Genomic DNA, 72,089 nt, shown 5'->3' with positions numbered 1-72,089 from the left:
AAATACAACAAAGATTGGGAGAAGTAAAAAGGACTTAAAGACTGGATACGTCCGGTGATGAAAGTAAAGCTGTGTGCTGGTACTGTAAGGTGGAGGTTCGTGCTCATCATGCAGACCTCCTGCTACATGCTAACACAGGGAACCTGGATGCTACATGCTAACACAGGGGCCCTGGATGCTACATGCTAACACAGGGGCCCTGGATGCAACATGCTAACACAGGGGCCCTGGATGCTACATGCTAACACAGGGGCCATGGATGCTACATGCTAACACAGGGGCCCTGGATGCAACATGCTAACACAGGGGCCCTGGATGCTACATGCTAACACAGGGGCCCTGGATGCTACATGCTAACACAGGGGCCCTGGATGCTACATGCTAACACAGGGGCCCTGGATGCTACATGCTAACACAGGGGCCTGGATGCACGGGATCAGGCAATCAACTTTCAGGAGTGGAAAACAAAGGATGACTGTCAAGCAGAACAGTTCTGGGTCGAAGTTCTGAACTACAAGGACAGCAGTGGGGAGCTGTGTTTTAAAGATCTGGCCCTGTTTGCGCTGTCCCTTCTGTTTGCACTGTCCCTCCTCACAACGCCCATGTGAAATCCAAACTGCGAGAACAGAATGGTCCAGAAGTCTCTCAGTAGCATACTGTGCGTTCGCTACGGCCTAAGAAGACTGGGGATTTGCTGCAAGGACTTTGTCCCAAGTCAGGAGATGTTGCAGCGCTTCAATGTGGGGATGAACAGAGATGGAGAGGAGACGGGGGAGATGATGGATGGTGCAGGGGACGAGAGAGATTACCTTATTTTGTAAGGTCAACATAATTACATTTTTAAATATATATATATATATATATATTTATAATGTATTCATTTATTATTACAGGTTATGACAAAAAACAAGCTTAACATACTCATATAAACTAATAGTTACTTATGGTTCTAATGTATTTTATTATAAATATGTGGCTACTGTATGTTATGCGCTCCCCCTTAATCAAATTGCCTTTCATGCATAACTGACAGCACAGGCGCTAGCCAATCAGATCCCGCTAAGTGCTTCTGTCCTTTTCCTTTTGTCTCCTTTTCCATCTCCGTGATCAGAGATGAGTGGATAGCGCCCTCTAGGGTTAGGGTAAGATAGCGCCTGCCCCCTCTATCTCCCTTTGCTTTTCAAACTCCGAGTGGTTTCAGTTTTAATATGTTGCAGGCTCATTAACTGGAGTGCTGATGTCATTCGATTTGGAATCAGGTCAGGTGTGAGGGATATCAACGTTCCAATCTTGCCATATTGTGTGTGAACTACAAATATGTAGTTGCTGAATTCTGTACAAACAACCTGAGTTGAAATTCCATTGATTGTTTTCTCTGTCTGTTTTGAAGAGGCTGGCTTGTCATTTTCCCTTTGACCCTGAAAAAAGTAAGAGGCGTGTAGATGAATAAATTGTTAAGAGGATAGGTGAATATTATCACATTTAATTTACGTTAAGCAGAGTTGAACGCCTCTCCCTCATTAGCAGGCTGGCTGCAGAAAAGCCTCAAATAATGTCATTTATTGAGCCTGTTCACATGGAGGCCGTGACAGGATAATATTGGGCTTGTTTTGGCGCTGCGTTTGCTTATTTGTCTCGCGAGAGTTGGCAACACTGTTTGAAAAAAACAGGAACAGAACCTGAAAGTTTTGTTGTGATTTGCTGTAGTTGGAAGTGAGCGTGTAGAGCCAATACTATACAGACCTTACATGTTTCAGTAGCCGTGAGTGTCTAGATTACCATTGGTATCTTGTTTGAATTTCAACTGAAACGTGTTTTCTGTTTTTTTCTCTCGTTATGTTTACCCACACACAAAATTAGCTGGTGTTTGTGCTGCTGTGTCTGCGCTAAGGTGTGGACTGTTTCTGTCCCGGGTCACAGCTGGGACGCCGAGGGGGAGGCCAAAGGCTATCGCTGGTGAAGTGCTGAGCTCTCTACGCATCATAAGCAGGGCCAGCTCGCCATCCTGCTGTACTTTGAGGTTTTCACGGGGTAAGCTTCTACCGCTGCTAGCTGGGCGTTGCCATCTATGTAGCGCAGCTTATTCAGACATCCCCGAACGAACTTTACAGAACCTGAGTGTACTGTACACAGAGCTGCCAACTTTTCAAAAAACCTTGGAGTGAGATTTTGTCGGGGGTGACCAACATTTTGCCGCGCACACAGCCACACACGTTTGTTGGCTCAAATATCAGGGAATTGGAATTAATTTGGCGTTGTACCCATGTTGTGCTCTGCATTCTGTTGGTTTGTGGGGCCCAAAGACGTTAATAGGGGCGGCCTACTGGAGATGGACAACACTGGTTACATTCTGTGAAGCAAAGACATAGCTGAAGGTCCACCCCCAGGACATTTTGGTTTAAGTAGATGTTATTTCCTGCATTCTAGTGGATTTTTGGGTGGTATGCTAAAGATGTGCAATACCTGAACTTATTCTGATTCATGTTCATCTGATCATGACTTTTAGACTTGAACTGAACATTCAACCAGAAAACTATTCTTGTGCCTCAATGACTGTCTATGTACCACAATATAGCCTAATTAATAGACCTGTGTTTAAGATTTTACCAAGGTAGGTTGATTGACATTTTTATTGCAATGGTATTCAACTAATTCTTAACTGAAACCTAACCTATATTGTTAATAATTGTATTTAATGATTTATGAGCACTTAATTTAAGAGCCTCCCACCACACATTCCATCAAACAAAAAAGTGCAACAAATAAAGTGCTTAAACAGTAGCCTTTTTAAGCAATAAAATGGATCAACACATGACTAAAATAACTAAAAATGAGGTATCAGATGCAGATCAGAACCTGGTTAGTCATTTTCTAAGATCTGTGGGCAAGGTTGTACTGGCCAGTGGCCTTCTTGGAGGCCCTGATGACCTCTGAGGGGGGCTCCCATCTGAAACAGGGCTCCAGGTCGGCCATCTTTATGGCCATTATTGAGGACAGGGTGCCATCCAATGCCAGGCTATTTCTGGTCTTAGTTTTGTTCAGTCCCACAACTGAAAACACCCTCTCAGCATCTGCATTCAAATGGGGCAACACCAGGATCAGCTTGGCGACGGCAGCAAGCCTCTCAAATTCTTTGGCTCCTGCCACTTATTGAAAATGAACAAAGAACAAAATGGAAAAACATACCATATTTAGTTTTTATTAATACTGTAAGTATACTGTAACAAAGTTCAAATACAACATGCATAGTTTGCATCATGTATGACACAATATATGCATGCATCAATAATAGCAACAGATGTAGCCAAGCCACACCTGCCAAAAAGAAAGCCAAAAAAATGTATACCTTATGTTTCCGTGTTGCCATTCCAGCCCAGAAGCTTTCCATCTCCGTTTCGTCCTGAAGGGAGGTTGCATGAAACATGCAAAAGCCTGTGTCACACGGTGAAACCGTGAGAGTTGGTAGCTCTGTGTACATACCCCCCTCCACTGAGCTGCCAACCACCAGCATACCTGGAGTAGATATAACGCGGGCGTGTCGATGACTGGCAGCGTGCCAGCAATCGATGGGCAGTTCACTTTCCCTCTCTCTGTCCCAACCTTAAGACCCAGCAGGTCGCTACAGTATTGTAAATACTCTGGATTACGTCAGTATTGTCTTACAGTTTATTACCTGTGGATAAAACGGTTTGTGTTGATAACTCAGACGTGTATTGCATGATTGACAGGTCAACAACCAATCACTGCATTCATATCCATTTGCACATGACTTGGAAGTCAACATACTTAGGTTTTCTCGGTGTCCGTGGGAGAGGTTGTAGCAAACAACCAGGTGTTAGGAATGCAGGATGTTATTAGGTCAACTGTGCCCAGGCCATGCTAATATGTCTGATAGTGCTCAATGCTAATATGTCTGATAGCACTCAATGCTAATATGTCTGATAGCACTCAATGCATGGGGGTTGCAGTGAATGCACATAATGGAGGTCTTTTACTGTGAGAAGATCAGAGAGGTTCTCTGATAAGATCCCATTTGGGGGAGAGATCTGGCCACACACTGGAAGTCTGGGAGTCTATTGTGCCGATTTGATCATTTTAGGGTCCAGTCTGAGTTGCCAAGACGTGGTATTAGTGGGGTCAGCTGGCTTGTGTCCAGTTATTGGATCAAGAAGGGTAGTACTGTCTCCAAGGTCATGAGGATCAAACAATGGTCAAGTGATTGTTTACTGATTTATTTATGAGGGGAAATTGTCCCTGAGCACCTTGGTAGTCTGTTTGATGAAATGCTGAAACTGAAGTATTCATTTTTGATGCTACTGCTACACCTGTAATGTGTGTGTGTGTGTGTGTGTGTGTCTGTGTCTGTGTCTGTGTCTGTGTGTGTGTGTGTGTGTGTGTTTTTGTTTGTGTTTCCCCAGATGAATGACCTCTGTCCTCATGAACTTCACTCAAGGGAAAAGAGATGCTACAACTGATTTTTCTCTGCTTCTTGTTGCCAGCGTCTGAGCAAAGTAGGTTTTAGTCTGCGTTTGTGAGGACTTTCCTGCCTTTCTAGTTGGTTGAAACAAATTCATTTCATATTTTGTTGGTCATATGCCATCACCAATCATGTTCCATTATAAATGTGTTTTCAGCTTTTTCTGAGGTCAACAACATTGACGCAGAACTCTATGAAAATGTCACTTTCATATGGAAGTTTCCATTTAAGTTAGAGCCAAACACAACTATATTCATAACCCCAGTCAATCGTGAATTTTCAAGTGACGTTATTAATCTACGTGGAGGCGTACCAGAAGTATTCCACCCCTATGAGGGAAGAGTTCAGCTACTGACACAGGGGTTCCCGGATGGGGTCGTCGCCCTTAAGATGAACTCCGTTCGCATCCCAGACGCAGGAATATACCAGTGTGTCATAAAGATGCCTACCCATTCGCCTTACCGTCTTTTAAATATAACACTCAGAGGTTAGTTATGTCACTCGTACACAATCATTTTCCAACCATGCATACTATTTATTCATGAGATATTGTAGCAGTACTAAAAATAGTGTTTTAAGGAATGAATCCATGCCTGTGTTTGTGTAGCCAAATGTCTCATTCCTAAAAAAGGACTTCTAAGTGAGGCATTATGAGTGAAATATAAAAGCATATATAAAAGCGACATTCAAAACTAATATAGCCTACATTATATCACTTTTAGGAGGAAAAAACAGATTTCAATTCACTGTTCACTGTTTTATCTGACATTCTACAGCCCCATGGAGAGATATAAAAAAGAGCATCTCTGTGAGTGGAGAAGAACGTGTCCTGTTCTGTGAGGCTGAAGGCTATCCATTAGCTGCTGTTACCTGGACAGATGAACATGGCCACAACCTCACTGTGGCCAATCCAACAACCTCCCGTACCTCAGAGCAGCTTTGGCACATCGTCAGCCAGCTGAACGTCAACATCTCCAGCAGCAGCAGCAGCAGCAGCAGCAGCAGCAGCAACTACACCTGCACCTTCACCGACGACAGAGGAGCTTCTCAGTCCGCCAGCTTTGTCTTTACAGGTGAGGGTAAAATATGAAAAACAAATGTTATCGCAGTGTTCAACTTCTAATAACATCACAGTCTTTTGAAAAAAGTTATGTGTATTATCATTACAGACAGGAAGCAGTCAAGACATCGGTACTTTTTAATACTCATCCTCGTACCCGTCCTCGTCCTCTGCGTGGCGTGGTGGTCATGATGAAGAAGAGACTTCAGGTAAGTGACACAGGTGAACAGGGTGGACAGGTGTGTAGGGAGGCCATCAGTGAGAGTGACTGAGTGAGTTGGCAGCCAGGTCTATGAGGCGTCATCTACAGCATATTCCCAACAGACCTAAATGGTTCTACAGTATATTCCCAACAGACCTAAATGGTTCTACAGCATATTCCCAACAGACCCAAATGGTTCTACAGCATATTCCCAACAGACCTAAATGGTGATTCTTTAAAAGAGGTAAACAAATTGAAGATTCAGAGGATCCATGTATCAGGGAGTGATGCCATGATTCTTCCACGGCTTTCCAGAGTACAGTGGAGTCATTTGTCCAGACGGCCATCAAAAAAAATACTTTTTAAGTAACTGCTTCCTACAGAATGTTTGTTCAGCCTATAGTTTTCTATGCAGTTGACAAAACAGTAAAAACTTCTCACACTCACAAAAAAATGAAATGTAAAAAAAAGGGGCTTCTGCAAATGGCCTACATATGTTTGTGTTTGTTGTTTATCCAGAAGCACAACAAGGATGACACCGCTGTGACTGAAGGCAACCAGCTGCACAACAAGGTGGTGACTAAAGACCCACCTTCAGATGCATGAAGAAACTGTTATATTTTTATTTTAATATTTTTTTGCATGAGCTAATGTTGTGTACTGTTTTACTGTTGTACACAACGGTGACTGAACACATGCTGCTATGGTATTCATGATGAAACCGTTATATTTTATTCATTTCTATTTTTATTTCTTTATTTTTGTATTTGTAATGTGTAAGCTAATACTGGTTTACAGTATTTACAGGTACTTCAAAACATGCACAACAGGTACCTCTAAACCAGAGGTTCTCAACTGGTCTGGGCTTTGGACCAACAATTACCCATAGTCTTTAGGTTGCGACCCACATTTTACACAATTCAGACCAAGCAAGTGTATTTCTCAAAAATAGGCTTGTAAATACTCATGTCTACATGATGTCATAATGACCTTTTAAACATTACAATTGACCGATCGCCAGGGCCCCGCCCCCTTAGTTACTGTTGCTACGTCCGACACAATTCCCGGAACTGTCCACCCAAAGGCCATGGCGAGTACGGGGACAAGCGCGATATCTGTCAGTGTGAGTGATTATTTTTGGAGTAATATCTCCGCGATATCCTCCAGATCAAGGCAAAAGGGACTGCAATATGCAGTGGAAGGATATATCCAAAATATTAAGATCAACAACGAAGGGGACACAACAATAATCGAAGCAAAAGCATACAGGTCTCAGTCGAAAAATGAAAAACCCCACGACCTCTTCATTAAATGCAACCAGCACAACCTTGTAGACTAGTCATGTTATTTCACCACCGGGTAAGATCTGTATATAATATTTCAAGCTAGCTAATAACCTAGAAGGATTCTTTATTCTTATTATTTATTCCGTCTCTGGCGAGAGACTGGAGAGGTATCTACGTGAAAATATAAGAAAAGCTTTCACAGCACGACATCGCCAACCACGTCGCCAAAAGACACCAGTTAGCATGCTAGCCTTTTCTCAGCGCTAGCTGTGTTGCTGATGTTAGCAAGTTTTTGCCTTTTATGTTAGATGACTAGTTCCAGACCAAAACTCCTAACCGCTGCTTTAAATCAAACATCAGATAGCTAAGCATTTTAAATATAATGAGTTTGACCACAATAATAATGAGTCCACGCCCACCAGGTGAGAAACATTAAAGGTACCTTTGCACATTTTGTTTTGTGGACCTGTGAAAATACAACAACAGCTTTACTCTTGCTTCCTGTTTGCTAAGCGTTAAGCTTTTTTTTTCAACAACGATAATCCCTTTTCCTTTCGGACTCACTTTAGGCCAGATCCTCCTGAGTCCTACACGGCAGTACAAACAACAGACACCCAGCGTTAACAAGAGACTGAAACTGAAACACTACAGTCCTCCATTCCAAGCATCTATTCCGGCCATGCAAGATATGTAAATAGGAAGTTACCCATAACACCAACTTAGACATGAATCAATCTGACAAACAGCAGCATTTGTGGGGTTTACAGTCCAACTGGCAAATTATACACAAAGGCAAGGCCTCCTATTGGCCCGTCTAGGCCACCTATAGGCCTGTCAAGGCCTCCTCTTTCATTCATTTCTTTTTTGGGTAGAATTTATTGAGTATATAACAGCTTTACTTTAAGCTTTACTCTTGCTTCCTGTTTGCTAAGCGTTAAGCTTTCTTTTCAACAACAGAAGTTTTCCTTTCTGACTGACTTAAGGGCCGGCTCCTCCTGTGTCCTACAGGCCAGTATATACTACAGACACCCATCATTAACTAGAGAAATGCCTGTAGCCAATTTACCCTTCAAACCCCCGTCACTAACACTAAAATCCTGTACTCCTAGTATAATGCCTCCAAGCAGCTACTCTGGGCTACGAGATCAGGCTCTTATGGAAATAGGAAGATACCCATAACACCACCCTAGACGTGATTCAATCTGATACCCATAACTCCACCCTAGACGTGATTCAATCTGATACCCATAACACCACCCTAGACGTGATTCAATCTGATACCCATAACACCACCCTAGACGTGATTCAATCTGATACCCATAACACCACCCTAGACATGATTCAATCTGATACTCATAACACCACCCTAGACGTGATTCAATCTGATACTCATAACACCACCCTAGACGTGATTCAATCTGATACCCATAACACCACCCTAGACGTGATTCAATCTGATACCCATAACACCACCCTAGACGTGATTCAATCTGATACCCATAACACCACCCTAGACGTGATTCAATCTGATACCCATAACACCACCCTAGACGTGATTCAATCTGATACCCATAACACCACCCTAGACGTGATTCAATCTGATACCCATAACACCACCCTAGACGTGATTCAATCTGATACCCATAACACCACCCTAGACGTGATTCAATCTGATACCCATAACACCACCCTAGACGTGATTCAATCTGATACCCATAACACCACCCTAGACGTGATTCAATCTGATACCCATAACACCACCCTAGACGTGATTCAATCTGATACCCATAACACCACCCTAGACGTGATTCAATCTGATACTCATAACACCACCCTAGACGTGATTCAATCTGATACCCATAACACCACCCTAGACATGATTCAATCTGATACCCATAACACCACCCTAGACAAACAGCAGCATCAGTGGGGTTTACAGTTATATTATATTATACACAAAGGCTAGGCCTCCTATTGGCCCGTCTAGTGTCAAAGCCTCCTATTGGCCCGTCTAGTGTCAAAGCCTCCTATTGGCCCGTCTAGGCCTCCTCTTTCATTCTCTGGCTTCCTAAAATCCTGTTGCTTTGAACGGTTTTCTTTTTTGGGTAGAATTTGTTGAGCAATGACCCTGCACTTTATCTTTGTTAAGTATACTGTATGTTTGCATATGTTCATGATTTCTCCTCCTACAGGGCCAAACACACAACCTAAAAGTATTTTATTTGTTAAAAGTGTTTTGCTCTTATTAGGATGTGAACAGTGCTGGAAATGTGTGAAAGAATCAAACTAACTAAAAATGTGAATGTAGTGGTGCTCAATCAGAGCGCTGGCTAAACCAATTCTAATCTGCCTCTCTTGTGAATGTGACCATGTTTACTTGTTTGCTACTGGGTGGAACTTCAAACCTACCACCTTCAAAAATGTGTTAATGTTACTATTTAGTGTTACACAAAAAAAGTGCCTATTTTAAAATGATGTGCCTGTTTCTCAATTAGTAAAACAAGCTGCACACTGCACCAAGATCTGGGTTCAATACTTGAATACTTTTATACAATTTTATATTTACACAATAAAAACTGTTTTTATAAATTCTCATCATGTTGTCCAGTGGGTTCATGACTGAGAGATGAGTGAATGTTCCGGTGAATGTCTCTGAGTGTTGGGATCCTACCAGCCTTCAGCCCAGAGTGCCAGCCTTAACTACCAGCCTTAACTACCAGACTTTACTGCCAGCCTTAACTACCAGACTTCATCCTCAGAGGGCCAGCCTTAACTACCAGCCTTCATCCTCAGAGGGCCAGCCTTTACTGCCAGCCTTCAGCCTTAACTACCAGCCTTTACTGCCAGCCTTCAGCATCAGAGTGCCAGCCTTAACTGCCAGCCTTCATCCTCAGAGTGCCAGCCTTTACTGCCAGCCTTCAACCTCAGAGTGCCAGCCTTTACTGCCAGCCTTCAGCCTTAACTACCAGCCTTCAGCCTTAACTACCAGCCTTCAGCCTTTACTGCCAGCCTTCAGCCTCAGAGGCTTCACATGAGAGGCACATCACCTCATTGACTCTCCTCAAGGCCAGACACTAAGGCTGAAGATGGGGGGTGGGGTGCTTCACTCCTGACAGAAAGTAAAGTGTCACTAAGCTGCACTTAAAGGTCAGTCCTTCTTTATAATCCATTACACTTTGTCAAATTCAGCTCATTTCTTCACAGCTTGCTCTGGCAGTACGTCCAATGAGAGCATGCCAACACAATAAATAACCTGGTGTTTGTGCAGTCCTGGCTCTCATAATAGGTAAACAAACTAAAGTAGCTTGAACAATATACTATTCCAGCCCAGCATTGAGCAGGACGCTTTTAAAGAGAGTGCATCAGTCTCCTGAGAGGATCTGTGGGTGAATGAGGCCCTCTAGTGGGCAGGTTGTGGTACTGTCCCCATGTGTTTACAGATGAGGAGCGTGGGAGTGTCCGCTAATTCGTTATTTAACACAATGTCACAGTTCAAACGTAATTAGTTACATATTTATTTCATGCAACACAGAGCAGAACAATTTTTACATACGTACATAAATACAACTGAACCATACTTTTGTGGGGAGTAAGAGTTAATCTGTGCCCTCCCTGCTCTCTGACACGAGAGTCTTTTAGTAGAAGTGAGATGGCAACACCAGGCTCATGGTATTCAACAGAGAAGTCAGACTCCATCTCTGCAGTCAGGCCACCAGGAAAACATTCTCTAAACTCTGATCCCCTCTCTCCTCTAAAATAACCGTCTTGTGATTTAGGTGCAGTGGGACGTATTTGTTATGCTTTTGCCCTCAACACGCCCTGAAGGTTTGAAACGGAAACAAGAAGTGCTGAATGTGGTTATACTGAGGAGGATTTCTGAGGAGGATTTACTGTGAGAAGGATTCATGATTTTTGGCAATAAAACCAGTTTACTTTTCTTGAAGTCAGCAACTGATGTCACTGACATACAGGACATCTCCAAGGGAGAGATATCTGGTGTGGGGCAACTTCATACTACACTGTGACAGTCCAAAGTGCTCATGACACACGGACGACAACACCCCACATTTGATTTCAGAGTCATGTTTTTATCTCATGTTCTCAGCCTAACAACCTTTGCAGCATCAATTCAGCCTGTGGAGGTCACTAGGCCACACGCTTGAAAGGCTGCGTACGACACGCAGACGACAATTCCACACTTTTGTGTGGGGAATCTTGTTCTGTTACCTCTAATAAAGAAATCAGACCCTTATTTTGAAGGGAGACGTGCTCTAAACTCTGTCACACGTGGAAGTTTCTTTCTTTTTATTATTTTCGATATTGCATGACGCTGATTGAGAGAATGCCAAGAGTGTGAGAGCTGTCATCAAAGCAAAAGATGGCTACTTTGAAGAATCTAAAATCTAAAACATATTCTGGTTTGTTTAACACCTTTTACTACATTATTTCATATGTGTTCTTTAGTTGTGATGTCTTCAGTATTCATCTACGATGTAGAAAATAATACAAATAAAGAAAAAACATTGAATGAGAAGTTGTTTCCAAACTTTTGACTGGCACTGAATAGGAATGGCGACATTAAAATGAAGGATTCCGCTACACTATTGCAGCCAATCAACACGTTGCTTCAGGAACACAAAAGGGAGGAGTCTAGTTGAGCCCTTGAGCTCAAACATCAACCACCATTCACCAGAATCCTGCATTTCCCTTTTACATTGTGCTTCTCATTGTTAGCCAATCACCGCAGTGAATGGGCACATCTAAGAATGTATTAGATATTATGAAGATTAGATTAGTTATTATGTGCAGGTTCTTGAATGACTGAGTGAGGTTAACCCGGGGCAATCCTCTCATAATACAAATAAACACTTTTGTGGTTAACCCTGCTTAAATGATCCTTCATAATACAAATACATACGTTTGTGTTTAACTCTGCTCACATGATCCTCTCCTAATAAAAATAAACACTTTTGTGTTTAACCCTGCTCAAATGCTGGGGATATAACCTCTATAACATCCCCTTCAGTCTCTCACCAGAGTTGCCAAGTCCGCTTATAATATGCGACTGGGCTTCATTATTTTGAAGTCGCTTGAAAGAATCATGGGTGGCGGGCTGCGGTGTTTTGGGCGTGTTTGAAAAAATATGGTTGGTTGTGAGGAAAATCTGATAAGCGACTTCGTTTTCTTACATTGATGGTCACTATTTCCCCAATGCATTGATTGACACTCTGCTCACAGTCTCACAGCCCCCCTTCTCCCCCTCATTGGAGATAATCAATTATCGTCGATCACGCAGTAGAAAGAACGCTGGTTTTTGGGTGTCGCGGGACAGCAGTGGGGAGCTGTGTTTTAAAGATCTGGCCCTGTTTGCGCTGTCCCTTCTGTTTGCGCTGTCCCTTCTGTTTGCGCTGTCCCTTCTGTTTGCACTGTCCCTTCTCACAACGCCCATGTGAAATCCAAACTGCGAGAACAGAATGGGCCAGAAGTCTCTCAGTAGCATACTGTGTGTTCGCTACGGCCTAAGAAGACAGGGGACTTGCTGCAAGGACTTTGTCCCAAGTCAGGAGATTTTGCAGCGCTTCAATGTGGGGATGAACAGAGATGGAGAGGAGACGGGGGAGATGATGGATGGTGCAGGGGAGGAGAGAGATGACCTTCTTTTATAAGGTCAACATAATTAAAAATGAAAATTACGTATATTTATTTTTTTATAATGTTTTAATTTATTACTACAGGTTATGACAAAAAAAACAAGCTTAACGTACTCATATATACTAATAGTAGTTACATATGGTTCCAATGTATTTTATCATAAATATGTGGCTACTGTATGTTACGCGCTCCTGTCCTTTTCTCCTTTTCCATCTCCGTGATCAGAGATTTACATTTACATTTACATTTACATTTAGTCATTTAGCAGACGCTTTTGTCCAAAGCGACGTACAAGGGAGAATGAGAGATGAGTGGATAGCGCCCTCTAGGGTTAGGGTAAGATAGCGCCTGCCCTCTCTATCTCCTTTTGCTTTTCAAACTCCGAGTGGTTTCAGTTTTAATATGTTGCAGGCTCATTAACTGGAGTGCTGATGTCATTCGATTTGGAGTCAGGTCAGGTGTGAGATATCAACGTTCAAATCTTGGCATATTGTGTGAGAACTACAAATATGTAGTTGCTGAATTCTGTACAAACAACCTGAGTTGAAATTCCATTTATGGTTTTCTCTGTCTGTTTTGAATATATAACTGAAGGGGCTGGCTTGTCATTTTCCTTTTGACCCTGAAAAAAATAAGAGGCGTGTAGATGAATACATTGTAAAGAGTATAGGTGAATATTATTGCATGGGTTATGTCACATTTAATTTACGTTACACAGAGGTGAACGCCTCTTCAGCTGCGTTTGCGTATTTGTCTCACGAGAGTTGACACTGCAGCTTCCTGGTTTGAATAGAAGAGGGGCAGAGCAATAGTCAGACATACACAAAGAACGGCGAAAGTTTTATAGGAATTGCTGAAGTTGGATTTGAGCGAGAAGAGTCAATACTATACAGACCTTACATATTTCAGTAGCGGTGAGTGTCTAGATTTCCGCTGGTATCTTGTTTGAATTTCAACTGAAACGTGTTTTCCGTTTTTTCCGTTATGTTTACCCACACGCAAAATTAGCTGGTGGTTGTGCTGCTGTGTCCGCTCTAAGGTGTGGGCTGCTTCCAAGCGATCTTGGAGTCTCCTGTTGTGTTCCCGTCCCGTGTCACAGCTGGAGCGCCGGGGGGGGGGGGGGGCAAAGTCTATCGCTGGTGGAGTGCTGAGCTCTCTACGCATCATAAGCAGGGCCAGGGTACTTTGGGGGTTTCACAGGGTTAGCTGCTACCGCTGCTAGCTGGGCGTCGCCATCTATGTAGCGAAGCTTATTCAGACATCCCCTAACGGTTGAAAGAGAGCAAACTTTTCGGAACCTGAGTGTACTGTACACACCCCCCTCCACTGAGCTGCCAACCACCAGCATACCTGGAGTAGATATAACGCGGGCGTGTCGGTGACTGGCAGCGTGCCAGCAATCGATGGGCCGTTCACTTTCCCTCTCTCTGTCCCAACCTTAAGACCCGGCAGGTCGCTACAGTATTGTAAATACTCTGGATTACCTCAGTATTGTCTTACATATTACCTGTGGATAAAACAGTTTGTGTTGATAACTCAGACGTGTATAGCGAGATTGACAGGTCAACAACCAATCACTACAATCATATCCATTTGCACATGACTTGGAAGTCAACATCCTTAGGTTTTCTCTGTGTCAGTGGGAGAGGTTGTAGCAAACAACCAGGTGTTAGGAATGCAGGATATGGTTATTAGGTCAACTGTGAACATGCCATGCTAATATGTCTGATAGCGCTCAATGCATAAGGGTTGCTGTGAACGCACTCAATAAAGCTCTTGGTGTGTGAAGATCAGAATGTAATGTGTTTGTGTGTGTGTCTGTGTCTGTGTCTGTGTCTGTGTTTGTGTTTGTGTTTCCCCAGATGAATGACCTTTGTCCTCATGAACTTCACTCAAGGTGAAAGAGATGCTGCAACTGATTTGCCTCTTGTTGCTAGCGTCTGGGGCAGGTAGGTTTTAGTCTGCGTTTATGATGACTTTTTTGCCTTTCTAGTTGGTTGAAACAAATTCATTTCATATTTGTTGGTCATATGCCATCACCAATCATGTTCCATTTTCAGCTTTTTCTGAAGTCAAAAAAATTGACGCAGAACTCCATGAAAATGTCACCTTGACATGGAAGTTTCGATCTACGTTGGATCCAAACACAACTAGAGTCCTGGTCACCCAAAGTCGTCCTCGACGTTTAAGGGACATTATTGTTCTACGTGGAGGCGTACCAGAAGTATTCCCCCCCTATGAGGGAAGAGTTCAGATACTGACACAGGGGTTCCCGGATGGGGTCGTCGCCCTTAAGATGGAGTCCGTCTGCATCTCAGACGAAGGAATATACCAGTGTGTCATAAAGATGCCTACCTCTTCGGATCACCGTCTTTTAAATATAAAACTCAGAGGTCAGTTATGGCCCTCGGACACAATCATTTTCCAACCATGCATACTTTATTTATTCATGAGAAATTGTAGCAGTACTGAAAATAGTGTTTCAAGGAATGAATCCAAGCCTGTGTTTGTGTAGCCAAATGTCTCATTCCTAAAAAAGGACTTGTGAGTGAAGTGGCATTGCAGAGTTTTTGTCAAAAATGAACAAGCTAACTAGCTAACAGCCAAGGGACTTGCCTTGCTAATACAAACAACAGCACAGTTGCTACACTGGTGCACTTTCTATATATATTAGGCCAGACTGATTGTGCTGTAAATATTACCAGAATACAACTAGTAGAAATGCTATCTATGTCTAAAAAAAAAAAAAAAAACATCAGAACTATCAGCCACATATGAAAGTGACATTCAAAACTAATATGACCTACACAATATCACTTTTAAGAGGAAAAACCATAGAGTTGAATTCACTGTTCAGTGTTTTATCTGACATTCCACAGCCCCATGGAGAGATATAAAACAGAAGAACATCTCTGTGAGTGGAGAAGAACGTGTCCTGTCCTGTGAGTCTGAAGGCTATCCATTAGCTGCTGTTACCTGGACAGATGAACATGGCCACCACCTCACTGAGTGGGCCAATTCAACAACCTCCCGTACCTCAGAGCAGCTTTGGCACATCGTCAGTCAGCTGAACGTCAACATCTCCAGCAGCAGCAGCTACACCTGCACCTTCACCGACGACAGAGGAGCTTCTCAGTCCGCCAGCTTTGACTTTACAGGTGAGTGTAAAATATGAAAAACAAATGTTATCGTAGTGAGCGTTAACCTTTTTAATAACATCACAGTCTTTTGAAAACACAAATGTGTTATGTGTATTATCATTACAGACAGGCATCACTACTTTTTGCTACTCTTCCTCCTCGTCCCCGTCCCCGTCCTCATCCTCTGCGTGGTGGTCATGAAGAAGAGACTTCAGGTAAGTGACACAGGTGAACAGGGTGGACAGGTGTGTAGGGAGGCCTTCAGTGAGAGTGACTGAGTGAGTTGGCAGCCAGGTCTATGAGGTGTTATCTACAACATATTCCAAACAGACCTAAGTGGTTCTACAGAATATTCCCAACAGACCTAAATGGATCTACAGTATATTCCCAACAGACCTAAATGGTTCTACAGTATATTCCCAACAGACCTAAATGGTGATTCTTTATTTAGACAAATTGAAGATAAATCAGAGGATCCATGTATCAGGGAGTGATGCCATGATGATTCCACAGCTTTCCAGAGTACAGTGGAGTCATTTGTACAGACGGCCATTCAAAATTCAGTTTAAATTTAGTTAAGACTTAACTAAAAGTAACAGCTCCCTACAGTATGTTTGTTCAGCCTATAGTTTCTACGCAGTTGACCAAACAGACAAAACTTTTTTTTTTTTTTTTAAAGTGGCTAAAGTAGTTTCTGCAAATGGTTTACATGTTTGTGTTTGTTGTTTATCCAGAAGCACAACAAGGATGACACCGCTGTGACTGAAGGGAACCAGCTGCACAACATGGTGGTGACTAAAGACCTCCCTTGAGATGCATGAAGTTTTCAGTCATATTTTTTTGTATGAGCTAATAATGTAGCTAGCGAGCTGTTTACCTTGTGGGTAGTAGCATGCAAACATTAGATAGCTGCTCAGACGACTAGCAAATCGATTTCTAAACGACTTCTCTACCTCGAGTACCACTGTCGCCCATAACCAAGTATGTATGTGTGTGAGATATGAACCTGTGACCTCTCTGTGCTGGGCTGCAGAGTTTTGTATAGAGTGAGTAAAGAAGCACTGTGTTGAGCAAACTCTCCTAGTTAGAGTGCTTCAGCTGGGTGGCTGTGCTGCCCTTCCATCGGAGCACTTGTTTGTTATTTTGCTTTGTTGTTTTGGGTGGTTATCCCGGGTGGGGGTACGCTTCAGAGTTAGGCGGTGGACTATATTTGTGGTCTGCTGTCTACTCGCGAGTTTAGCGTTTAAAGTCGCCTCGAGCCCGGTACACCACTGAAGACTAGAGAGGGTATAGTTTAGTTTAATCATAGGAATAGATTGAGAGTTGCTCATTACACTTAAACCAGTGACCCTCTGTTCTCATTCTTGATTGATTGATTGATTGAGTGTGTGTGTGTGTGTGTGTGTGTGTGTGTGGTTGTCACCACGGTGACAGAAGGGAAACAGCTGCACAACATGGTGGTGACTAAAGATGCATGAAGAAATATTTTTATTCCTAGCAAATCTGAAACAGTTACGATAACAGGGTTTTTATATTGTACAGTGTCTCGGTAACTTTTAAAAAGTCTAAGCAAAGTGTAGTGTACTTATTTATATTTATAAATCCCATGGATTTGGTGCTTTTAAAAGATGTTTTTAGTTGTAATTTGGGTCAGTGGTGGAGTGAAGACACTTTTTCAGTGGCGCGCACATACAGTATGACGCCATCTGTCAGTAGTTCGATATGAGGTTTACGCCACTTACAGTGCCAGAGGTAGCTGTGTCAAGTGCGGCTGGTAGTTTTGATATTAATTCTGCTGTAGTCTTCTTGTCAGATAGGCAACGACTGTATATGGTTTTTGTTTTTGTTTGTTTGTTATCAGTCCTCTGGGAAGCATACTGTACATAGCTAAGGGTTTACGAAAGGGGAATATTCGGATCTCCTTCGTGAGCAACGAATTAGGAGAAGTATCTCCGGTCTCCTTTTGAGAATACATTACCTTGTATGGATCATGTGCTTATGTAAGCAGAACTTAGATTATTAGGTGTTGACACCACTGACACCATATTTTTAAGAGCTATATGCTCTGACTTTAACATTAATGTATGTGTGTGAGATATGAACCTGGGACATCTCTGTGCTGGGCTGCAGAGTTTTGTATAGAGTGGGTGAAGAAGCACTGTGTTGAGCAAACTCTCCTAGTTAGAGTGCTTCAGCTGGGTGGCTGTGCTGCCCTTCCATCGGAGCACTTGTTTGTTATTTTGCTTTGTTGTTTTGTTTATTGTTTTGGGTGGTTATCCCGGGTGGGGGTACGCTTCGGAGTTAGGCGGTGGACTATATTTGTGGTCTGCTGTCTACTCGCGAGTTTAGCGTTTAAAGTCGCCTCGAGCCCGGTACACCACTGAAGACTAGATAGGGTATAGTTTAGTTTAATCATAGGAATAGATTGAGAGTTGCTCATTACACTTAAACCAGTGACCCTCTGTTCTCATTCTTGATTGATTGATTGATTGATTGATTGATTGATTGAGTGTGTGTGTGTGTGTGTGTGTGTGTGTGTGTGTGTGTGTGGTTGTCACCACGGTGACTGAAGGGAAACAGCTTCACAACATGGTGGTGACTAAAGATACATGAAGAAATATTTGTAATCCTATTTTCATTCATATTTTTATTCATATTTTTATTCCTAGCAAATCTGAAACAGTTACGATAACAGGGTTTTTATATTGTACAGTGTCTCGGTAACTTTTAAAAAGTCTAAGCAAAGTGTATTGTAGTGTACTGATTTATATTTATAAATCCCATGGATTTGGTGCTTTTAAAAGATGTTTTTAGTTGTAATTTGGGTCAGTGGTGGAGTGAAGACACTTTTTCAGTGGCGCGCACATACAGTATGACGCCATCTGTCAGTAGTTCGATATGAGGTTTACGCCACTTACAGTGCCAGAGGTAGCTGTGTCAAGTGCGGCTGGTAGTTTTGATATTAATTCTGCTGTAGTCTTCTTGTCAGATAGGCAACGACTGTATATGGTTTTTGTTTTGTTTGTTTGTTATCAGTCCTCTGAGAAGCATACTGTACATAGCTAAGGGTTTACGAAAGGGGAATATTCGGATCTCCTTCGTGAGCAACGAATTAGGAGAAGTATCTCCGGTCTCCTTTTGAGAATACATTACCTTGTATGGATCATGTGCTTATGTAAGCAGAACTTAGATTATGAGGTGTTGACACCACTGACACCATATTTTTAAGAGCTATATGCTCTGACTTTAACATTAATGTATGTGTGTGAGATATGAACCTGTGACCTCTCTGTGCTGGGCTGCAGAGTTTTGTATAGAGTGAGTAAAGAAGCACTGTGTTGAGCAAACTCTCCTAGTTAGAGTGCTTCAGCTGGGTGGCTGTGCTGCCCTTCCATCGGAGCACTTGTTTGTTATTTTGCTTTGTTGTTTTGGGTGGTTATCCCGGGTGGGGGTACGCTTCGGAGTTAGGCGGTGGACTATATTTGTGGTCTGCTGTCTACTCGCGAGTTTAGCGTTTAAAGTCGCCTCGAGCCCGGTACACCACTGAAGACTAGATAGGGTATAGTTTAGTTTAATCATAGGAATAGATTGAGAGTTGCTCAATACACTTAAACCAGTGACACTCTGTTCTCATTCTTGATTTTGTGTGTGTGTGTGTGTGTGTGCGTGTGCGTGTGCGTGTGCGTGTGTGTGTGTGCGCGCGCGTGTGTGTGCGTGCTGTGTTGAAGTTGGTAGACTCCAGTAACTTCTTGTGGTATGAGACCACTTTGTCTTTGACCTTTTTGTGGTGAGCCGGGGTTGACAAATTTGCAGGAAAGTTGCAATGTCGTCTCCCACAACTCCCTCCCTTCTACACCAAGGGCGGAAATTCTGCCCTGTGGACATGGTGTGGACATGGTGTGGACATGGTGTGGACATGGTGTGGACACTAGCAGAGTTCTAATCCGTTGTAAACAATGAGAATGGCTACACCAGACATGGAAACAGAACATACGCCCATGTCCAAACAGAAAACTCAGATAAAGATCTGGCTTCAATTTTTATTATTTTCCGCAAGGTTTGCGTGGCCCCTTTTACATAGAGTCTGGTAATAAATCTTTGAAATGTAATAAAAAATATATATATTTTGCTGTGAATAATGAAGGAAGCAATATATCCTATTATTTCCCGAACCCTCGAGAGCTGTTGCCATGGAGATTTAAAGTTACTTTCTGTTTGAAGATAAGGTAGCAGCTAGTGTTGAAGAATGGATTACTTGAAATTGGACGACTTTAAATTAATATATGAAATTGAACAACATAAACACCTATACCGATAAAATAAATCAACAAGGATAGCAAAACAGATTGATAACAGGCTGCTTTTTTTCCTTATTTGTGAAGGCTGAGACATTCCTAACATAGTATTCAGTCTTACTGGTGGTCCTATTGTATCAATGTAATGTTTGCAAATGAGGGATGAGAAGCCCCCCGCCCCCTTGCTAGTATTTAGTCTCCGCTGTTCTTCCAAAACCAAATCTATTCTTGAGGTTCCAAAAATGTTCAAAGTAATTTGACTTTAAATGTGCGTTTTGATGATTAAAGTCCAGTTTTGAGAAATGTTTAAGCTTAGCTATAGAATCTTCCATTTTCGCGGTCAAGTTCAATATAAGGCTCTGGCTCCCCTGACCGCACTTCGTTGTGGATAAGTAAAGCCTATTTTGCTAAAAAAAAAAATTAGTCCTGGTAATCTTTTGGTTGGCATGATGGTACGGTTATTAAGAGGACCATTTCTCAATGGTTTTGTTCTTTAATGAATGTTTGTTTATTAATTACTTATTTTTCAACAAATAACTCAATTATAATTACAGAGGGAAATTTGCACCTTAAAATCACAACTTTCACTTGCCCCCGCAACTTCAAGTATTTTTCTATATTTGGAAGGCCCATTTCGCCCTTATCTCGGGTAATATATAATTTTAATTATTGGTTTCTTATCATTCCAAATAAAGGAAGATAGTAGTGAGTTCATTTTCTTAAAATAAACTTTGTCAAAGGGTAAAGGAAGGGCATTAATAACATAGATTAAACGAGGAAGAACATTCATTTTAATTGTGTCTATTTTACCCCATAGTGAACGTTGTATGTGTCTCCATCTGTTCAGGTCTTCTTTAATTTTTGACATAAATATTGGTTATGTTCAGATTTCCAAAATCAGGATTTAAAATAATACCCATATATTTAATACCTTCTGGATACCATTTAATTGGCAATTTACTGTGTATAAAGTAAGATACAAAAATAGAATACATAATAAAATAACATAAGATAGAAAATAAAACTCTGCACAGATATAGTTTATCCAACCCCTTAATATCACAATGAAGATCAAAGTAAAACACATTAAAAAAAAACAGCTACACTTTTACTTAGGGCAGAGGACAGATAAAACTATGGCAGCCAGAGCTGACCTATGAGATATGCCTTTTACAGAAGTTGATTTAACTATGTTTGGTGATGGGTAAGCAACACTGCCTCAGCTTTCAAACCATATACATTTGCAGAATATATGGCAAAAATGTGAATTAGCAAAATGCTCTCAGAACTCTCTGTGCTCCGCAGGAACCTGTGAGGCTGAAACCAAGGTTGGGGCCAGGAGAGTGGGTCCTAATCAACAGCCTCAAACGGACCATACCAAGACACAGAGGATAGGAGCTGTCTCCCTCTACAGTTTCCCAGGGCCGGCCCACTGTGACAGGAAGTCCAACCTACAAAGGGGGGTGGTGTTTTTAGAGACCACCCGTCTCAAACGTTGGTGAAGAAAACAACGCTGTCCAGTGGGGTAGAAGAGGGCGGGGCGAGTTCCAACCACTACTCCTGGTGTACCCTGACCTTACTGAAGCCTGGAAGAAGTACGACAAATTACAATTGGATGCCAAGTGCACATGCGAGACCTGCCATCTACAGGACCCACCGCGTGACTATTCGCATGGCGGACTGTTCATCGCCACACAAACAGGGCCGTAATGGCACACCTCGTGTGATGTGTTTCATTTTGCTTTTCTCTCGTCTGTGGTTGTGTGCCTGGTTAGAGAGTGCTTTGGTCTGTGAGTGCACAAGCAAGATGTGAGACAATGTGACTGTGGTGGCTCAGGATGGCCTGTTTTAATTTGACATTTTGGAGATGCAATCAATGGCATCTGGGGCATGTGCTCCGTGTTTCTCTGTCTTTCTCTCCCTCTTTCTCCTTTGTCCTAGGTGTGGAGGGCTGAAGACTGGATGACTGGACACAGTAGAGGGGCTTTACCTTCAGTTTAAGGGCTCCTAGAGGAACCCTTTAAAGGGGGGAGGTGTCACGCCTCTCTGTTACGCCTGGCTCTCACTTTTGCGTTGCAATGCTAACTGGTGTCTTTTGGCGGTATGGTTGGCGATGTCGTGCTGTGAAAGATTTTACATTTTGTTCAACATATTTTTGCATACTGTTTATTATACTCTTATTATAGAGCTCTTCAGAATGTTCCAAAAAGTTCAGTTGATTTTTTTTGGTCCTCTTTACCCTCCTGGTAGCGCAGTTCTGATTAGTTTGTGCCTGCTCTTTTCTGTTTGATTAATAGGTTTCAGGTGCGACCTATGATCCCTTAATAAACCCTGATATTCCCACGGGTGTTGTTGCCTGCGCCACTCGGCCTCAGGCCTCGTGGCTACGGCCGAACACCACCCGTGGGAATATCCCTTACCTACCCCACTCGCACTCGTACTATATTGCTTAATCGTTTGACTTTTTTTTGCTTAGATTTTTATAAAGTTACCGAGAAATAGACACTGTACAATGTAAAAACCCCGTTTTTATTACTGAAGAATACGTCTGAGGTGTCTGAGCCAGCTATCTAATGTTAGCATGCTACTACCCACAAGGTAAACAGCGCGCTAGCGGTGTGATTGGTTTGTTGACCTGTCAATCTCACTATAACGGAGATGTTATCAACACAACCCCATGCGCCAGACACGCCCTCCGTCATCCGTTGATCAATGCATTGCAACGCAACAGTCTGAGCCAGGCGTTACGCCCCTCTACACCCCCACTGCAAACTTTTTTTGTTTTATTGAAATAAACAAAAAAATCTTTGTATACTTTGTGGTCTGTCTCCAATTTATGTTGTGACTCACGAGCCGGGTCATAACAGCTTCTCTCTCATCTGCTGCAGTCAGAGTGAGCCCGGTCTCCCTCTCTCTCTCTCTCTCTCTCTCTCTCTCTCTCTCTCTCTCTCTCTCCCTCTCTCTCTCTCTGAGAGAAAGCCTGTGCCTCTCTCTGGTCTGCCAGGACATGGGTGAGTCCAACAAGCTTGTTGTTTAATAAATACACTTATATGCAACTAATAAATACACTTATATGCAACACTTATATGATACTTTATGCTTTAATGTTCTACTATAAGCTCATCAGTGAGATGATACTTTATGCTTTACTGACTTCACTTCATTCATGTGAGGCTCCTACATCACCAAGACAAACAACTACAATTTGATAAAAACTTTAAACTTAAAAGCTAATATCTTTAGTCCTTTCACACTTCTTCCTCGCGCAATCACACTCTTAGGGCCGGGGGATCTCAGTCTATCCACAACTCTGTGCGGCATTCAGTGGGTGTGACGATGTGATCATCCCTACGGTTGAATATGCTCTCCGTCACAGTGGGCTCCTGGGGAGGAGGAGGGGACACTTCCTGTCGGTACAGACCACTTCCTGTGTATCACAACATGCTGTTTTCAAAAGAATACTCTTTGGCCTCACAAGTATTGAAACAGGAATCAATTTGGCCGCACACAACAGATACCCAGTTTTCAGTACAGTTCCAGTTGCCTAAAAACGTTGAATATGATAATATTGGTATATGTTTGGTATCTAGTGATTTACTTCCTTAACCCCAGGTAATCCTTGGCAGATCTCCACCAATCATTCCAGTTCTCACCCTATAATATATTTTCCCCAGTAGGGATTATATAAGGGGGGTCATAATCTTGAAGTCTTTATTATCCTGGCCCATCCAAACAGTGTTTTTATAACTGAGATGCTTTCTCACACACACACACACTCTCTCTCACAGACACAACACTCTCTCACACACACACTCACTCTCTCTCTCTCTCTCTCTCTCTCTCTCTCTCACACACACACACACACACACACACACACACACACACACTCACACACTTCTTGAAGTTCATTCCTTGGAACATTCATAAACACTCAAAAGGAAATGCAATCTGATACGTTTTTTTTCTCACAAAGCTTGCATGAACATAAAGGGGAGATCAAATAACCCACACACACACGTAAGATGTGAGGAATTAAATTCGTACAAAATGGACTCTGACGTATCCATGGTGACCCCCACCCTTTAGTTTTCCTTCTTGCTTCTTCGACGTCAGATACAAGAAATTCTGCTCTTTACCAACACTTCCCCTCTCTCACTTCCCCTTTCTCACTTCCCCTTTCTCACTTCCCCTCTCTCACTTCCCCTCTCTCACTTCCCCTCTCTCACTTCCCCTCTCTCTCTCTCCGTATGTCCCTCCCTCCCTCTCTCTCTCACTTCCCCTCCCTCTCTCTCTCACTTCCCCTCCCTCTCTCTCTCACTTCCCCTCACTCTCTCTCTCACTTCCCCTCACTCTCTCTCTCACTTCCCCTCACTCTCTCACTTCCCCTCTCTCACTCACTTCCCCTCCCTCTCTCTCTCACTTCCCCTCACTCTCTCTCTCACTTCCCCTCACTCTCTCTCCGTATGTCCCTCTCTTTCTCACTTCCCCTCTCTATGTCCCTCCCTCCCTCTCTCTTTCTCTCTTGTTCTCGCTCTATCGTTCTGTTTGGTCTCCTGTCTCTATTCTCTGGACTAGCAGTAAGACAGTTAGGCTACTTTAACACACTTCAAACCTCTTCTACAGTCGTGTGTGTGTGTGTGTGTGTGTGTGTGTGTGTGTGTGTGTGTGTGTGTGTGTGTGTGTGCACTCTCTGGACTAGCAGTAAGACAGGTAGGCTACTTTAACACACTTCAAACCTCTTCTACAGTCGTGTGTTTGATAGTAAAAGAAGTAGTGAGAGAGAGGAAGTGTGTCTCCGTGAGTGTGTGTCTCTGTGTGTGTGAGTGTGTGTCTCCGTGAGTGTGTGTCTCTGTGTGTGTGAGTGTTTGTCTCTGTGTGTGTGAGTGTGTGTCTCTGTGTGTGTCAGTGTGTGTCTCCTCGAGTTTGCTTGTGTCTCCGTGAGTGTGTGTCTCTGTGTGTGTTTGTGTGTGTCTCCGTGACTGCGCGTGTGTGTGTGTGTGTGTGTGTGTGTGTGTGTGTGTGTGTGTCTTGTCCTGAACAGACCTGTCTTGTTTAGTGAGAGATAAATGATAGTGGATCAGGTTTCTTTCTGACGGTGCACGTTATTGTGAGTGTGTTTGAGAGGGGCAGAGAAAAAGAATGCGTGTGTGTGTGTGTGTGTGTGTGTGTGTGTGTGTGTGTGTGTGTGTGTGTGTGTGTGTGTGTGTGTGATACAATCTTGTGTTTTCACAAATGTATCTTATTACTGCAGTATTTCTGCAAAAACAATGTAAAGTCATGGAAATTCTGCATTATTTGCCATAGACTTTATTCTACTCAAAATCACTGCGATTTCAACCATACCTGTTTAGAAGTCCGGCAGCAGATTGAGTCTCCTCTGGCTGTACTCATCACAATAAACCCTCACCAGACTCTGGACTCTGTTCAACTCTTCATGCGTTTAGAGCTGAGTCTAAGATGGACTGATAGACCTGTGATCTGAAAGCTGGAGGGAAAACAAGAACGTCTTCGAGGTCAGTCAACACGGAGCACTAATAAGACAAGAATGGTCAGGATTTGGCCAAGAAGCATGATATCCAGAGTGAAATGCAGAAGTTATAAACACTGTAAATATTGACTGCATAAATGTCATGTATTTGCCAATAAAAGCCTTTGAAACTTATGAAATGCTTTCATTGAGCTTCAGTATACCATAGCTTCACTCCTGACAGAAAGTAAAGTGTCACTAAGCTGCACTTAAAGGTCAGTCGTCCATTATAATCATTACACTTTGTCAAATTCAGCTCAATTCTTCACTACTTGCTCTGGCAGTACGTCCAATGAGAGCATGCCAACAAAATGGCTCACATAATAGGTAAACAAACAAAAGTAGCTTGAACAATACACTATTACACTAATACAGCCCAGTATTAAGCAGGACGCCTTTAAAAAAGAGTGGCATTAATTCTGCCACTGCATCAGTCTCCTGAGAGGATCTGTGGGTGAATGATGCCCTCTACTGGGCAGGTTGTGGTATTGTATTGTCGGTATTTAACACAATGTCACAGTTCAAACGTAATTAGTTATATATTTATTTCATGCAACACGGAGCAGAACATTTTTTTAACACAATGTCACAGTTCAAACGTAATTAGTTATATATTTATTTCATGCAACACGGAGCAGAACATTTTTTACATACAATGCAATTTTTGGTCGATAAATCCAACTGGACTATACTTGTGTGGGGAAAAAGGTTAATCCGTGCCCTCCCTGCTATCTGACACGAGAGTCTTTGAGTAGAAGTGAGATGGCAACACCAGGCTCATGGTATTCAACAGAGAAGTCAGACTCCATCTCTGCAGTCAGGCCACCAGGAAAACATTCTCTAAACTCTGATCCCCTCTCTCCTCTACAATAACCGTCTTGTGATTTGGGTGCAGTGGGACGTATTTGTTATGCTTTTGCCCTCAACACGCCCTGAAGGTTTGAAACGGAAACAAGAAGTGCTGAATGGAGTTGTACTGAGGAGGATTTACTGTGAGAAGGATTCATCATTTTTGGCATTAAAACCAGTTTACTTTTCTTGAAGTCAGCAATTTATTTGTCACCGACATACAGGGAGAAATATCTGGTGTTGGGCAACTTCATACTACACTGTGACAGTCAGAAGTGCTCATGACACGCTGGCGACAACACCCCACATTTGATTTCAGAATCATGTTTATTTCTTAAGTTCTCAGCCTAACAACCTTTGCAGCATCAACTCAGCCTGTGGAGGTCACTAGGCCACACGCTTGAAAGGCTGTGTACGCCACGCAGACGACAATTCCCCACTTTCTATTTCAGAATCTTGTTCTGTTACCTCTAATAAAGAAACCTGACCTTTATTTTGAAGGGATATGATTTTTATTTTCTCAGCTATTATTCATACTATTATTTTGACATGTTGTGTGTGTACGTTTTCGGCCGGCAAAACCCGGGTGTCTTCAAAACCAGAGCGGCAGTCGTGCGGAACCCAAAGCGAAGTTCATGTCCACTATTCTATTGATAGTGTAAATAGCTAAACACATTGGAGTATCTTCCGAATCCATCCGCAACCATGCGCAAAGCTATACAATGACATAAAAGGCTTTCTAATCAGGTAAGAAGGATCCTTGTTCTGTTTCCAAATCTTCCAACAGTGCCTACGCAGTAATTTTGCACATCGCTGGCTTCTTATACTCCCCCCATGTGCTAACAGGTATTGTATTGTGTCATTTGTTTGGCAGTCGGATGGCTGTCTGTGTGTGGTGTTTCTGAATTGGACCCATTACTGGTGGTGCAGAGGGGTCACGGTCACTACGGAGCAGGGACGTGCACGGGGGGGGGGCTAACTGCCCGTCTCGACTCAAGCTGCCCCTCCGAGGGGAAACGTTTTTAAATAGTATAACCGCTTCAGAATTTCATGTAAGGCTAGATAAAGAAAAATCACCACCCGAAACATTTCATAAAGTAACCTGTGGCCAAAGAGAGTGGAAGTGAATAGGGGGAGGGTAATGTAGCTAGTACTCTGTTTACTGAATGTGCGGTGCTAAACGCGAACGGCACCTGAGCGCCTGCATTTTTGCCTCGAGAGACGGTCACGGTTGTCTTGTGTGATTTAATCGATGCGCAACTGCTTTGACGTAGTAAGAAAAGGTGAGTTTAAGTTGTAGAAATGAATAACAAACGAACAATCATCATCAAGTTATATGAAATGAATTACAATCTTCATAAAGCCAGGCTCAGTTTGCCATGTTTAGCCTAAAGAATCAGGCAGCTAGCTTGCCTAACAGACAACCAGCCCTATGCAAATTATTTGGTAGGAAAACTAAGCTACATGTCTGCTGATGGTTAGTTTATAACATTTCATTTTAACAAGAAGAATAAATGATGGAAGTAATGCCTCACACGAATTATTTAATTCAAAATGATTAAATGCCTAAATCCTATCACTGTTTTGGGTGTTGTTAAGTGTAGAGTGCGGTAGAAGCTAGAATGCCTATGGAAAAGAGAAGGATTCAGGAGAGAGAGAAGCAGCTAAAGGAGGCAGCAAAGGGGAGCACATCTTTGCAGAGTTGGTTACAAAGAAGCAAACCAGCAAACCACCAAAAATGAGTGAATAATATGTGCCTCAAGTGACCCAGACCTTCTAAGATTGTTGTTTGCCAGCCATCAACAGAACAGAAGACTAAAAACATTATTCGCAGCTGATTGGGAAGATGAGCGAGTGAATGTGACGTGTGTCTGTGCGTTGACCAGGGGGGCGTGGCTGGAGCGGAGTTCAGCACAGACGTGACCTTTTCTCAGTGATTTTGTTCTTTAATTAATGTTTGCTCATCGTTGCGATCGTTGTTGTGTTCATTTGAAAGAAATGCAGGCTTACAGTCTGTAAGTTGCAATGCCGTTTTAGCGGAAAATCGGTTGGAAAAATATATATATTTTTTTATTTCGGGGTGGGGGCGCCAGGAGTGAAGCTTGCCTAGAGCGCCAAATGTGCTAGGGTGTGTCTGTGTCTGTATCGGGGTGCGTGTGTCCCAAGTGACTCGGTGTGTGACGTGAGCTGACGAAAAGGCGAATGTGTCGAGTTGATGTCGTCGTCGTCATCATCATCTTCATCACCATCATCATCATTATTTATTCAGGGGGAATTGACTGAGCATAGGGCTCTTTTGCAGCAATGCCCTGATTGAGGGTACATAATACAGATGAACAATAAATAAACAAACCATAACAAAACAAAAGACAAAATAAATAGACAAAACACATTAAACAATTAAGTATAAAAAAATAAATAAATAACATAAAGTAAAACAAATCAGAGAATCATTTAAAACAACAGCATTGAGGCACGTCCTTAACATCTAAAAGGCTCTTAAATTAGTTGACAGACAAATACTTGGTTAGTTTCAAATCCACTGTGCGCCTATTTGTTTAGAAAGATAGCTGATAATGCGTTTGACTCGTGTACGATAATTTTCCTCCAAATACGTTAATTTTGAGCCTTTGGTACAATACCCAGTACAATTTCAAGCACATGACCTGCAAGGACTTTCATGCCTACTTGAAGAGTAATCGTCGACTGTGGGGTAAGATTCAATTTTCTGAAAAATGTGACTCAAATCTAGATCCTTGCGGGTTCCTGTCCTCCTGGTGTGGTTGGGCTGGGCATATTTAATTTTTTATTGGCTCGTTGTAACCCGCAAGGATCTAGATTTGAGTCACATTTTTCAGAAGACTGAATCTTACCCAAAAGTCGACAATTACTCATCAAGTAGGCATGAAAGTCCTTGCAGGTTATGATCAAAGGATCATATTTTATAGCCTATGTCTGTGGGCACATTTCATTTGTGTCATTTGTATGCATTCACCTGGTCATGGTGCCACATGCTATACACTACCCATCCATCCAACAATCACCCCGCCCCCCAGCTGCTGCCGCTAAAGTGTCCTTTTTTTCACAAATTCAAATCTGGTCACCCATCAGGGTCCAACCTTCTGGTTATTGGATCAAGAAGAGTAGTACTGTCTCCAAGGTCATGTAGATCAAACAATGGTAAAGTGATTGTTTACTGATTTATTTACGAAGGGAAATTGTCCCTGAGCACCTTGGTAGTCTGTTTGATGAAATGTGACAAAGAACAGGGCTGAAACTGAAGTATTCATTTTTGATGCTACTGCTGCACCTGTAATGTGTTTGTGTTTCCCCAGATACATCATTTTTGGCCATGAACTTCACTCAAGAGGAAAGAGATGCTACCACTGATTTTTCTCTGCTTCTTGTTGGCAGCGTCTGGGCAAGGTAGGTCTGCATTTGTGAAGACTTTCTTGCCTTTCTAGTTGAGTGAAACTATTTAATTTCATATTTTGATCATCATATGCCATCACAAATCATGTTCCATTATAAATGTGTTTTCAGCTTTTTCATCTGTGGAGGTCAACAACATTGACGCAGAACTCCATGCTGATGTCATTATGATCTGGAAGTTTCCAGTGAAGTTGGATCCAAACATAACTGGAGTCCTGGTCACCCAAAGTCGTCCTCGACCTTCAAAGGATGTTATTGTTCTACGTGGAGCAGTACCAGAAGTATTCCACCCCTATGAGGGAAGAGTTCAGATACTGACACAGGGGTTCCCGGATGGGGTTGTCGCCCTTAAGATGGACTCTGTCTGCATCTCAGACGAAGGAAAATACCAGTGTCTCATAGAGATGCCTACCTCCACGGATTACCGTTTTTTAAATATAAAACTCAGAGGTTAGTTATGTCCCTCGGACACAATCATTTTCCAACCATGCATACTTTATTGTGTGTGTGTGTGTGTGTGTGTGTGTGTGTGTGTGTGTGTGTGTGTGTGTGTGTGTGTGTGTGTGTGTGTGTGTGTGTGTGTGTGTGTGTGTGTGTGTGTGTGTGTGTGTGTGTGTGTGTGTGTGTGTGTGTGTGTGTGTGTGTGTAGCCCAATGTCTCCTCCCTAAAAAGGACTTTAAAAAGGGCATTATGAGCAAAGTGGCATTGCAGAGTTTTTGTAAAAAAAAAACTATCAGCTAACAGCCTTGCCTTGCTAACACAAACAGCAGCACAGTTGCCACACTGATGCATTTTATCTATATATTAGAATAGAATAGACTTTATTTGTCATTGTGCATTAGATATTAGCCCACAAATATACACTTTCTCTATATATTAGCCCACAAAGATGCATTTTCTCTATATATTAGGCCACAAAGATGCCCTTTATCTATATATTAGGCCACAAAGATGAACTTTCTCTATATATTAGGCCACACTGATTGTGCTGTAAACATTACCAGAGCACAAAACTAAAGTGAATAATCTTGGCAACTCGTATAAATGCTATTTATGTCCCAAAACAAAACATCAAAACTATAAGCCACATATCAAACAGACTTTACAACTAATATAACCTACACAATATAACTTTAACCATAGTGAATTCACTGTTCAATGTTTTATCTGATTTTCCACAGCCCCATGGAGAGATATAAAACAGAAGAACATCTCTGTGAGTGGAGAAGAACGTGTCCTGTTCTGTGAGGCTGAAGGCTATCCATTAGCTGCTGTTACCTGGACAGATGAACATGGCCACCACCTCACTGAGTGGGCCAATTCAACAACCTCCCGTACCTCAGAGCAGCTTTGGCACATCGTCAGCCAGCTGAACGTCAACATCTCCAGCAGCAGCAGCAGGAGCAACTACACCTGCACCTTCACCAACGACAGAGGAGCTTCTCAGTCTGCCAGCTTTCACTTTACAGGCGAGTGTAAAATATGACAAACAAATGTTATCGTAGCGAGCATTCAACTTTTTACTAACATCACAGGCTTTTGAAAACACAAATGTGTTACGTGTATTATCATTACAGACAGGACAGTGATCAAGACATCACTACGTTTTAATACCCGTCCTCGTACCCTTCCTCATCCTCGTCCTCGTCCTCGGAGTGGTGGTCATGAAGAAGAGACTTCAGGTAAGTGACACAGGTGAACAGGTGGACAGGTGAACAGGGTGGACTTCAGTGAGAGTGACTGAGTGAGTTGGCAGCCAGGTCTATGAGGCGTTACCTACAGCATATTCCCAACAGTCCTAAATGGTTCTACAGCATATTCCCAACAGACCTAAATGGTTCTACAGCATATTCCCAACAGACCTAAATGGTTCTACAGCATATTCCCAACAGACCTAAATGGATCTACAGCATATTCCCAACAGACCTAAGTGGTGATTCTTTAGACAAATTGAAGATAAATCAGAGGATCCATGTATCAGGGAGTGATGCCATGATTCTTCCACAGCTTTCCAGAGTACAGTGGAGTCATTTTTAAGTAACTACTCCCTACAGTATGTTTGTTCAGCCTTCAGTACTTTCTACACAGTTGACAAAACAGTCAAAACCGTTTTTTAATTTGTAATGTTTTAAAAAAATATTTTTTTTTTATGAGTTTTGTAAAGTGGCTTTTGCAAATGGTCTACATATGTTTGTGTTCATTGTTTATCCAGCTGCAAAACATGCCTGCTGTGATTGAAGACAACCAGCCGCACACCAAGGTTGTCAATGTGGTGACTGAAGACCTGCTGCCATGAGATGCATGAAGAAACGTCTTTTCTCAGTGCTAACCGGGCTAGCGTTAGCAGTGTTTTGCCTTTTATAGAATAGAATAGACTTTATTTGTCATTGTGCATTGGATACACAACGGAATTTGTTTGTGCAACCACTAAAAAAAAAAGTGCAGTTGTGCTGGGTGGAGGGCAGTGGCGGTGCCAGAGATTTTTTTCTGCAGGTGCTATGGGGGTGCTCGGCGTTTTACCGAGGGTGCTATGAAATTAGGGTGATAGCATATGTGTCACATGGTTCTCTACTACAACATCTCCCCACCATATCGTCATATCTGTTTACATGTTTGCTCTCTGAAGCGTCTTTGTAGTCCATGAAAAGCGCCTTACAAATCGATCGTATTATTATTATCATTAGGCTGCTTCCGACGGACGCGCACATAGCCGTGTTCCTCTGCGACAGTCACTGACAAAATGCATGCAGCATGTTATAGATTCCGCAATCCCAAATACTTCACTTACTTCAGTGGGGGTTAAAGTTGGCGCCAGATGACCACCAGGTCACCACTACCATGTCTGACAAATTAAACTAAACATAAATAGTTCAATACATTCTAAACTAAAGAGGGCAAATTAGAATAGCAGATAGAATTAACTAAAACAGTCAAAGAGTCAGAAATGCTTTCAAAAAGTATATATTATTTCAGGTCACAATCAATAAAAACATAGAAGCTTATGTATACCTGGCTAGCACAGACAGACTGCTCGTCCTAGGCTAGAATCAGATTTTTTTTAAGGCGGATCCAGAAAAATGCCAAAAAGAGACCGCATTCATTATTGTTACACATCTAACAAGACCGTTCCACCTTAAATCTTAAACGGTGTAAAGATGCAGGCCCCTTTTAAAAGTGAATGAAACAAAACGGTAGGCACTCAAAACCACAATAATCAGAGCTAGATCATTGTACAATAAAACTCTTAAAGAACAGGCCAAAATGCAAAAAAAACTATGCTGGAAAAGCCATAAGCAAAACCAAAATCCGGGCAAGCCAGCAGACCAGGTGTAGCATGGCTAGCACCCTCAGTAGAGGTGTAGGGTGGATCTCTTTGACCACGACGTTCCTCTTCTTCTAAATCAGATTCAGATACCCCTTGCATTTCTTCTTCTTCTTCAACGTCACATGATTCTTCTACACGTGGAATTTTGGGTATCAAAAACCGATCCATTACTGTGAATTTGTTGATACTACAACAACGACTTTGACAGTGCACTAGCTCTCTTTCTCCTTCAATCGTCAGGAAACGTCAAAGTTCACGCATGCGACGTGTCTCTGTCGTGCTACTGAACAATCTGTTCATTTCAATCTGTTATTATTTTCTTTTGTGATTGAAATATTATTATCACACAATAAATTAAATTAAGAACGCAGAATGAAATTAAATAACAATAATAAATAAACCATTATTTTCTTGGGGGTGCTATGGCTAATCCAGGGGGAGCTAGAGCACCCCCTAGCCCCCCCCCTGGCGCCGCCCCTGGTGGAGGGTATGAGGGTTGTGTGATTGTTTAGTTCTGTGATGGCCCTGGGGATGAAACTGTTCTGCAGTCTGGAGGTGCGGGCTGTAGTGGCCCGGTAGCGCCTGCCAGAGGGTAGCAGGGTGAAGAGATGGTTTGCGGGGTGAGTCTCATCCTTCAAAATGCCACATGCTCGGCGGAGGCAGAGTGTCCTAAAGATGTCGTCCAGGGGAGGCAGTGAAAGTCCAATTATTCTCTCCGCAGACCTTATGACCTGACTGAGGGATTTCCTGTCCTTGTCTGTGCAGTTGACATACCATGCCACCGTGAGGACACTTTCAATGCAACAGTGGTAAAAAGACTTAAGCAGCTCGGGAGACAGGTTGTTTCTCTTCAGTATTCTCAAGAAGTAGAGCCGCTGCTGTGCTTTCTTGACTGTGGCGGTTGTGTTCATCACCCATTTCAGGTCCTCTGAGAGCATAACCCCCAGGAACTTAAAGCAGGAGGTCCTCTCCACTTCCTCACCATTGATGATGAGGGGTTGAGGGTTCGCCTTTTGCCGTCTGAAGTCGACTATGATTTCTTTTGTCTTTTTGACATTCAGGGTCAGGTTGTTTTGTTTACACCATCCTGTCAGTCTGTCAACTTCGTCTCTGTAGGCACTTTAATTTTCGTAAACATTTCGAGATAAACACTCCTGTTAGTTCATGGAGGAATATGGTCGTGTGAAGGACAGATAAACACTCCGGTTAGTTCCCGTGGGCCACCCAGACTAAGCACTATGTTCTGGTTTGGGTCTGACAAAACGTAAGAAAAGCTTTCACAGCACGACATCGCCAACCACATCGCCAAAAGACACAGTTAGCATGCCAGCCTTTTCTCACGCTAGCTGTGTTGCTGTTGTTAGTAAAGTTTTTGACTTTTTTGTAGTTAGCTGACTAGTTTCAGACCAAAAATCCTAACCGCTGCTTTAAGTCAAACATCAGATAGCTAAGCATTTCAAATATAATTAGTTTGACCACATTAATAATGAGTCCACGCTCACCAGGTGAGAAACATTGAAGGTACCTTTGAACAGTACGTGTTGTGGTCCTGTGAAAATATAAGAACAGCTTTACTCTTGCATTCTGTTTGCTAAGTGTTAAGCTTTCTTTTCAGCAACAGCAGTTTTGTTTTCTGACTCACTGTAGGAATGTACTTTATCTTAACTCTGTCTCAGTGCTGAAATGTGTTTTTTTAATATGTACTGTATGAAATGTGTTTCTTAAGATGTTCAGTACGGAGAAATGTTTTTTTAAGATGTAAATGTGTTCCTGTTACTCAGATCCAGAGGCATATCAGCATAGAGGACTTAAGCCAACCTCATTATTGATGATTTGTGTATAGATCCTTATTTGAATTTTGTTTCTATTTGTTTTTATATTTTATTGTGATTGCCTCTGATTGTACTGCACTTTGGTCAACGTGAGTTGCTTTATGTTGACTCTCCTCAAGGCCAGACACTGAAGCGAAACACTGTTAATGACGTCAGAATAGAGTGAATTTTCACCTAACAGAAGGCCTTTTTATGACGACATGACGTGGTTTTTATGACGACATGACGTGGTTAATTCTGCCACTGCATCATGCACATGGACACTTCACATGTTTTGTGTGCTACTACCTCTAAGAAGTTTTTTAAAGTATTTTTCTAATAAACTTGACTTGACTAATTTGATTCGTGTGTGTTTCTGTCTGTGTGCTTGCTCTGTGAAATGCTGCTCTCCGCTGTCCCTCTCTGCTCTGTGGGGCAGCGCGGGCAATCTTAAGACTGTTGCTATGGAAACCACATGTGAGCGTGTTTGACACATCCCAAAGTTTACATTGGGAGACGGGGCAGTCATAGTTGTGCCCCTTGAATTCTGCCTAGCAGCAGGTGTCCGCTGCTCGAGAAAACTGTACCGTGATCAAGAAAAAATAAATTAAAACAAAGACAGATCTACGCCAGTGACTTTACTGCTTGTTAGCAATCTTTCAATTATTCTGGAAGTTTTTTCATTTAGCCTATAATGAATAATGTAGACAATTTGTTGAGGGTGCAATTCAGTACATTTTGGTTGGAAGATAAATTAGAAATAAAACGTTTGGGGCCACACAGACCAGACGGCTTGATCCTGCAGCAGCCTGGTGAGAAAGTAACTCAAACTTTCAAAAAGGAATGTTATGATAGAAAGACATGGTTAACAGCTAGCACCTCAAAACGAGCTTGATAAAGCATGCACGTTATTTGAGCTATGTGTCTGTCTAATCTTTTTACTTTGTGTCGCGCTGAGGGCTGAAGCATATATAATGAACCAAGTTGCAGCCTGAAATAATTTATGTATATAAGCCAACATTATGTGTATCAATGAAATCTGCAAGGACGTGTTACAAAGTTTTGTTCATTTAGCAGCATGATTTGTTGCTGTTATTTGTTTCAGTTGTGACTTTCGCTTCATGTTGTATGCCACACGTGTGCCACAAGCTTGATAAAGCAGGCAAGTTATTTGAGCTATGTGTCTCTCTAATCGTTTTACTTTGTTGCTGTATAATAGGCAACATCTTTGTGTCACGCTGAAGCATGTTTTTGAAATAGGATTTCTGCCCCCTCTGGCACCCAAAATGCAGCCCATAGCAAATGCCTACCAGTCATATAGACCTACTGCTTAATGCCTACCAGTCATATAGACCTACTGCTTAATGCCTACCAGTCATATAGACCTACTGCTTAATGCCTACCAGTCATATAGACCTACTGCTTAATGCCTACCACTCATATAGACCTACTGCTTAATGCCTACCACTCATATAGACCTACTGCTTAATGCCTACCACTCATATAGACCTACTGCTTAATGCCTACCAGTCATATAGACCTACTGCTTATATCAGCTACCAGTCATATAGACCTACTGCTTAATGCCTACCAGTCATATAGACCTACTGCTTAATGCCTACCAGTCATATAGACCTACTGCTTAATGCCTACCAGTCATATAGACCTACTGCTTAATGCCTACCGGTCATATAGACCTACTGCTTATATCAGCTACCTCTATTTTTGTGACGGTGACATGAAATCATACAGAATTGCCCCACTAGAAATTTAAGGCTTAAATCGCCACTGGTGTGTCAGAGTCCATTTTGTATAAAGTAGGTATGCACAGTCGCTGTGTGTGTGATGGGGGTGTGAAATTGTAATTGAATTCCTCTGGAGGAGAAAAATAGTCACATGATCAGCCACTGGGTGGGGGGGGGGGGCTTCTCAGTCCGCCAGCTTCGACTTTACAGGTGAGTGTAAAATATAAAAAAACAAATTGACAAACAGCAGCATCAGTGGGTTTTACGGTCCAACTGGCAAATTTTACACAAAGGCAAGGCCTCATATTGGCCCGTCAAAGCCCTCCAATTGGCCTGTCAAAGCTTTGTCTTTCATTTTTTCCTTGCCAGTTTCTGCCGCATGTCTGCCTGTGTTACTTGAACCGTTTTCTTTTTTGTGTAAAATTTTTTGGTTCACCCTTTAGTGAACCGTCCAGAGGAATGGACCTGCACTTTATCTTTACTCTGTTAAAATAAAGCATACCAGCATAGAGGATTGAAGCCTACCTCATTATTGATGATTCACATACTTGCACTGTGTATGTATGCTTGTATGCTTTGTAAAGCACTTTGAGAGGAATTTTTTGCAAAAAGTTTTTATAAAATGTATATTTGCGCAATTAAAAATGTTTTATAAATTCTCACCATGTTGTCCAGTTGATTCATGACTGAGATGAGTGCATGTTCCTGTGAATGTCAGGACGCTTTTAAAGAGAGCGCATCAGTCTCCTGAGAGGATCTGTAGGTGAATGATGCCCTCTAGTGGGCAGGTTGTGGTACTTATTTAGGCCGGCAAAACCCGGATGTCTTCAAAACCAGAGCGGCAGTCGTGCTCGAGCTGAGCGGGGCGTAACCCATTGATAGTGTAAATAGCTAAACACATTGGAGTATCTTCCGAGGACGAATCCATCTGCAACCATGCGCAAAGCTATACAATGACATTAAAGGCTTTCTAATCAGGTAAGAAGGATCCTTGTTCTGTTGCCAAATCTTCTAACAGTGCCTACGCAGTAATTTTTCGCATCGCTACCGTTTGCCCTCCTCGACTCAAGCTGCCACTCCGAGGGGAAAATAAAAAGTTTTAAATAGTATAACGGCTTCAGAATTTCATGTAAGCCTAGATTAAAAAAATCACCACCCGAAACATTTCATAAAGTAGCCTATGGCCAAAGTGAGTGGGGGGAGGGTAAAGTATCTAATTAATTTGTTTCAACCAACTAGAGATTCGATTTGGAGTCAGGTGTGAGAGATATCAACGTTCCAATCTTGGCATATTGTGTGAGAACTACAAATATGTAGTTGCTGAATTCTGTACAAACAACCTGAGTTGAAATTCCATTGATTGTTTTCTCTGTCTGTTTTGAATATATAACTGAAGGGGCTGGCTTGTAATTTTCCTTATTTGTCTCACGAGAGTTGACACTGCAGCTTCCTGGTTTGAATAGAAGAGGGGCAGAGCAATAGACAGATATACACAAAGAACGGCGAAAGTTTTGTTGGGATTTGCTGAAGTTGGAAGTGAGTGAGTAGAGTCAATACTATACAGACTTTACATATTTCATTAGCGGTGAGTGTCTAGATTACCACTGGTATCTTGTTTGAATTTCAACTGAAACGTGTTTTACGTTTAATATGTTGCAGGCTCATTTATTGAAGTACTTATTTCATTTTATTTGGAGTCAGGTCAGGTGTCATATTGTGTGTGAACTTCAAATATGTAGTTGCTTAATTCTGTACAAACAACCTGAGTAGAAATTCCATTGATTGTTTTCTCTGTCTGTTTTGATCTGATAAGGGGTTGGCTTGTCATTTTCCTTTTGACCCTGAAAAAAATAAGAGGCGTGTAGATGAAGAAATTGTAAATAAGATAGGTGAATATTAGTTTTGCACGGGTTATGTCACATTTAATTTGCGTTAAGCAGAGTTGAACGCCTCTCCAACATTAGCTGGCTGACTGCAGCAAAGCATCAAATAATGTCATTTATTCAGCCTGTGTACATTGAGGCCGTAACAGGCTATGATAATATTGGCCTTATTTTGACACTGCGTTTGTTTATTTGGCTCGAGAGAGATGGCAACACTGTTCTGCTTCCTGTTTGACTAGAAAAGGGAACACGTCGTTGAAAATCTTGTTTGGACTTGCTGAAGTTGGAAGTGAGTGAGAAGAGTCAATTACTACATATTTCAGTTGCGGTGAGTGTCTAGATTACCACTGGTATCTTGTTTGAATTTCAACTGAAACGTGTTTTAAGTTTTTTTTCCTTTATGTTTACCCACATGCAAAATCAGCTGATTGTTGTGCTGCTGAGTCCGCGCGAAGGTGTGGCTGCCTTCAGGCGATCTTGGAGTCTTCTGTTGTGTTCCCGTCCCGTGTCACAGCTGCGGGCTCCGGTGTAAAGGCGGTTTTTTTTGTCGAAGACGACCTAGAGAATGACGTCTTTGTGTGTGGAAGTCGTTGGTTTGTTTATTTACCAGGGCTTGTTGTCCACACACACAGTTAATGAGAGATCATTGGGGTTGTATAAATGTTCATATCTCCTCACCTCTTCCAACTGGACCCGACCAGCCAGGCCGTCTCCGACAAATATTTAGAAATCATACTAGGGCTCAGGTCAGCCATCAGCACGATAAGGCATTGAACATTTCATATTTAAAATATCTTAATAAGAAGTGAAGTCAACATGTCTGCTTCACATGATGTATAAGTTCGTTTATTGACACATATTTTAAGGACAGCCACAGCGCTTTAAAACGACGTGTTTATAAGTTACATACAAACGAGAAAGATAAAAGGCGAGAGAATCGCCACCTTCTCATAATGTAGGCTATGTGTGTTTGTAATACAATGGTGTGGGCCGCAAGTTAACTCCACTTCACAGGTACACCGGGCGATTCTCTCGCCTTCTATCTTTCACCTTCGAATAATTTATCTTATAAACATGTCGTTTTAAAGCGCTGTGGCCGTCATTAAAAGATGTATCAATAAACGAACTTCTGCATCATGTGATCTGTCTTTTTCGCCACTGGTAGGAATTGCCAACCTTTGTATTTCGTGTAAAACACATGTATTCATAACATCAAGCCTTTCGACCACTACACTTTCATGCTCCGGTAAGTTTTTTTTTTTCCTTTGTCCCGCTGCAATAAATATGCTTACTTCACTCAAAATAAAACCTACAGTTCTGGCGTTGAATTGCTTTGCAACACGCACAACCCTTGGGGAACCATTTATGTATCTGCAAAGAAATCACATAAATTGCAACATACTACATTCTCAGAGGATGACATTCAAAAAACGTTTACTGCGTCTGTTTGGAGAGAACGCGCGCTAATTCACCGAACAAATACTTTCATACTCATTTTTCGCCACTTCATGTCATCCATTCATATCAATCAATACTACCTAATACAACTTTAACTGTGTTGGTTTTTGTTTCATTTCGCAACTTATTTACTGTATAATCCAAGACAGCAGGTGCCCGTTTGTAAATATTCCACATTTGATGTAGGCTACTGTCAAATCAGAAAGAAAATCAGCTGTCACTCTCTTACCTGACCAATAGGCTACCTTTCAAACTCGGTGATATTCACAGCTAATTTGTCCTTCATTCTACCTAATATGATTAAACGGCATATGTTATTGCACCCGTGAGACAAGCGACAGTTTTGTTCGGTTATCTGCCCTCTCTAGACCAGGGGCGGAGATCCCATTTCATTGTAGGGGGGGACAATACATGGTCAAATTTCAGAGTGTAATTCCGGGGGGGGACATGAAAAAATTGCTTTCACGAGAGCTAGCATAAACTGCTAAATACCGAATTCTCTTATCACATTTACAAACAGAAATTCGAAGTCATTTTAGAATTATCTAAACAGCATTAAATGTACTAACACGAAATATCTATTCACAGACAAATAATGTCCAAAGTTCAAGAGAACTTGATGCTCACAATAAGTTATAAAACAGCTCAACAGGGAATCGAACTAGCAACCATATGACTTACAATACGACTTCTCTACGTCCTACGCCACTGTCACTCCACATTAAAATTCCAGCATAGTTCATCGACCGGAGAAAAAGATGACATTAATTTAACTTCAGATATGTTAACAAATCCGGAGAGGCACTGAGATGTAGACCTACGTTTATTAACTAGCATTAACCTGCCCTGACAGGACAGTGTCCTAGACTGTCTAGCTAGCTATCTTAACTGTGTTAATTACCGGCATGCGTGTGTTATCGGCAAACGTTCACGTTGTCATGCCAATCCATTAATAAACTTATGTATACTTGTGCATATCGATTGGAACTTCGTAAATGGAGTTTAGAAAAAAACTTCTTCTTTACATGTTCTTACTGCGTTCGAGAATGAGATAAATCTCTTTACATATCGTGTATCATAGCGGCAGCGACAGGGGACAGAGGAGGAAACAGTCTGACAATCTGACCGTGTAGGCTACTGGGCTGATTAACTGAAACACGGAGCTGCCGGTAGCACTGCCCGTTGGAAACAGCATGTGAACCAAACCACTTTGAGGAATAGGGGGGACATGATTTTTCAACACTTAAAAAACATTTTTTTTTACGTCTATAATTAGCACCGCTTGTGTCGTCGTATTTTTATTTAAAAAAATATATATATATATATTTTTAATGATTGTTGGGGGCGACAACTTTATGGTAGGGGGGGACACGTCCCCCCCGGGATCTCCGCCTATGCCAGGGGTGGCTAACCAGTCCAGCTCAAAGAGCCTAAACAAAACCCAACACCATTTCGAAGAGCCACACGAATCTAGGTTCCCACTTTTGGTGAAGAAAAGCCCCTACTTAAAACCTATTATGTTCCCTGTGACCCAGCAAAACTAGGGGGGTCTGGGGGCATGCTCCCCCATAAGATTTTTTTGAAAATAACCTTTTAAATAGTGTCCTCTCGTGGGTTTTAGGAAGAGAAATAAACAAATTTTGATTTAAAATATGGCACAAAAATAAACATATTGAAGACATCTGCTGAGATAGGTGCTAATTATACTGTAGCATGGTAGGGATTTGCAGCTCAAGTGAGTAGGTTAACGTTGTAGGCTAGAGTCCACTAGCTAGTTATAGCTGGCGAAGCTACTGAGTAAGGTAGCATACCCGCCGGATCAATGAACCGGCATGATAAAAAAGAGCCACGACATCTATAATTAACTCGAGATGATTTAACCATTTCGTTTCTTTTACTATTTTAAACTTCATATATATTTTTCGGTGGGGCTAAGGAAACTTTTGGGGGGGCTACTGCAGGGATCACTTCTCAAGATCTGTACATAACTGTGTCTCAATTATGTTGTTAATGTCAGATATCCTCTGTTCAATTTTCGTGCCTGACAGCTGCAGGTCTGACACAGACCGCTATGATCCGTCATTTTCAGGGTTGAGGATAGCAACGACATCATGTACACAAGACCTCACAAACTCTACCTCACTATATTACTTTTTTGCTCGAGCAATATTGCATGACACCTGATACGATGCCAACGTGACCGTTTCAGAGTACTTCGTGAATTTCAGAAAAAGCTGAGTCTGACTGACGTTTCAAAGTATTTACCTTGTGCTTGCACAGCTCTGTGCCTTTAGGAACTCCTGGGCCATGTTAGCATGGTGTGTGGAGAGACGGCGCTCCAAGTTTGAGGCTTTAAAATGCGACAGTGACGTCTAGCATATTAAGCAGAGGTGTTTTCCATTTCGCTCCGCAAAGAATTCCTCCCATTCAGGCAAAAAACGTCCGGTGTTCATCTTCATATTTTCGTTTAGCTTTACCCTTTCCTGGATCCATGGCATTCTGTCAGTAGCTACTGCTAGTCTGGCTAGTAACTCTCTGAGAATGGGTGCACACATTAGAATGTTTCATGTTTGGAACATTAACGTTACTTAAAGACATCTCTCAAGATCGCGTGATGACAAAATATACATGAATAAATACCACATTCAAATCGGACAGCTTTTTGTCTGTATTGCCAAATATATGCATATGCATTTTAGATGTTTACTTTACAATATGAAAATTCTGTACACCAAGAGCAAAGTCAGTGAGCAGTCGAGCTGGAGCCGAGCCGCACGTCAGCCGGCAAAGAGCCGCATGCGGCTCGCGAGCCGCAGGTTCGCCACCCCTGGCCTATGCTCTAGACTGATTACTGACCAACCAAGCATGTCAATTTTTCTTTTAGGTTGATTTTTTGGTGGAACAGCTGTCTTTTTTGCCACTTGTAGCCTACTGAATCGCCAACCTTTGTATTTCGTGTGTATCCTAACGTCAATATTGGCCTTTCACCCACTTTCCTGCTCCGGTGAAAGTCCGTTTAGTTGTCCCGCTGCAATTCATTCGCCGACGTCAATTAAAATGTTCGCACTATGATTCCAGGGCACATTTTCATCCCGGTCCCCCATCTAATGTTAATACAGTGTTGGAGCAAAGTTATGTTGCTGTAACGTTGAACTCTGTGCAATTAATACAATACAAATAGGATAATTGAAACAATATCTCCTCATTTGAGTGTGGTTGTTTTAGTGCAATGGGAGTGTATGATCGTTATTATCTATAAAGAAAGGCATTGCAACGGGAAAATCTGTTTTTAAAAGGCAGCGCTAGATACAAAACCCAGCTTGCTTCACGGGTGCAATACCAAATTTCATCATATTTGATAGAATGAAGGACAAATTAGTTGTGAATACTATCACCGAGTTTGAAAGGTATTAGTCAGGTAATAGCCGAGTGACAGCTGATTTGACAGTAGCCTACTGCTGTGTGTTTTAAGCAAATGACACGTGGAATGTTTACAAACGGGCACCTGCTATCGTTGATTATACAGTAAATAAGTTGCGAAATGAAACAAAAACACATCACAGTTAAAGTTGTATGTCAACACAGTGGCATACCACATAACTATCGTCGGACAATAGCCTCTGAGAAGGTAGTATGTTGCAATTTATGTGGATTTCTTTGCACAAGTGACAACTTTCACCTCATCTTTTAATCCTCCGATTCATGCATTCATTTCAACTGTTCTATCATCTGAAATATCACGGTATGTCGAAAAACAAACCTTTGATCTAAACAGAATATTCAGTATGGAATGGGAATAGATCAGAGCAGTATGTTTTATCGCGTTTGACAAATATGCCCCGATTGCCATGCAGGTGAAGTCTCCTGCAAATGGGATAGTAGCCTATTCTCTCCATGAATTCGCGGTCATTTGAACGTCCTTATACATGTTTAAGGAGCGGTTGTAAAGGTGCTCATATCTTCAGACCTCTTCTGTTATGTTTGTTCATAATCAACAAGAATAAGCTTGTGAGAGTCTGCAGGATATTCATAAAAAACGTGTCATTAGTATGAACAGTTGAGACATTGACTCCGTCGGGCTCCGGTGGGTTTGGACAATATATTTGAATGGCTGTCGGGCTCGATCACTATTCTGTCAGACGCGGGCGGGCTCGGACAGAACAATTGGCCTGATCCACATTCCATCGGACACACACTATTGTTTATTCATGATTCAAATTCTTCTTGGGTTTAACTTGGCTTTTAAAAATGGCGGTATTCTGCTATGAAAACTGGAAATGTGAGACTCCAGAAAGGATGTAGTGAGGTCAAGCGGAAACGGCTGTATCACCACTAGTTGTAATGAAAACAGCGCCACCTATCGTATCGGATATGACATGCTTTCGATTTATTCACTGCCATGTATATTAGGATAATAGCAGTTGCCCCAAAAGATAGCATAGTCCGACTAAAGCAAGATTCGAATTATACCATCAGCCCTTTCTGATTCGAGTTGGGTCAGATGGGAGGTCAAATCAAATTGGCCGTAGGGGTCAACCAAACAGGACATAGGTGGGAGGTGTTAGATAACCTTTTAAGTATCTTGGCGCCAAGGTATTCTGTAGATTCTTTCCGGATTTAATCTCTTTATTGTGGCTTAAATAAATCTGTGAGAGCAACACATCATGGTTTCGAGTTTCTGATTGAGAAAGTGGCAGAAGAACTGCAAAAAGACACAACACAAACTTTACAGAACCTGAGTTTGCATACCCTCCTCAACTGGGCTGCCAACCACCAGCATGTTGAGCCCCTCTGTCCCAACCTTAAGACCCAGCAGGTCGCTACAGTATTGTAAATACTCTGGATTACGTCAGTATTGTCTTACAGTTTATTACCTGTGGATAAAACAGTCGGGATTGCCCGACGTTTGTGTTGATAACTCAGACGTGTATAGCGAGATTGACAGGTCAACAACCAATTACTACATTCATATCCATTTGCACATGACTTGGAAGTCACAAACATACTTAGGTTGTGTCTGTTACAATGGGAGAGGTTGTAGCAAACAACCAGGTGTTAGGAATGCAGGATATGGTTATTAGGTCAACTGTGAACAGGCCATGCTAATATGTCTGATAGCACTCAATGCATGGGGGTTGCAGTGAATTCACATAATGGAGGTCTTTTACTGTGTGTGAAGATCAGAGAGGTCATCTGATAAGATCCCATTTGGCCCTCTGGCCACACACTGGAAGTCTGCGAGTCTATTGTGCCGATTTGATCAATTTTAGGGTCCAGTCTGAGTTGCCAAGATACGGTATTAGTGGGGTCAGCTGGCTTGTGTCCGGTTATTGGATCAAGAAGGGTAGTACTGTCTCCAAGGTTATGTGGATCAAGAAGGGTAGTACTGTCTCCAAGGTCATGTGGGTCAAGAAGGGTAGTACTGTCCCCGAGGTCAGGTGGATCAAGAAGGGTAGTACTGTCCCCGAGGTCAGGTGGATCAAAAAGGGTAGTACTGTCCCCAAGGTCAGGTGGATCAAGAAGGGTAGTACTGTCACCGAGGTCATGTGGATCAAGAAGGGTAGTACTGTCCCCGAGGTCAGGTGGATCAAACAATGGTCAAGTGATTGTTTACTGATTTATTTACGAGGGGAAATTGTCCCTGAGCACCTTGGTAGTCTGTTTGATGAAATGTGACAAAGAACAGGCCTGAAACTGAAGTATTAATTTTTGATGCTACTGCTACACCTGTAATGTGTGTGTGTGTGTGTCTGTGTCTGTGTGTGTGTGTGTGTGTGTGTGTGTTTGTTTGTGTTTCCCCAGATGAATGACCTCTGTCCTCATGAACTCCACTCAAGGGAAAAGAGATGCTACAACTGATTTTTTTCTGCTTCTTGTTGCCGGCGTCTGAGCAAAGTAGGTTTTAGTTTGCGTTTGTGAGGACTTTCTTGCCTTTCTAGTTGGTTGAAACAAATTCATTTCATATTTTGTTGGTCATATGCCATCACCAATCATGTTCCATTATAAATGTGTTTTCAGCTTTTTCTGAGGTCAACAACATTGACGCAGAACTCTATGAAAATGTCACTTTCATATGGAAGTTTCCATTTAAGTTAGAGCCAAACACAACTATATTCATAACCCCAGTCAATCGTGAATCTTCAAGTGACGTTATTAATCTACGTGGAGGCGTACCAGAAGTATTCCACCCCTATGAGGGAAGAGTTCAGCTACTGACACAGCGGTTCCCGGATGGGGTCGTTGCCCTTAAGATGAACTCCGTTCGCATCCCAGACGCAGGAATATACCAGTGTGTCATAAAGATGCCTACCCAATCGCCTTACCGTCTTTTAAATATAAAACTCAGAGGTTAGTTATATCCCTCGTACACAATCATTTTCCAACCAGGCATACTTTATTTATTCATGAGACATTGTAGTAGTACTGAAAATAGTGTTTTAAGGAATGAATCCATGCCTGTGTTTGTGTAGCCAAATGTCTCATTCCTAAAAAAGGACTTCTAAGTGAGGCATTATGAGTGAAATATAAAAACATCATATAAAAGCGACATTCAAAACTAATATAACCTACATTATATCACTTTTAGGAGAAAAAAAAAGATTTCAATTCACTGTTCACTGTTTTATCTGATATTCTACAGCCCCATGGAGAGATATAAAAAAGAGCATCTCTGTGAGTGGAGAAGAACGTGTCCTGTTCTGTGAGGCTGAAGGCTATCCATTAGCTGCTGTTACCTGGACAGATGAACATGGCCACAACCTCACTGTGGCCAATCCAACAACCTCCCGTACCTCAGAGCAGCTTTGGCACATCGTCAGCCAGCTGAACGTCAACATCTCCAGCAGCAGCAGCAGCAGCAACTACACCTGCACCTTCACCGACGACAGAGGAGCTTCTCAGTCCGCCAGCTTTGTCTTTACAGGTGAGGGTAAAATATGAAAAACAAATGTTATCGCAGTGTTCAACTTCTAATAACATCACAGTCTTTTGAAAAAAGTTATGTGTATTATCATTACAGACAGGAAGCAGTCAAGACATCGGTACTTTTTAATACTCATCCTCGTACCCGTCCTCGTCCTCTGCGTGGCGTGGTGGTCATGATGAAGAAGAGACTTCAGGTAAGTGACACAGGTGAACAGGGTGGACAGGTGTGTAGGGAGGCCTTCAGTGAGAGTGACTGAGTGAGTTGGCAGCCAGGTCTATGAGGCGTTATCTACAGCATATTCCCAACAGACCTAAATGGATCTACAGCATATTCCCAACAGAACTAAATGGTTCTAAAGCATATTCCCAACAGACCTAAATGGTTCTACAGCATATTCCCAACAGACCTAAATGGATCTACAGTATATTCCCAACAGACCTAAATGGTTCTAAAGCATATTCCCAACAGACCTAAATGGTTCTACAGCATATTCCCAACAGACCTAAATGGTTCTACAGCATATTCCCAACAGACCTAAATGGTGATTCTTTATTTAGACAAATTGAAGATAAATCAGAGGATCCATTTATCAGGGAGTGATGCCATGATGATTCCACAGCTTTCCAGAGTACAGTGGAGTCATTTGTACAGACGGCCATTAAAAATTCAGTTTAAATTTAGTTAAGACTTAACTAAAAGTAACAGCTCCCTACAGTATGTTTGTTCAGCCTATAGTTTCTACAAGACAAAACTGTTTTTTTTTTTTTTTAAAGTGGCTAAAGTGGTTTCTGCAAATGGTTTACATGTTTGTGTTTGTTGTTTATCCAGACGCGCAACAAGGATGACACCGCTGTGACTGAAGGCAACCAGCTGCACAACATGGTGGTGACTAAAGACCCACCTTGAGATGCATGAAGTTTTATTCCCATTTTCATTCACATTTTTATTCCCATTTTCATTCATATTTTTTTCTATGAGCTAATAATGTAGCTAGCGAGCTGTTTACCCTGTGGGTAGTAGCATGCAAATTGCTGCTCAGACGACTAGCAAATCGTCTCAGACGTATTCCACTACACTTTGCTTAGACTTTTTAAAAGTTACCGAGACACTGTACAATATAAAAACCCTGTTATCGTAACTGTTTCAGTTACGAAAACAGGGTTTTTATATTGTACAGTGTCACCTATGTAAGCAGAACTTAGATTATTAGGTGTTGACACCATATTTTTAAGAGCTGAATGCTCTGACTTTAACCATTTACATTTAAATTAAGTCATTTAGCAGACGCTTTTATCCAAAGCGACTTACAAGGATGTATACACATTTTACATTTACACTGATGGCACACTGCACATCAGGAGCAATCAGGGGTTCAGTGTCTTGCTCAAGGACACTTCGACAGGGAATCGAACTAGCAACCTTCTGATTACCTTCTGATTTACTAAACGACTTCTCTACCTCGAGTACCACTGTCACCCATAACCAAGTATGTATGTGTGTGGGATATGAACGAGGGACCTCTCTGTGCTGGGCTGCAGAGTTTTGTATAGAGTGAGTAAAGAAGCACTGTGTTGAGCAAACTCTCCTAGTTAGAGTGCTTCAGAAAGGGTATAGTTTAGTTTAATCATAGGAATAGATTGAGAGTTGCTCATTACACTTAAACCAGTGACCCTCTGTTCTCATTCTTGTGTGTGTGTGTGTGTGTGTGTGTGTGTGTGTGTGTGTGTGTGTGTGTGTGTGTGGTTGTCACCACGGTGACAGAAGGGAAACAGCTGCACAACATGGTGGTGACTAAAGATACATGAAGAAATATTTGTAATCCTATTTTCATTCATATTTTTATTCCTATTTTTATTCATATTTTCATTCCTATTTTTATTCCTAGCAAATCGTCTCGGCGTATTCCTCTACACTTTGCTTAGACTTTTTAAAAGTTACCGAGACACTGTACAATATAAAAACCCTGTTATCGTAACTGTTTCAGTCTGTTTACAGTGTCTCTGTAACTTTTAAAAAGTCTAAGCAAAGTGTAGTGTACTTATTTATATTTATAAATCCCATGGATTCGGTGCTTTTAAAAGATGTTTTTAGTTGTAATTTGGGTCAGTGGTGGAGTGAAGACACTTTTTCAGTGGCGCGCACATACAGTATGACGCCATCTGTCAGTAGTTCGATATGAGGTTTACGCCACTTACAGTGCCAGAGGTAGCTGTGTCAAGTGCGGCTGGTAGTTTTGATATTAATTCTGCTGTAGTCTTCTTGTCAGATAGGCAACGACTGTATATGGTTTTTGTTTTGTTTGTTTGTTATCAGTCCTCTGAGAAGCATACTGTACATAGCTAAGGGTTTACGAAAGGGGAATATTCGGATCTCCTTCGTGAGCAACGAATTAGGAGAAGTATCTCCGGTCTCCTTTTGAGAATACATTACCTTGTATGGATCATGTGCTTATGTAAGCAGAACTTAGATTATTAGGTGTTGACACCACTGACACCATATTTTTAAGAGCTATATGCTCTGACTTTAACATTAATGTATGTGTGTGAGATATGAACGAGGGACCTCTCTGTGCTGGGCTGCAGAGTTTTGTATAGAGTGGGTGAAGAAGCACTGTGTTGAGCAAACTCTCCTAGTTAGAGTGCTTCAGCTGGGTGGCTGTGCTGCCCTTCCATCGGAGCACTTGTTTGTTATTTTGCTTTGTTGTTTTGTTTATTGTTCTGGGTGGTTATCCCGGGTGGGGGTACGCTTCGGAGTTAGGCGGTGGACTATATCTGTGGTCTGCTGTCTACTCGCGAGTTTAGCGTTTAAAGTCGCCTCGAGCCCGGTACACCACTGAAGACTAGATAGGGTATAGTTTAGTTTAATCATAGGAATAGATTGAGAGTTGCTCAATACACTTAAACCAGTGACCCTCTGTTCTCATTCTTGATTTTGTGTGTGTGTGTGTGTGTGTGTGTGTGTGTGTGTGTGTGCGCGCGCGCTGTGTTGAAGTTGGTAGACTCCAGTAACTTCTTGTGGTATGAGACCACTTTGTCTTTGACCTTTTTGTGGTGAGCCGGGGTTGAGGACGAAGTTAAGAGAACTATGTCCGGACTACTTTTTTTTAATCTTTTTTTAATTTATATTTTATTAGTGTATAGAATCTCACATACACATATTTCAATTTTTCAGATTCTACGTATATGGCAAACAGTATACTTATTTCAAGTATAGTTGCACCACTTTTGCCAGTGCTTAAGAAATGTTTCCATTCTTTGGTTAACATGAGCTGTAATCTGAAAAACATGGGGAAACAGTCCTTAAATACCGAGAAATGTATTTAGTTAACCGCTAGAACCAGCCCCATGGGCTGATGATGGGCCTTACGCCATGCAGTTAAAAAATACATTTATGACAGAAATTAGCGGGTTTGTTAATTGATAACATGGGCCACTGGAGCTTTTGGTCCTTTTAAGATAACAAAGGAAAGAACTGATACATGTTTCTTTGTTTGTGGGAAAGAATAAACATAAAACATAAAAACTAGGATAGAGTGCCTAAAATAAAATAAAATGAACATAAAAACAGGGATAAAGTGTGTAAAGATTTAAAAAAAAAAATATTATTATTTTCTTTGCCCTGGGTAGCATTGTCGGATACATAATTCAGACATAAATTGTATCAATTAAACATAAAAAAATGTAAAAGAGGTGGTTGATTTGCTCATTGGCAGTCATTTAGAGTAAACAAGTTAATAAGTTACATACATACATACCAACATACCTGTCTACCTACCTACATACACACACACACACACACACACACACACACACACATACATACATACATACATACATGCGTACATATATACACAAGTACATACGTTCATGAGTCACAATCATTAAAGTAAGTGTAAGATAGATCTACACTAGTGCGGAGCAGAAATATTGTTGTAAATGTGTGACATAATCCGCTTCCAGATGTCAGGGGTGGGGGAATCAATTGAATTGAGTGTTTCTCTACATTGGATATTTCTGGAAGTTGTATACGTTCTCCAAGAAATGTAGTAAGTTGTGATCTGATTTGGAGATAGAGCCAGAAGTCTTTATTAATGGGGTCAAATGTATCCTTTAGCTGTTCAAAAGGACATCATGTCACCTTCAAAAAAAAAGATCAGTCAATGAGCGGAGCCCTTTTCTTTTCCACTCATAATGTGTAGTGTTAGGGTTAGGGTCTTTCACCATATAGGTATTATTGTCCCACCAAGGAGTGTTAGGGGAGAGATGTAAATTGAGTTGCAACAAATTGTGCAGACTTTTTATTATTTTGTCAAAATATTGAGAGTGTTTTAAATTAAACCTTAAGAGATCTTTTTGGTTTGCTTGAGGAGATAATCTTTAATTCCAAATCTTCCCAGATTGTCGGCTCAGCATTGTTATACAGACCCTCCAGGATTTTGCAATGTTGCGATCGCAACTATTTATGCAAATTCAACCATTCCCTGCAAATTCAGCCCAACATTGCAATTTTACCACAGCACTGACTTGACAAATTTGCAGGAAAGTCTCCCACAACTCCCTCCCTTCTACACCAAGGGCGGAAATTCTGCCCTGTGGACATGGTGTGGACATGGTGTGGACACTAGCAGAGTTCTAATCCGTTGTAAACAATGAGAATGGCTACACCAGACATGGAAACAGAACATACGCCCATGTCCAAACAGAAAACTCAGATAAAGATCTGGCTTCAATTTTTATTATTTTCCGCAAGGTTTGCGTGGCCCCTTTTACATAGAGTCTGGTAATAAATCTTTGAAATGTAATAAAAAATATATGAAATAATGAAGGAAGCAATATATCCTATTATTTCCCGAACCCTCGAGAGCTGTTGCCATGGAGATTTAAAGTTACTTTCTGTCTGAAGATAAGGTAGCAGCTAGTGTTGAAGAATGGATTACTTGAAATTGGACGACTTTAAATTAATATATGAAATTGAACAACATAAACACCTATACCGATAAAATAAATCAACAAGGATAGCAAAACAGATTGATAACAGGCTGCTTTTTTTCCTTATTTGTGAAGGCTGAGACATTCCTAACATAGTATTCAGTCTTACTGGTGGTCCTATTGTATCAATGTAATGTTTGCAAATGAGGGATGAGAAGCCCCCCGCCCCCTTGCTAGTATTTAGTCTCCGCTGTTCTTCCAAAACCAAATCTATTCTTGAGGTTCCAAAAATGTTCAAAGTAATTTGACTTTAAATGTGCGTTTTGATGATTAAAGTCCAGTTTTGAGAAATGTTTAAGCTTAGCTATAGAATCTTCCATTTTCGCGGTCAAGTTCAATATAAGGCTCTGGCTCCCCTGACCGCACTTCGTTGTGGATAAGTAAAGCCTATTTTGCTAAAAAAAAAAAATTAGTCCTGGTAATCTTTTGGTTGGCATGATGGTAAGGTTATTAAGAGGACCATTTCTCAATGGTTTTGTTCTTTAATGAATGTTTGTTTATTAATTACTTATTTTTCAACAAATAACTCAATTATAATTACAGAGGGAAATTTGCACCTTAAAATCACAACTTTCACTTGCCCCCGCAACTTCAAGTATTTTTCTATATTTGGAAGGCCCATTTCGCCCTTATCTCGGGTAATATATAATTTTAATTATTGGTTTCTTATCATTCCAAATAAAGGAAGATAGTAGTGAGTTCATTTTCTTAAAATAAACTTTGTCAAAGGGTAAAGGAAGGGCATTAATAACATAGATTAAACGAGGAAGAACATTCATTTTAATTGTGTCTATTTTACCCCATAGTGAACGTTGTATGTGTCTCCATCTGTTCAGGTCTTCTTTAATTTTTGACATAAATATTGGTTATGTTCAGATTTCCAAAATCAGGATTTAAAATAATACCCATATATTTAATACCTTCTGGATACCATTTAATGGGCAATTTGCTGTGTATAAAGTAAGATACAAAAATAGAATACATAATAAAATAACATAAGATAGAAAATAAAACTCTGCACAGATATAGTTTATCCAACCCCTTAATATAACAATGAAGATCAAAGTAAAACACATAAAAAAAAACAGCTACACTTTTACTTAGGGCAGAGGACAGATCAAACTATGGCAGCCAGAGCTGACCTACGAGATATGCCTTTTACAGAAGTTGATTGAACTATGATTGGGGAAGGTTCAAGCAACACTGCCTCAGCTTTCAAACCATATACATTTGCAGAATATATGGCAAAAATGTGAATTGGCAAAATGCTCTCAGAACTCTCTGTGCTCCGCAGGAACCTGTGAGGCTGAAACCAAGGTTGGGCCAGGAGAGTGGGTCCTAATCAACAGCCTCAAACGGACCATACCAAGACACAGAGGATAGGAGCTGTCTCCCTCTACAGTTTCCCAGGGCCGGCCCACTGTGACAGGAAGTCCAACCTACAAAGGGGGGTGGTGTTTTTAGAGACCACCCGTCTCAAACGTTGGTGAAGAAAACAACGCTGTCCAGTGGGGTAGAAGAGGGCGGGGCGAGTTCCAACCACTACTCCTGGTGTACCCTGACCTTACTGAAGCCTGGAAGAAGTACGACAAATTACAATTGGATGCCAAGTGCACATGCGAGACCTGCCATCTACAGGACCCACCGCGTGACTATTCGCATGGCGGACTGTTCATCGCCACACAAACAGGGCCGTAATGGCACACCTCGTGTGATGTGTTTCATTTAGCTTTTCTCTCGTCTGTGGTTGTGTGCCTGGTTAGAGAGTGCTTTGGTCTGTGAGTGCACAAGCAAGATGTGAGACAATGTGACTGTGGTGGCTCAGGATGGCCTGTTTTAATTTGACATTTTGGAGATGCAATCAATGGCATCTGGGGCATGTGCTCCGTGTTTCTCTGTGTTTCTCTCCCTCTTTCTCCTTTGTCCTAGGTGTGGAGGGCTGAAGACTGGATGACTGGACACAGTAGAGGGGCTTTACCTTCAGTTTAAGGGCTCCTAGAGGAACCCTTTGAAGGGGGGAGGTGTCACGCCTCTCTGTTACGCCTGGCTCTCACTTTTGCGTTGCAATGCTAACTGGTGTCTTTTGGCGGTATGGTTGGCGATGTCGTGCTGTGAAAGATTTTACATTTTGTTCAACATATTTTTGCATACTGTTTATTATACTCTTATTATAGAGCTCTTCAGAATGTTCCAAAAAGTTCAGTTGATTTTTTTTGGTCCTCTTTACCCTCCTGGTAGCGCAGTTCTGATTAGTTTGTGCCTGCTCTTTTCTGTTTGATTAATAGGTTTCAGGTGCGACCTATGATCCCTTAATAAACCCTGATATTCCCACGGGTGTTGTTGCCTGCGCCACTCGGCCTCAGGCCTCGTGGCTACGGCCGAACACCACCCGTGGGAATATCCCTTACCTACCCCACTCGCACTCGTACTATATTGCTTAATCGTTTGATTTTTTTTTTTGCTTAGATTTTTATAAAGTTACCGAGAAATAGACACTGTACAATGTAAAAACCCCGTTTTTGTTACTGAAGAATACGTCTGAGGTGTCTGAGCCAGCTATCTAATGTTAGCATGCTACTACCCACAAGGTAAACAGCGCGCTAGCGGCGTGATTGGTTTGTTGACCTGTCAATCTCACTATAACGGAGATGTTATCAACACAACCCCATGCGCCAGACACGCCCTCCGTCATCCGTTGATCAATGCATTGCAACGCAACAGTCTGAGCCAGGCGTTACGCCCCTCTACACCCCCACTGCAAACTTTTTTTGTTTTATTGAAATAAACAAAAAAATCTTTGTATACTTTTGTGGTCTGTCTCCAATTTATGTTGTGACTCACGAGCCGGGTCATAACAGCTTCTCTCTCATCTGCTGCAGTCAGAGTGAGCCCGGTCTCCCTCTCTCTCTCTCTCTCTCCCCCTCTCTCTCTCTCTCTCTCTCTCTCTCTCTCTCTCTCTGAGAGAAAGCCGTGCCTCTCTCTGGTCTGCCAGGACATGGGTGAGTCCAACAAGCTTGTTGTTTAATAAATACACTTCTATGCAACTCAGTGAGATGATACTTTATGCTTTAATGTTCTACTATAAGCTCATCAGTGAGATGATACTTTATGCTTTAATGTTCTACTATAAGCTCATCAGTGAGATGATACTTTATGCTTTAATGTTCTACTATAAGCTCATCAGTGAGATGATACTTTATGCTTTAATGTTCTACTATAAGCTCATCAGTGAGATGATACTTTATGCTTTAATGTTCTACTATAAGCTCATCAGTGAGATGATACTTTATGCTTTAATGTTCTACTATAAGCTCATCAGTGAGATGATACTTTATGCTTTAATGTTCTACTATAAGCTCATCAGTGAGATGATACTTTATGCTTTAATGTTCTACTATAAGCTCATCAGTGAGATGATACTTTATGCTTTAATGTTCTACTATAAGCTCATCAGTGAGATGATACTTTATGCTTTACTGTTCTACTATAAGCTCATCAGTGAGATGATACTTTATGCTTTAATGTTCTACTATAAGCTCATCAGTGAGATGATACTTTATGCTTTAATGTTCTACTATAAGCTCATCAGTGAGATGATACTTTATGCTTTAATGTTCTACTATAAGCTCATCAGTGAGATGATACTTTATGCTTTAATGTTCTACTATAAGCTCATCAGTGAGATGATACTTTATGCTTTAATGTTCTACTATAAGCTCATCAGTGAGATGATACTTTATGCTTTACTGACTTCACTTCATTCATGTGAGGCTCCTTCATCACCAAGACAAACAACTACAATTTGATAAAAACTTTAAACTTAAAAGCTAATATCTTTAGTCCTTTCACACTTCTTCCTCGCGCAATCACACTCTTAGGGCCGGGGGATCTCAGTCTATCCACAACTCTGTGCGGCATTCAGTGGGTGTGACGATGTGATCATCCCTACGGTTGAATATGCTCTCCGTCACAGTGGGCTCCTGGGGAGGAGGAGGGGACACTTCCTGTCGGTACAGACCACTTCCTGTGTATCACAACATGCTGTTTTCAAAAGAATACTCTTTGGCCTCACAAGTATTGAAACAGGAATCAATTTGGCCGCACACAACAGATACCCAGTTTTCAGTACAGTTCCAGTTGCCTAAAAACGTTGAATATGATAATATTGGTATATGTTTGGTATCTAGTGATTTACTTCCTTAACCCCAGGTAATCCTTGGCAGATCTCCACCAATCATTCCAGTTCTCACCCTATAATATATTTCCCCAGTAGGGATTATATAAGGGGGGTCATAATCTGGAAATCTTTATTACCCTGGCCCGTCCAAACAGTGTTTTTATAACTGAGACGCTTTCTCACACACACTCTCTCTCACAGACACAACACTCTCTCTCTCACACACACACACTCTCTCTCACAGACACAACACTCTCACACACACACACTCTCTCGCTCTCACACACACACACTCACACACTTCTTGAAGTTCATTCCTTGGAACATTCATAAACACTCAAAAGGAAATGCAATCTGATACGTTTTTTTTTCTCACAAAGCTTGCATGACCATAACGGGGAGATCAAATAACCCACACACACACGTAAGATGTGAGGAATTAAATTCGTACAAAATGGACTCTGACGTATCCATGGTGACCCCCACCCTTTAGTTTTCCTTCTTGCTTCTTCGACGTCAGATACAAGAAATTCTGCTCTTTACCAACACTTCCCCACTCTCTCTTTCTCTTCGTATGTCCCTCTCTCCCTCCCTCCCTCTCTCTCTCACTTCCCCTCTCTCTCTCTCTCTCTCCATATGTCCCTCCCTCCCTCTCTCTCTCACTTCCCCTCTCTATGTCTCTCGCTCTCTCTCTCTCTCTCTTTCCCCCTCGCTCTCTCTTTCCCCCTCTCTCTCTCTCTTTCCCCCTCGCTCTCTCTTTCCCCCTCTCTCTTTCTCTCCCTCCCTCTCTCTCTCTCTCTCCCCCTCGCTCTCTCTTTCCCCCTCTCTCTCTCTCTCTCTCGTGTGTGTGTGCACTCTCTGGACTAGCAGTAAGACAGTTAGGCTACTTCAAACCTCTTCTACAGTCGTGTGTGTGTGTGTGTGTGTGTGTGCGAGTGTGTGTGTGTGTGCACTCTGGACTAGCAGTAAGACAGTTAGGCTACTTTAACACACTTAAACCCTCTCCTACAGTCGTGTGTGTGTGTGTGTGTGTGTGTGTGTGTGTGTGTGTGTGTGTGTGTGTGTGTGTGTGTGTGTGTGTGTGTGTGCACTCTGGACTAGCAGTAAGACAGGTAGGCCACTTCAAACCTCTTCTACAGTCGTGTGTGTGTGTGTGTGTGTGTGCACTCTCTGGACTAGCAGTAAGACAGGTAGGCTACTTTAACACACTTCAAACCTCTTCTACAGTCGTGTGTTTGATAGTAAAAGAAGTAGTGAGAGAGAGGAAAAGGCAGCGTGTGTGTGTGACGTAACTACCGTTACGACCACTAATACTGCTATTATTACTGCTAACATTACCACTGTTACTACTATCAGTACTATTATATTCCTACTTCCGACTACTATTACAAACTCTTTCTCTCTCTCTTTGTTCTTCTTTTCTGATTCTCATTCCCTCTCTCTCATCTTCCATCTCTCCTTCTTTATCTCTTGTCCCTCTTTTTCTTAGAATAGAATGGCCGCTGACACATACACACCACACACACACCAAACCATTGAAAGACCGCGAGGCTGGGTGGAAACACCAACTGAAAGACCGCCGTGTGTGTGCGCGTCTCTGTGAGATTGTGTGTGTCTCCGTGAGTGTGAGTGTGTGTGTGTGTGTGTGTGTCTGTGAGATTGTGTGTGTCTCCGTGAGTGTGAGTGTGTGTGTGTATCTCTGTGAGTGTGTGTGTCTCAGTGAGTGTGTGCATGTGTGTGTGTCTCCGTGACTGTGCGTGTATGTGTGTGTCACTGTGCGTGTGCGTGTATCTCCGTGAGTGTGTGTCTCTGTGTGTGCGAGTGTGTGTCTCCGTGAGTGAGTGTCTCTGTGTGTGTGAGTGTGTGTCTCTGTGTGTGTCAGTGTGTGTCTCCTCGAGTTTGCTTGTGTCTCCGTGAGTGTGTGTCTCTGTGTGTGTTTGTGTGTGTCTCCGTGACTGTGCGCGTGTGTGTGTGTGTGTGTGTGTGTGTGTGTGTGTGTGTGTGTGTGTGTCTTGTCCTGAACAGACCTGTCTTGTTTAGTGAGAGATGAATGATAGTGGATCAGGTTTCTTTCTGACGGTGCACGTTATTGTGAGTGTGTTTGAGAGGGGCAGAGAAAAAGAATGTGTGTGTGTGTGTGTGTCTGTGTGTGTGTGTGTGTGTGTGTGTGTGTGTGTGTGTGTGTGTGTTACAATCTTGTGTTTTCACAAATTTCTCTTATTACTGCAGTATTTCTGCAAAAACAATGTAAAGTCATGGAAATTCTGCATTATTTGCCATAGACTTTATTCTACTCAAAATCACTGCGATTTCAACCATACCTGTTTAGAAGTCCTGCAGCAGATTGAGTCTCCTCTGGCTGTCGTCATCACAATAAACCCTCACCAGACTCTGGACTCTGTTCAACTCTTCATGCGTTTAGAGCTGAGTCTAAGATGGACTGATAGACCTGTGATCTGAAAGCTGGAGGGAAAACAAGAACGTCTTCGAGGTCAGTCAACTCGGAGCACTAATAAGACAAGAATGGTCAGGATTTGGCCAAGAAGCTGATATCCAGAGTGAAATGCAGAAGTTATAAACACTGTAAATATTGACTGCATAAATGTCATGTATTTGCCAATAAAAGCCTTTGAAACTTATGAAATGCTTTCATCGTTCTTCAGTATACCATAGCAACTTATGAAATGCTTTCATTGTTCTTCAGCATACCATAGCTTCACTCCTGACAGAAAGTAAAGTGTCACTAAGCTGCACTTAAAGGTCAGTCCTTCATTATAATCCATTACACTTTGTCAAATTCAGCTCAATTCTTCACTACTTGCTCTGGCAGTACGTCCAATGAGAGCATGCCAACTAAATAAATAACCTGGTGTTTGTGCAGTCCTGGCTCACATAATAGGTAAACAAACAAAAGTAGCTTAAACAATACACTATTACACTATTCCAGCCCAGCATTAAGCAGGACTCTTTTAAAGAGAGTGGCATTAATTCTGCATCAGTCTCCTGAGAGGATCTGTGGGTGAATGATGCCCTCTAGTGGGCAGGTTGTGGTACTGTCCCCATGTGTGGAGAGGAGCGTGGGAGTGTCCGCTAATTCATTAACTAACACAATGTCACAGTTCAAACGTAATTAGTTATATATTTATTTTCATGCAACACAGAGCAGAATTTTTTTTTACCATTTTTGGTCGATAAATCCAACTGGACTGTATTTGTGGGGAAAAGAGTTAATCTGTGCCCTCCCTGCTATCTGACACGAGAGTCTTTGAGTAGAAGTGAGATGGCAACACCAGGCTCATGGTATTCAACAGAGAAGGCAGACTCCATCTCTGCAGTCAGGCCATTTACTGTGAGAAAAAAATATTATTTTTGGCAATAAAACCAGTTTACTTTTCTTGAAGTCAGCAACTTATTTGTCACAGACATACAGGACATCTCCAAGGGAGAGATATCTGGTGTGGGGCAACTTTATACTACACTGTGACAGTCCAAAGTGCTCATGACACACGGACGACAACTCCCCACATTTGATTTCAGAATCATGTTTATTTCTCATGTTCTCAGCCTAACAACCTTTGCAGCATCAATTCAGCCTGTAGAGGACACTAGGCCACACGCTCGAGATGCTGCATACGCCACGCAGACGACAATTCCTCACTTTCTATTTCAGAATCTTGTTCTGTTACCTCTAATAAAGAAACCTGACCCTTATTTTGAAGGGATGATTTTTATTTTCTCAGCTATTATTCATACTATTATTTTGACATGTTGTGTGTGTACGTTTTCGGCCGGCAAAACCCGGGTGTCTTCAAAACCAGAGCGGCAGTCGTGCGGAACCCAAAGCGAAGTTCATGTCCACGATTCTATTGATAGTGTAAATAGCTAAACACATTGGAGTATCTTCCGAGGACGAATCCATCCGCAACCATGCGCAAAGCTATACAATGACATAAAAGGCTTTCTAATCAGGTAAGAAGGATCCTTGTTCTGTTGCCAAATCTTCCAACAGTGCCTACGCAGTACATTTTGCACATCGCTGGCTTCTTATACTCCCCCCCCCATGTGCTAACAGGTATTGTATTGTGTCATTTGTTTGGCAGTCGGATGGCTGTCTGTGTGTGTGGTGTTTCTGAATTGGACCCATTACTGGTGGTGCAGAGGGGTCACGGTCACTACGGAGCAGGGACGTGCACGGGGGGGGGCTAACTGCCCGTCTCGACTCAAGCTGCCCCTCCGAGGGGAAATAAAAAGTTTTAAATAGTATAACGGCTTCAGAATTTCATGTAAGCCTAGATTAAAAAAATCACCACCCGAAACATTTCATAAAGTAGCCTGTGGCCAAAGAGAGTGGAAGTGAATAGGGGGAGGGTAAAGTAGCTAGTACCTACTCTGTTTACTGAATGTGCGGTGCTAAACGCGAACGGCACCTGAGCGCCTGCATTTTTGCCTCGAGAGACGGTCACGGTTGTCTTGTGTGATTTCATCGATGCGCAACTGCTTTGACGTAGTAAGAAAAGGTGAGTTTAAGTTGTAGAAATGAATAACAAACGAACAATCATCATCAAGTTATATGAAATGAATTACAATCTTCATAAAGCCAGGCTCAGTTTGCCATGTTTAGCCTAAAGAATCAGGCCGCTAGCTTGCCTAACAGACAACCAGCCCTATGCAAATTATTTGGTAGGAAAACTAAGCTACATGTCTGCTGATGGTTAGTTTATAACATTTCATTTTAACAAGAAGAATAAATGATGGAAGAAATGCATCACATTAATTATTTAATTCAAAATGATTAAATGCCTAAATCCTATCACTGTTTTGGGTGTTGTTAAGTATGAGTGCGGTAGAAGCTAGAATGCCTATGGAAAAGAGAAGGATTCAGGAGAGAGAGAAGCAGCTAAAGGAGGCAGCAAAGGGGAGCACATCTTTGCAGAGTTGGTTACAAAGAAGCAAACCAGCAGGTGAGACACACATTGCATTGTGATTAAGATTACAATGTGTAGGCTAATTAATTTGAAACGGACTCAAAGGTATGTTTGAGATGCATATTGGTTATGCATTAGTAGGGTGACCAGGCGTCCTCTTTTTGAGCCCTAAAAAGGGCTGGTCTGGTCTGGTCTTCCCAGCCAAACAGGTCATCCACCACAACATCAATATCAATATTGACTCTTTATCTCTTGTTCTATCCAAAACAGCAAGAAACCTCGGGGTCATTATTGATGACCAACTGACCTTCACGGCCCACATCGCCTCTGTCTCCAGGTCGTGCCACTTTGCGCTATACAACATCCGCAAAATCAGGCCGTACCTAACCCAGTATGCCACCCAGCTGCTGGTGCAAACCTTGGTGAGTTCCCGCCTTGACTACTGCAACGCCCTTCTAACGGGCCTGCCGGCTTGCGTGGTGAAACCACTACAGATGATCCAGAACGCGGCGGCGCGTCTGGTGTTCAACCAACCGAAAAGGGCACACGTCACCCCGCTACTCATTGACCTCCACTGGCTGCCTGTAGCTGCTCGCATTAAGTTCAAGTCACTTCTGCTTGCCTACAGAGTGCCTGTTGGTTCTGCTCCCACCTACCTAAATGCTCTTGTAAGGGCAAATGTTACACCCAGGACGCTGCGCTCTTCTAGTGAGCGTCGTTTGGCACTGCCGTCTGTGCAAGCACGGCAATCCAGACTATTCTCATTTGTAGTTACACGTTGGTGGAACAAACTGCCTAGTACTACCAGAGCAGGGGCGTCCCTCTCTACCTTCAAGAAGCTTTTGAAGACCCAACTCTTCAGAGAGCACCTCCCTTCCTAACTGGCACCTTGACTAGCGCTTAACTTGCACTTCAGCAGTTACATTCCTGCACTTCTTTTTCCTTTCTAGGTCGTTTTTTTTTTATTCTTATATAAAGTAGTATTTATTGTTACACCATGTTTTTTTTATTGCTCTTAGCTTGACTGTTCTCTCCCTTGTACATCGCTTTGGACAAAAGCGTCTGCTAAATGACTAAATGTAAATGTGAATCAAGAAGGGTAGTACTATCACCGAAGTCATGTGGATCAAACAATGGTCAAGTGATTGGAAATTTACGAGAGGAAATTGTCCCTGAGCACCTTGGTAGTCTGTTTGATGAAATGTGAAAGTACAAAGAACAGGGCTGAAACTGAACTATTCATTTTTGATGCTACTGCTGCACCTGTAATGTGTTTGTGTTTCCCCAGATACATCATTTTTGGCCATGAACTTCACTCAAGGGGAAAGAGATGCTGCTCCCACTGATTTTTCTCTGCTTCTGGTTGCCAGCGTCTGAGCAAAGTAGGTTTTAGTCTGCATTTGTGAGGGCTTTCCTGCCTTTCTAGTTGAGTGAAACTATTTCATTTCATATTTTGATCATCATATGCCATCACCAATCATGTTCCATTATAAATGTGTTTTCAGCTTTTTCATCTGTGGAGGTCAACAACATTGACGCAGAACTCCATGCTGATGTCATTATGATCTGGAAGTTTCCATTTCCGTTAGAGCCAAACATAACTGGAGTCCTGGTCACCCAAAGTCGTCCTGTATCTTCAAGGAACCTTATTGTTCTACGTGGAGGAGTACCACAAGTATTCCACCCCTATGAGGGAAGAGTTCAGCTACAGACACAGGGGTTCCTGGATAGGATTGTCGCCATTAAGATGGATTCTGTCTGCATCCCAGATGAAGGAAAATACCAGTGTATCATAGAGACGCCTACCTCTTCGGATTTACGTTTTCTTTATATGAAAGTCAGAGGTTAGTTAAGTCTCCCATACACAATCATTTTGAAACCATGCATACTTTATTTATTTATGAGACATTGTAGTAGTACTAAAAATATTGTTTCAAGCAGTGAATCAATGTTTCATCCCTAAAATGGACTTATGAAGTCTATGTGAAGCATTATGAGCGAAGTGAGTTTTTGTCAAAATTACAAAAACACACTAACTAGCTAACAGCTAACAGACTTGCCTTGCTAACACAAACAGCAGCACAGTTGCCACAAAGATGCACTCTCTCTATATATTAGCCCACAAAGATGCACTTTATCTATATATTAGGCCACAAAGATGCACTTTATTTATATATTAGGCCACACTAATTGTGCTGTAAACATTACCAGAGCACAAAACTATAGTGAATAATCTTGGCAGCTAGTAGAAATGCTATTTATGAATCTATCTATGCTATCAACATGAATTCAAATCTCACAAAAGCAACATATGAAACAGACGTTAAAACTAATATAACCCACATAATATAACTTTTAGGAGGAAAAACCATATAATTGAATTCCCTGTTCACTGTTTTATCTGACATTCCACAGCCCCATGGAGGGATATAAAACAGAAGAACATCTCTGTGAGTGGAGAAGAACGTGTCCTGTTCTGTGAGGCTGAAGGCTATCCATCAGCTGCTGTTACCTGGACAGATGGACATGGCCACCACCTCACTGAGTGGGCCACTTCAACAACCTCCCGTACCTCAGAGCACCTTTGGCACATCGTCAGCCAGCTGAACGTCAACATCTCCAGCAGCAGCAGCAGCAGCAGCAGCAGCAACTACACCTGCACCTTCACCGACGACAGAGGAGCTTCTCAGTCCGCCAGCTTTCACTTTATAGGTGAGTGTAAATTATGACAAACAAATGTTATCGCAGCAAGTGTTTAACTTTTGAATAACATTACAGACTTTTGAAAACACATGTGTTACGTGTATTATCATTACAGACAGGAAGCAGTCAAGGCATCACTACGTTTTGCAACCCGTCCTCATTCTCGCCCTCATCCTCGCCCTCGTCATGCTAGTCATGATGAAGAAGAGACTTGAGGTAAGTGACACAGGTGAACAGGGTGGACAGGTGTGTAGGGAGGCCATCAGTGAGAGTGACTGAGTGAGTTGGCAGCCAGGTCTATGAGGTGTTATCTACAGCATATTCCCAACAGACCTAAATGGTTCTACAGCATATTCCCAACAGACCTAAATGGATCTACAGTATATTCCCAACAGACCTAAATGGTTCTTCAGCATATTCCCAACAGTCCTAAATGGTTCTACAGCATATTCCAAATAGACCTAAATGGTTCTACAGCATATTCCCAACAGACCTAAATGGTGATTCTTTAATTAGGTAAACAAAAAGACCTAATGTTAACAAATTGAAGCTAAATCAGAGAATCCATGTATCAGGGAGTGATGCCATGATGATTCCACAGCTTTCCAGAGTACAGTGGAGTCATTGGTCAAGACGGCCATTAAAACAAAACTTTTAGTAACTGCTCCCTACAGTATGTTTTCATATTTAAAAAAAAAAAAAAACTGTTTTGTAAATTGCCTTTTGCAAATGGTCTACATATGTTTGTGTTCGTTGTTTATCCAGCTGCACAACATGGATGCCATTCCTGTCCCTGAAGGCATACATCTATATTCTCCAGCTCCACAAGAAGAAGACCCGCCAGCCTCTACATATATTGAGTCAAACCACTCTCTGAAAATGTAAGAAAAGCTTTCAAAGCACGACATCGCCAACGATATCGCCAAAAAACACCAGTTAGCATGCTAGCCTTTTCGCAGCACTAGCTGTGTTGCTGATGTTAGCAAGGTTTTGCCTTTCATGTTAGATAACTAGTTTCAGACCAAAACTCCCAACCGCTGCTTTAAATAAAACATCAGATAGCTAAGCCTTTTAAATATAATGAGTTTGACCACATTAATAACGATTCCACGCCCTCCAGGTGAGAAACATTAAAGGTACCTTTGAACAGTTTGTTTTGTGGACCTGGGATCATACTCCAGTGAAAACTTTACTCTTGCTTTCTGTTTTCGAAGTATTAAGCTTTCTTTTCAACAACAGCAGTTTTGCTTTCTGACTGACTTTAGGCCGGCTCCTCCTGAGCCAGACTTGAGTGTTGAGTCCTACACGCCACTATAAACAACAGACACCCAGCATTAACAAGAGAAATGCACGTAGCTAATTTACTCTTCAACCCCCTGTCACTATAGCCCTAGTATAACGGACTTATAGTCTAAACACTCAAGTAACAAGTGACTGACGTCCTCGGCACTCGGCAGCCATCTTGGTAATGCCTCCAAGCAGCTGTTTAGGACATATCATATATGTATATGTAAGATCAGGAAGATACCCATAACACCACCCTAGAAGTGATTAAATCTGACCAACATCAGGCCCCCTCTTTTATTTTCTCCCTGCCAGTTTCTGGCTTCTTAAAATTGTGTTGCTTTGAACTGTTTGTGACCCTTCTAGAGCAATGAACCTGCACTTTATCTCTACTCTATCTGGCCCTGTGGGAGGAGAAACCATGACCTCATAATGTGTTCAAATAAGCTAGTGTTTGTCACATATGCATTAAGACAAACACACGGCCTAAAAGTGTTTTATTCGTTAAAAGTGTTTAGCCTGTCTTATTAGCATGTGAACAGTGCTGGAAATTTGTGAAAGAATCAAACTACTGAATGTACATGTGAATGTAGTGATGCTCAATCATAGCGCTGGAAAAACCATTTCTAATCTGTCTCTTGTGAATGTGACCATGTTTTCTTAAAGTAGAGTCAATCTCTAACCCAGGTGCAGAAGCATACCAGCATAGAGGACTGAACCTCATTTAAACAACAGTACAGATAAGGCCAAATTGTAATCACTGTTTATTTTTTATTTATTTTTTTACCATTTGTAACCATTTAGTGTCGCACAACTTTTAGTTACTGATGTTTCTTTTGCTCAACTAGTAAAACAATCTGCTAACTGCACCAAGATCATGTGTTCCATACTCAGGGGAATTATTCTTTTTTTTTTATAAAATTTTATACAATTTATATTTAAACAATAAAAATGTTTCATAAATTCTCACCATGTTATCCAGTGGATTCATGACTGATTCATTCCTGCCAGCCTTCAGCCTCAGAGGCTTCACATGAGAGGCATATCACCTCATTGACTCTCCTCAAGGCCAGACACTAAGGCTGAAGGAGGAGGAAGGGGGGGGGGGGTGCTTCACTCCTGACAGAAAGTAAAGTGTCACTAAGCTGCACTTAAAGGTCAGTCCTTCATTATAATCCATTACACTTTGTCAAATTCAGCTAAGTTCTTCACTACTTGCTCTGGCAGTACGTCCAATGAGAGCATGCCAACACAATAAATAACCTGGTGTTTGTGCAGTCCTGGCTCTCATAATAGGTAAACAAACAAAAGTAGCTTGAACAATATACTATTCCAGCCCAGCATTGAGCAGGACGCTTTTAAAGAGAGTGCATCAGTCTCCTGAGAGGATCTGTGGGTGAATGATGCCCTCTAGTGGGCAGGTTGTGGTACTTATTTAGGCCGGCAAAACCCGGATGTCTTCAAAACCAGAGCGGCAGTCGTGCTCGAGCTGAGCGGGGCGTAACCCATTGATAGTGTAAATAGCTAAACACATTGGAGTATCTTCCGAGGACGAATCCATCTGCAACCATGCGCAAAGCTATACAATGACATTAAAGGCTTTCTAATCAGGTAAGAAGGATCCTTGTTCTGTGGCCAAATCTTCTAACAGTGCCTACGCAGTACATTTTCGCATCGCTACCGTTTGCCCTCCTCGACTCAAGCTGCCCCTCCGAGGGGAAATAAAAAGTTTTAAATAGTATAACGGCTTCAGAATTTCATGTAAGCCTAGAAAAGAAAAATCGCCAACCGAAACATTTCATAAAGTAGCCTATGGCCAAAGAGAGTGGAAGGAACAATGTGTTGGATTTAACGGTCGAATTAGATACTTTGGCTATTGTATTGGGAAAGTAATAGTAGGGTCAGGAACCTCAACTCCGTGAGTTAATATTTTCTGGCTAATATGTTTTGACGACTGATTTGACTTCTGTACACCATTTGTAAAAAGTGTAGCCCCCATGTCCTTTGCAAAAATGTCGGCATTTTTCGCTAGTTACTTTTTGCGGTAAATTGACCATAAGGATTGTGATTCTGACATCATTTAGACATTATCTTGACCCCGAAATCCAGGATGGCCACCATCTGGTAGAGCAAATATGTAATTTTTGATACACAAATTAACTTTTTAACCAGAGCACCTAGAATATAATGTATGAAGACACTTTTTGTGGTAATCTGACCATGAAGATTGTGATTCTGACATCATTTTGACATTAAGACATCTTGTTGACCCCAAAATCCAAGATGGCCACCATCCGGGAGAGCAAAAATGTAAAGTTTTATACACAAATCAGCCCCCAGGTCTCCAGGAGATGGGTGATGTATGGCAATAAGGACATTGATATATAAGATTAGTCCAAATCAGAGCATTCTGCCTCACTAGATTCTAAATCACCACTATCCGATGAATCCCATCGCCTACTCTGCACGTCATCATTTTTCTTTTCATCACAATCATACTCGCTCTCATCTTCCTCGCTGTCTTCAACTGGCCTTGATGCAGGTAGATGAGTTGGAAGAGCAGGTTGTGTGTAGCGGACAGGGTGACAATGACCATCCAAAAACTGCCATCCATGTCTGATTGGCAAGGGGTGGTGCTTCAGGGAGGGATGGCGTACTAGATATGCCAAGTAGTTGGCACGGAGGCAGTTTTGGCGGAAGCTATCTTCATCTGGGGGGAGACGGATGAATGATTTATTTTTCATGCTCTTCCACTTCACTGCACGGGCCTCAGCCATGGTGCTACTCTTGTGGTCACCACAGATGACATGTCTTGTGAACTTGAATAGCTCCTGTAACACCTCCTCAAGGTCAAGGCTATGTCCGCACTGTGAGAGCTGTTGTCGTGCCACAGGGCTCTTCGACACCTGGGCATACACTGACTTCTTACCCTTGATCGCCAAATATGAGATGAAAGGACCTTGCTAGAAAGTACAGGGATAAAGAGCCACATACTAAATAATTGTAATCTTAAAAAAAGTATAGGCTATTTTAGAGATCCTTTCAAAGATCTTGCCTGAGCAGAACAAAAATAACATATCACTGCTTCTAGTAGGCCTTATAATAGTAATGATAATGGTAATAACAATAATATATAATTGGACAGATGATGAGCCAAGTACATCAACTGCAGACAAAGAGCCAGAGCCAGATGAGAACAGAACAGACTTGGAAAACAGGGAAAGGAGAGACGACACAGAAAGACAGAACGATGCCAACAAGGGAGGATATTGAGATGGAGAGTGAGGCAGAATCCATGAATCCAGATAATACAGTATTGTCAGTATGGTCACAAAGGTATGTTTGAGAATGCGTTACTGATGTTGTTAGGTGTTTCACACAAACAGCAAGAGAGTTAGTGTTAGCCTGTTAGCGAGAAAGTCCAAGATAAAGAGTTGAAGAGATATAGTTAGAGTGAATTAGAAACCAAATATCTTAAAATGGTCGGTTAAATACCATAATCTCCATTTCCACCAACCAATCCAATGGTATTGTCCTGTGTCTTAAGGCCACGCCCGTTGGCTGTTGGCAGCTGTATAGTGCAGAGGTGTCCTGGAAGCTGATTAATATGCAGGACTACAGTGAAAACTCAAATAATAAGGTTCTCTCTTCGTCAGTGGGAGAGGTTGTAGCAAACAACCAGGTGTTAGGAATGCATGATATGGATATGATCATTAGTTCAACTGTGACCAGGCCGAGCATACAAAGAAAAGGGGTGAAACTGAAGTATTAATTTTTGATGCTACTGCTGCACCTGTAATGTGTTTGTGTCTGTGTGTGTGTCTGTGTGTTTGTGTCTGTTTGTGTTTGTGTTTGTGTCTGTGTCTGTGTCTGTGTCTGTGTTTGTGTTTCCCCAGATGCATGACCTTTGGCCATGAACTTCACTCAAGGGAAAAGAGATGCTACCACTGATTTTTCTCTGCTTCTGGTTGCCAACGTCTGGGCCAGGTAGGTTTTAGTCTGGGTTTGTGAGGACTTTTTTTGCCCCTCTAGTTGGTTGAAACAAATTAATTAGATACTTCGATGGTCATATGCCATCACCAATCATGTTCCATTTTAAATGTGTTTTCAGCTTTTTCATCAGTTGAGGCCAACAACATTGACGCAGAACTCTATGCTGATGTAATTATGATCAGTAAGTTTTCATCTAAGTTAGATCCAAACATAACTATAGTCCTGATCACCCAAAGTCGTCCTGAATCTTCAAGGGATGTTATTGTTCTACGTGAAGGAGTACCACAAGTATTCCACCCCTATGAGGGAAGAGTTCAGCTACTGACACAGGGGTTCCCGGATGGGGTCGTCGCCATTAAGATGAACTCTGTTCACATCTCAGACGCAGGAAAATACCAGTTTCTCATACAGACGCCTACCTCTTCGGATTTACGTTTTTTTTATATGAAAGTCAGAGGTTAGTTATGTCTCCTATACACAATCATTTTGAAATCATGCATACTTTATTCATTTATTTATTTATGAGACATTGTATTATTACAAAAAACAGTGTTTCAAGAAATGAATCAATGCCTGTGTGTGTGTGTGTGTGTGTGTGTGTGTGTAGCCCAATGTCTCCTCCCTAAAAAGGACTTTAAAAAGGGCATTATGAGCAAAGTGGCACTGCAGAGTTTTTGTCAAAAATGAAAAGCTAACAGCTTACAGTCTTGCCTTGCTAACACAAACAGCAGCACAGTTGCCACAAAGATGCACTTTATCTATATATTTGGCCACAATGATGCACTTTATCTATATATTAGGCCACACTAATTGTGCTGTAAATATTACCAGAGCACAAACTATAGTGAATAATCTTGGCAACTAGTAGAAATACTATTTATGTCTCAAAACAAAACATCAAAACTATCAGCCACATATAAAACAGATATTAAAACTAATATAACCTACACAATATAACTAGCTAATAACTAATATATCAATTTTAGGAGGAAAAACCATAGAATTGAATTCACTATTCAATGTGTTTTATCTAATATTCCACAGCCCCATGGAGAGATATAAAACAGAAGAACATCTCTGTGAGTGGAGAAGAACGTGTCCTGTTCTGTGAGGCTAAAGGCTATCCATTAGCTGCTGTTACCTGGACAGATGAACATGGCCACAACCTCACTGAGTGGGCCACTTCAACAACCTCCCGTACCTCAGAGCAGCTTTGGCACATCGTCAGCCAGCTGAACGTCAACATCTCCAGCAGCAGCAGCAGCAGCAACTACACCTGCACCTTCACCGACGACAGAGGAGCTTCTCAGTCTGCCAGCTTTGACTTTACAGGTGAGTGTAAATTATGACAAACAAATGTTATTGCAGCAAGCAATCAAATTTTCTTCCTTTTTTAAAGATTTTTTTGGGGGCTTTTAGCCTTTGATCGGACAGGATAGTGAAGGTAGACAGGGAATGAGCTGGAGAGAGACAGGGGGTGGGATCAGGAAATGACAGCAGGTCTTATTCGAACTCGGGTCCCCATGGGCGTTCAATCCCATTCATGGTCGGGGGTGCTGCCGCTTGCTCCCCCCAACGCATTCAACTTTTTACTAACATCATGACAGTCTTTGAAAACACAAATGTGTTGTGTGTATTATCATTACAGACAGGAAGCAGTCAAGACATCACTACATTTTCATAACCGTCCTCGTGCTCGTCCTCGGAGTGCTAGTCATGATGATGAAGAAGAGACTTCAGGTAAGTGACACAGGTGAACAGGGCAGCCAGGTCAATTATCTACAGCATATTCCCAACAGACCTAAATGGTTCTACAGCATATTCCCAACAGACCTAAATGGTTCTACAGCATATTCCCAACAGACCTAAATGGTGATTATTTAAAAGAGGTTAACAAATTGAAGATAAATCAGAGGATCCATGTATCAGGGAGTGATGCCATGATTCTTCCACGGCTTTCCAGAGTACAGTGGAGTCATTTGTCCAGACGGCCATCAAAAAAAATACTTTTTAAGTAACTGCTTCCTACAGAATGTTTGTTCAGCCTATAGTTTTCTATGCAGTTGACAAAACAGTAAAAACTTCTCACACTCACAAAAAAAATGAAATGTAAAAAAAAGGGGCTTCTGCAAATGGCCTACATATGTTTGTGTTTGTTGTTTATCCAGAAGCACAACAAGGATGACACCGCTGTGACTGAAGGGAACCAGCTGCACTACAAGGTGGTGACTAAAGACCCACCTTCAGATGCATGAAGAAACTGTTATATTTTTATTTTAATATTTTTTTGCATGAGCTAATGTTGTGTACTGTTTTACTGTTGTACACAACGGTGACTGAACACATGCTGCTATGGTATTCATGATGAAACCGTTATATTTTATTCATTTCTATTTTTATTTCTTTATTTTTTACATTTGTAATGTGTAAGCTAATACTGGTTTACAGTATTTACAGGTACTTCAAAACATGCACAACAGGTACCTCTAAACCAGAGGTTCTCAACTGGTCTGGGCTTTGGACCAACAATTACCCATAGTCTTTAGGTTGCGACCCACATTTTACACAATTCAGACCAAGCAAGTGTATTTCTCAAAAATAGGCTTGTAAATACTCATGTCTACATGATGTCATAATGACCTTTTAGACATTACAATTGACCGATCGCCAGGGCCCCGCCCCCTTAGTTACTGTTGCTACGTCCGACACAATTCCCGGAACTGTCCACCCAAAGGCCATGGCGAGTACGGGGACAAGCGCGATATCTGTCAGTGTGAGTGATTATTTTTGGAGTAATATCTCCGCAATATCCTCCAGATCAAGGCAAAAGGGACTGCAATATGCAGTGGAAGGATATATCCAAAATATTAAGATCAACAACGAAGGGGACACAACAATAATCGAAGCAAAAGCATACAGGTCTCAGTCGAAAAATGAAAAACCCCACGACCT

At 41.8% G+C, this 72,089-nt stretch overlaps 1 protein-coding gene across 1 annotated transcript; it reads left to right on the top strand.

Moving 5' to 3' along the window:
• The first annotated feature begins 13,465 nt into the window (after positions 1-13,465).
• On the top strand, positions 13,466-69,061 carry LOC105910437 (programmed cell death 1 ligand 1-like). The gene is made up of 6 exons (XM_031560722.1): positions 13,466-13,591; positions 45,945-46,037; positions 46,161-46,490; positions 46,783-47,064; positions 63,976-64,076; positions 69,041-69,061. Exons 2-6 carry the CDS (start codon positions 45,989-45,991, stop codon positions 69,059-69,061), a joined length of 783 nt encoding a protein of 260 aa, XP_031416582.1. The 5' UTR covers positions 13,466-13,591; positions 45,945-45,988.
• Positions 69,062-72,089: the final 3,028 nt, after the last annotated feature.

The sequence above is a fragment of the Clupea harengus genome, chromosome 23 (assembly GCF_900700415.2).
Source record: "Clupea harengus chromosome 23, Ch_v2.0.2, whole genome shotgun sequence".
Lineage (NCBI taxonomy): Eukaryota > Metazoa > Chordata > Actinopteri > Clupeiformes > Clupeidae > Clupea > Clupea harengus.
This window is presented reverse-complemented; position numbering and strand designations above follow the sequence as displayed.

What these genes read in the sequence shown, in the direction of transcription:
- LOC105910437 (XM_031560722.1), top strand. Translation starts at nt 45,989, where the DNA reads ATGCTACAACTGATTTTTTTCTGCTTCTTGTTGCCGGCGTCTGAGCAA. An exon ending in CGCCAGCTTTGTCTTTACAG is followed by an intron (nt 47,065 to 63,975) that starts GTGAGGGTAAAA and finishes TTATCATTACAG; the next exon opens with ACAGGAAGCAGTCAAGGCAT. An exon ending in TGATGAAGAAGAGACTTGAG is followed by an intron (nt 64,077 to 69,040) that starts GTAAGTGACACA and finishes GTGTTTCCCCAG; the next exon opens with ATGCATGACCTTTGGCCATG.